General features: G+C 40.6%; 1 protein-coding gene across 9 annotated transcripts; it reads left to right on the plus strand.

Annotated features, from left to right (window-relative positions):
- The first annotated feature begins 2,208 nt into the window (after positions 1-2,208).
- On the plus strand, positions 2,209-57,437 carry ENPP2 (ectonucleotide pyrophosphatase/phosphodiesterase 2). 9 transcript variants are annotated; one of them, XM_065832198.2, is made up of 26 exons: positions 2,244-2,366; positions 2,810-2,912; positions 8,722-8,877; positions 11,015-11,140; positions 13,132-13,192; positions 13,781-13,878; positions 14,363-14,442; positions 15,586-15,705; positions 24,905-24,960; positions 26,960-27,025; positions 27,756-27,828; positions 32,602-32,757; positions 36,399-36,510; positions 37,980-38,105; positions 40,410-40,441; positions 41,248-41,375; positions 43,458-43,545; positions 43,688-43,775; positions 44,463-44,635; positions 44,922-44,973; positions 46,168-46,304; positions 46,790-46,925; positions 48,120-48,197; positions 50,866-50,998; positions 51,617-51,773; positions 56,825-57,437. In XM_065832198.2, exons 1-26 carry the CDS (start codon positions 2,316-2,318, stop codon positions 56,993-56,995), a joined length of 2,757 nt encoding a protein of 918 aa, XP_065688270.1. In that variant the 5' UTR covers positions 2,244-2,315; the 3' UTR covers positions 56,996-57,437. The 9 variants fall into 9 exon arrangements, with proteins under 9 accessions (XP_071659938.1, XP_065688270.1, XP_065688265.1 ...); XM_071803837.1 differs by lacking the exons at positions 2,244-2,366; positions 32,602-32,757 and adding an exon at positions 2,209-2,232; XM_065832193.2 differs by lacking the exon at positions 32,602-32,757.
- The last annotated feature ends 14,427 nt before the right edge of the window (positions 57,438-71,864 follow it).

Consider the following 71,864-nt stretch of genomic DNA (forward strand, 5'->3'; position numbering starts at 1 on the left):
AGGAATACATTATTTCAGCTTTAGTCTTTCCTATTCTGATGAGCAAAATAGCAATTAATTGCTAAAAAAGTTAATTGCCAGTGATCCAGCAGTGCAATTTTTCATGAACAAAATCATTAGACCTTGTTTATGATAATTAGTTCATCTTGCATTTCTAGGGTGGCTTCAGGCAGAGTTCTTGTGACAAAATGATGGTTGTGTATCTGAGTTTGTGGTCAGTTTAGAGCTACTGGGAAATGTGTCTTACATAACACATATGAAAAAGATTAGCAGTTGCAGAGTTGCCATCATCTGTAGTTTGAAAGGGTATTACAAAGGAGGTTAATTAATATAATATAACATGGACCAGGAAACACAAAATGAGCTCTTCCATCAATGTGAAATAATGCAGTTTACAAACTCCAGAGAGATTACTTGTATGGAAAAATGAAATACATCTTTTTAGATCTGTTGAAGTAATCCACGTTGCTGTATTTTTCAGTTTTGTTTGTTACTTTATTTTTCTGAGTGGCTATTTTTAAATTAGGTAGGAACTTTCAAAAGAACCGAGCACCTGTGTGTTAGGAAGATATGCAGGAACAGCGAAGGCTCAGCATCTCTGGAAATGACGCTTGGACATATTGGCCTGGACACTCAGAACTGGCCACCAGATTTGAAAGTTCAGTCGTGTTTTGCTTTTGGTCACTCATTATCCCAAGGGTTCCAGGCTGGAGGAGAGCTTGGGGCTGCTGATTCCCATGTTTTGCCCATCAATTCCTGAACTTTACTAGCCAAGACAGATATGCAACACTCCTTTTGTTTGTGACACCTTTGTTTTCCCTTCTGCTGCTGTCACACACCGCTATACTTACCTAGTGCTTGGGGGTGAAGCTGTTCAACCACATGATATTGCAGAGACTAAAGATGAAGAATTTTATACGAACAGCTAGTAAAAATTGTGGTGATCACTATTCTCTGTACCTCTGGGCACACATTTTTTTCTAGAAAAATATTGCCTGTTGCAACCTATTTCATTTTCAACCCAGCTAGTGAAGAAGTGAACATTAGAAGATGGGTCTTGACTTCACAGTGCCCTGGTCATTATAAGGGAGAGGAATTAGATGTCCTGGTGCAGCTAAGATACAGGTCTTCTCAGGCTAATTACATTTCCTCGGGGCTTGCAGCGCAAAGATGCAGCTGCACAATGGAGCCACTTTTGGTTAAGAAACTGCATAAAAAAGGATCAGCTCCTAGCAAAGGCTGGCAGGCAGAGAAGATGTGGGTAGAAAAGCTGTTTAGCCTCTGCCCTGTAAAGCTACACGGTGGGGAAGAAGAGATATTGAAGCAGGTAAAAGGTACCTCTAAACGAAGCTCAAAATTGTACACATCTAATTTTGCAAGATAGCTTAAAGAAAACTGTACTCTGTTTCTTAATGCCAGTATAGAATATGGGACAGGTCCCAAGGGAAGCTCAGTCCACCCGACGTCTTACGAACTTTGACTCTGTTCCTTTAAATGTAATTGTTTGTAAACACTTCAATGAAAGAAGCTTTCATCAGAGAAAAAAAGTGGCAAACTATACTGGTAAAAAATTCGCCTTGGCAAATAATATTCAAGGCGTTGATTTGAACCCTAATTCCGGTCACCATTATCATTTGCTTTGTAAATATAAGCGTTTATTCAAGCAGCCAAGCTTTCTGTTGTTGATGAAAATGGGAAAATGTGGAGCAGAGGGACCGTGTCACTTCCCTTCCTTTCTGGAAGTCTGCGGTTTCCAGCCACTCAGATAAAACTGCTCGCCTTTTCATCGATCCGAGCCTTGCACCGCCACAGCACTGCGGGAGAGCTACGTTGAAAAATAACCCCCCGCTCCAAAATGTCCCCAGTTTTGCGGGGGGGACTCTGCTCCATGACCCAGTTTAGAAACTTCAGGAGCGAACTGGGCGAATGAGCCGGGTGCCCAGGCTCCCCAAACCCCTCGTCCCCGGCAGGGTCAGCAGCTGCGGCCGCCTTGTCGCCCCGTGCGCCGATCGCACCGCCCGCAGCGCCGGGTGACACGGGAGGATGGCATCGCGATTTGCATTTTGCAGCCCCGAGTGAGCTTCCCCCTCCTTCTCTGAGCCAGATGGACACGCATTTGGTTTCTCTTTTAACCATGTTACTTTTGCGAGGAGAATAAAGGAGCAGGAGCAGCTCTTGGCCGCGGCAGCAGGAGCCAGCCCGGCTCTGCCAGAGGAAACCACATAAAAGCGGGTGTGTGTGTTTGGGGGGAGGGCGCAGCGAGGGGATGATGCCTGGAGCTTCTTGCAGTCGGAGCTGTGATTTGTGAGTGAAACATGATGAAATCACCCCCTGGACAAATCACACGAGCCTGTCAACCTCACCAGGTGGGATTACTTGTAGCTAATCGCCCGAACTCCCAGAGCAAACAGAGCCCTGCGCTCACTATAAAGAAAAGGGGACGGTGCCGCTCCGGTTTCTCGCCAGTTCTCTAGTTATGGCTCACAAGGGCTGCGGCCACTCGCACCAGGTAGGGGAGGAGAGGAGCGTGTTTGCTTTTAGAGGAGGAGTAGCCCGTCGTCCTACCAAAAAAAAAAAAAAAAAAAAGAGCGTTTCAGCTTCAGAAAGAGATGTTTTATTCATAAACCCCTTCTGGTTTGTGTTACTCTCCAACGGTGACGCTGTCAGCTGCTGCTCCAGTGATGGGAACTGCAGGGCTGGGGAGCTCGAATGTACAGAGGAACATCTCTGTCTCTTTAATCGTAATGCTCTTAGCTCCAACGTCCTGCTTTTTGCCCAGTTTGCTCACTTTGCTGTTTTACTTTTGCAGGTTATATCTTTATTTGCTTTTGCCTTTGGAGTAAATGTCTGCATGGGATTTACAACACATCGATTTAGGAGATCTGAAGAATGGGATGAGGGTCCGGTATCAGGTACAGTAACAGACATGAATTGTACATCGCAATCCCCTTGTGCTATATACTGTGGTTAGAAACCACTCTTGCTCTGAAACAGTAGTTTGCTTGTTCCTTTTCCCTCTAGGATATAGGGAAGAATAAATAACTCGCCGAGCCTGAGTCAGTTGACCTTTGGGACTCACCTATAGGTCTCCTATTTACTTAAACTTTTGCTCTGTGTGCATGTGACTACGGAAAATCTAGCTTATTTTAGGACTGAGCACTGTCAGTCTCACAGAGACCGGTCTCATCACCTCCTCCGTAGCATTTACTGTTTTGTGCTCTGCACAGTTTCCTTCTAGAGCTAAGAGGAACTCCCCGATGGGTTTAAGGGTACTGGTTTTATTTTGGTAGCTATTGAAGTGGTTTCTGGAAACTTGATTAATGCTTTCAAGAGGCACTGGTGAGAAAAGCTTTCGGGATTTCTGTGGCTCCTGAGGTCATGCTGGTTAGTGAACAGTAGACGGCAGACAGCTGACGGCGGAGAGGGCCGGGGGGAGCGGAGCAGAGCAGGTGTTAGCACAGATGTGCTGTCACCCAGTCGTCTGGTTTCCTTTCGCCTCCTACTTATTTCTTTGGAGGAAAGCAAGAACATGCCACAGGAGGGACTGTTGTTTGTGTTCTGTGGCTGTATAGGGTTTTGTGAGCTCAGGCATAGTTCAAGCGGAAAAATATATGAAATGGAAAACTGGTCTTTTTTTTTTTTCTTAAGAAAAAAAAGTAGGCTTGACTTGTGTCTCTGTTCTTTCATTTGGCAGGAGAAAGGAAGCCTGTAGTCATTGGCTTAGGGCTGGTTAATATAACTGCAGTGAAATGGTTTCATTTGCAATACCCATTTGTAATGATAGGTTGTGAATTTTAATTCTAAAATTGTTTACCAGGGCCTGAGTTTGTTGTGTTCCTGGAAACAAATCTGTGTCCCTTTCTGCCTATCTTTCACAGGAATTGGTGGTCACTGGGCAGAGGCATTTTAGGTAGCCAAAATGATAGCGGCTGTTGCTTTTGATCTATATACAACAGTAAAAAAAAAAAAAAAAATTGATTGAAAACCAAATACATTTCTATTTTTATCTTGTAGTGTGTTGACTGCAGAGCAGTTGCATAGTGTGTAATAGTGACATGAAGGATTTGCGTTTAATGTATTCCAACACCTGCCTGCCAGGTGCTTTGTTTTCACTGGTGACCATCTCGTCTTTAGGGCAGGGCTGCTGGGGCGGTTTTTACTGGAGTCCCAAACGTCTGATATCGGGGACCCATTGCAGGCCGCCAGTGTCAGCTCTGCTGAGCCAACCAGCAACGTTCAACACTGCCAGGGCTGGGGTCAGTAGTTGTTTCCAATAGCAGGAAGCTTGGCTTAGCTCAGCATTCCAGGAAAATAGGGAGAAATACAGGATCTCTTGCAAGAGGGCAAAAAATGGGGTAGCTTTGGTAGTCTACTGAGAATTTGCTTACAGGTGGGACTGGACCAGCACCTGGCATTGAAGTAGTCCAGTCCACAGTGTAACAACAGAAAAGTAAAGGAGGGTTTGTCCTTTCTGTGTTTATGCAGCTTCGTTACTTTTATTGTCATTTAAAACAAAAAAGGGTGTGATAGCAAAGAATAAAGTAGTATAATCACATCTGTCTAAAGGAGAGAGTAAAAGTACTAAAAGTACCGTGATCAAAGAACTTATTTAAGCTTTCCTAATTGCATGGCTTCATGAGAAATCCAGTGCAATCAAATATTCAGAATAAAGGATTAGTATAAGTTGTTTTTCAACTTCACTCTGCCTCTTGGCTTATTTATTTCCAAGTTTCTTCATGTTTAGAGTTAATTATTTTGGATTGACAAAACACTCTCTTTACCAACCACATTGTACAGACCAATTTGTTATTTCTGCAGAGGTATGCCGTGATTGTAAGAAAATTCAGTTTTCATCTAGCATAGAACTCTTCTATGAGTCAAACCCAACGTGTCTTTTTTCCTAATCCCTTATAAATGCATGTCAAATAACTACCATAGTGCCTAAAACCCCTATCTTGTTCTTTTTACAGTGTACAGATACATAAGCCTCTATAGATTTGAGATGTTTAATATTTGTACCCAACAAATTATTTTGTTGAAATAATTTTTTTACTTAAAATTTCTGAAAGACTTTAGAGAACCAAGGCTCCTGTTTCTTCATAACTTTGCCTATGTAACTTATTTGCTTTATGAGCTTTGTACACACCTTTGAAATCGCTTCCATGGAAAACGGCCTTAGTAGTCTCTTGAAGCGTGTTCCTTGGACATGATAGGATGATAGCTTAAATTTTGGAAGGAGAAACACTGAAGCTTTTCTGTCCCTTCTCAGTGGATTTTCAAGCATGTCATTAAAACTGGACTCATATCCTTCTTGTATTGGAACAGTCAGGATATATTTTTTACTTTATGTGATGTTTCATGGAAATTTTATTCATGGCAATAGCATTCTTCAAAAATGAAACGCAAGTTCATAATATGTATGTTATCTAGCAAAACTGGTGTTCCAGGTGTTTTCTATAGGTATTTGGTTGATCCATATAATTTCTATGTAGGATCTACAGGATCCAAAATGGCAAATTCTTGCCAGGCAGTCTCCTTCCTGTAATGACTGTGTAAGAATGTCCATATTGTGTAACCCTATGACTGAAGTACTACTGGAAGTAAATGGATTGGATTTAATTTTATTTTTAACATTGTAATCCTATAGAATCAGAGCAAGTAGTTTGATATGGCACTTTCTGAGGTAAATATAACACATTTAAAATGGAAATGTAAAAACCCCCATGCGCTGAGTTGGGAAGGCACTATTATCCTTCGTAACTTTTCTCTCTAAGCTATGATGTAAGAGACAATCCTCAAATGGTTGTTTTAGGCTTAGTTGGCAAAAAGTGCATGGAATGTGAAAAGCTTTATATATTAAACAAAGAGAGGAGGATCTTCATGTTGAGGTCCTTCTGCCTGCTGCATGGTCTGATTGCATGAGCTGTGAAATGATGCAGAAATTTTGAAAAGGTTTTTGAAATTGCATATATTTGTTCTGTACAGGGTTTCTGTTCATTTGAAAATGCTCACCAGGGACTAAGCTCCTTATGATATAGTTTCAAACTATTCTGCATGCACCAGTACCCATGTCATGGCATTGTGCACGACCTGAAAATCATGGTCTGGCTGTAAAGGCAAGGTCAAGCATGATAAACAAAGAATGATCTTAATGTATTCGGAGATCAGAGGAATTCAACCAAGTCCTTTTACATGTTGCTATATGGATAGTGTCCTACATTGACTGAGGAGGTGTGACTTGAATTTGCTAAGTAATTTGGGGTAATTCATCACATCAGTAGTAAAGCGGTTGTCAAGAGATGTAAACAAGTAACAGACAAGGTAGCTAGGCTACACCTTTCTTATGAAATGGAAATCCTCCTTGCAGTTACAGAAGATGGAGCTAAAGGGAACCTTGAACAGCTATGTAGACCTTCTCTATATCCCAAGACACAGTCAGCTATCACTGAAGTGCTCCTGACAGATCTTGGTCTAACCTGTCCTTCCAAATCTCCAAGATGAGATTTCACAGCCTGTGGGCAATTTGTTCCAGCGGTTTCCTGATAAATGAGCTGCTCTTTACAGCAGTTATGCATTCCTGGAGCTGCAGTTGACTTTGTCCTTTTATGTAATCTGCAGTCAGATTTACACCTTCTCTTTCCTAAATGCATATTGACATATGATTTTTTTTAACCTTCTGAAATGACGTCCCTCTCATCCCTTGGAAATGAAGAGGGCAATGCCAGTGTGAGGGACAGCTATTGTATGCACTAGTATGCGATACCTTTGAGGCCATAGTACTTTTGATTTGCAGCTTACTGGATCTGTGATTACATATTACCTAGCTTCCAAAAGAAAAATTGTAGAAGAGGTTGAATAACATGGAAATATATTTTAGTAACAGATTTTCAGAAGCATTTGACAAGCAGCAGCTGTCATTAAGAATAAGGAACAAGACTTTATCTATCTGAATATCTGAGTGTCAGCATGCTTTGAAACATTTTTCATGTGATTAATTGCTAACACAGCTTTTTGACCTATCTATGTGAGCAAAGAAAAGACTGATCTGTGTGTTGCCAGCATAGATACATGACCTTTAGCTCCTTAGAACTCCGGATGGCCAAAATATTGATGGCTCATTAAGAGCATGTTGCAGGGTATGTACCTAGAGGGTCTAACTTCACAGTGTGTATGATGTTACTTGCTCTGAGAATTCCTGACCTGACTGAAGGAAACACAAAAGCAGAGAGAGAGACACAGTTGTCTACTACTACATTTTCTAGAATTCATGCGCATGTGCATTGCCACTGCCATGATCCATGACTGCAGCCGTGGTAGGTTTGTTTTTCTTGCTCATTATCTTGCTGTGGGGTTGATTTGCTGCCAGATTTGCTCCCTGTAGTAGTTTATACTGGTGTCCAACCAGTGCCAGTGCCACTCCAAGGGCAGTAATGGAGCAGCAGTGCTGGGGATGGGAGCTGGTGGAACATCAGCCAGTGCAAGGTCACTTCCAAACTCTCCCTTCATCTTCTTTTCCACCCATTCTCACAGTGTTGGGATAATGCCATCTTGTTTGCTGGAGATTTCCCCTCGGTTTATGTGGAGACTAAGCTTTCAGCTATGTAAAAGATTAGGGGAAAAATATGTAAGAGAAGAACAGAGCAACTGTTTCCCAAAAATGCCATTGCATCAATCCTCTTAAAATCATACTGCTAATCATGGTGAGGTTTGCCAAAACCAAACCATGGTTTAAAAGAAGACAAACCCCAAGACAATTTCAAAGACATAATTTCAATAGGTCTCTCCAGGAACAGAAGGCATTGTGAAATTTTCCTTGGAATACCTCTGGTTTTTAAAGAATAACACACAGTTATTTTATTTCATAAAATACAATTAACCCTAGAGAGTAGCACACAATTTTCCTACTTCATATAAGCTGCTATGTAGGATTGTCTTATAGGAAAATAGATAGAATATATAAAATGCTAAGTCTTGAGGAAAAAGCAGAGAAGTACATATCAGCTTTGACAGTAAGGGCCCTTACCAATAAATAGATTATTGAAGTCTAATACTTTATTCATGGTTTTCAGACTGGCAATCCTCAGTTTAGTTTCACACATATTGATTTCTTACATAATTCTGTATTTTCTGAAGATTTTATAATTTAATACTCTGCAGAAGCCCACCAAAAAGCCTTGCTTCGCTTCTCCATTAGTTTGCAGTTTTCTTTCACACTTGACATTGATTTGGCGCCTTCCAGGATAGCAAACCAAGTTCTGCTGACTGCATGTAGATTAATTGCAGTCCTTTCCTATGCAAACTGCCCAGCCAGCCATGAAAATGTCACTTGGTTTTTCTGAAAACAAAAGCCTACTTCTGAGGAATAGCTGCAGCCTCTGGAGTGGGGCCTTGGAGATTTCAGTACTTTTCTACTAATGATTGCTTGATTGTTACAAAGGTAAAGCCAGGGCTATTTCTTTTCAGGACATTATCACAGCTTCTTCCTCCTTTCCACCTCCCTGCCTTTTTTTTTTTTTCCTTCCCCGAAAGAGCAACCTTTTTCAAGTTTGTTCTTTTTTCCTGTTTGGTTTTGTTACTTCAAGCAACCCTTCTCTCCCTGCTCCCTTCCCTTTCCCATAGCAGGCACCTGAGGTTTCACTCATCCCGAGTGGCTCAGGGCTGAGCCGCCCATCCCACCGCTGCCAGCCTAACAGATGTTGCCCTGTTTCTTGTTGCGCACAGTCCTGTCAGATTCCCCCTGGATCAGTACCTCTGGCTCCTGCAAAAACAGATGCTTTGAACTTCAAGAGGCAGAGCCTCCTGGCTGCCGCTGTGACAACCTGTGCAAGAGCTACAACAGCTGCTGCCTCGACTTTGATGAGCTGTGCTTAAAGACAGGTACGATGGGTCTCCTGTCCCACACCGCCAGGCACTGCTGATACCTGGTTCATGCCAGCGGTCAGAATCTGCCTGATAAACCAGTGTTCCCTCTTCTCCTCACCTCACCTTGCCTTGCTGGGCAGGCTCAGCTCAGCCCAGAATGCAGCCCATGTTTCCTTGGGAGGAGCAATAGGGATGGGCAGCCCTCGCTCCTCACTGCTGGGCGTCGGCTATGGTTTCCAGGGCAGAAAAAGCAGATTATTATTCATATCACATGGAAAGTAGATGTTTGATACTCAATTAAAAGCAATAATCAGTGTTCAGGCACCAGTCTGACCACCAGGTTAGAGTGAGAAGAGCAGTGGTAAAGACTGGAGATGGGTCAGTCGGTGTCAACCACCCTTTTTTTCTCCCAAGTGATAACTTCATTTTGGAGCAATTCTTGCTCACTTGTGGGCTGTGCATTGCAGTTTCTCATGAAGGTGCCTTGGAAGTGAGGAGTGGTTCAATTGATGTGGGTCCTCTTGGAGCAAGCTGGAGGTGACAGGCTGGGCTTGTTACCCTTGCCCCAGACTCTGATTTCCAGATGCCAAAATGCTTATAACACACAGGTGAAAACGTTTGACTTCAGTTCATTGAACCCTGGGGAATGGAAATACAGAACTGGGTTCATTTTCTTTTTTTTTTTTTTCATGAGTCATAGGCAAGGAAAACTTCAAAGCCGGCCATGAGTTATGTTTCGCTTCTTAGCATAGTGCATTTAAATTATTAGTTGTACCCATCTCCTTGAATGTTTGCACAGTGGTCAGAGTTGACACAGGTGCCTTCTACTTTTGCCATTAAACATTTTCTTGATTTATCAAAGAATCACACTTACTAAGCAGCCAATAGAGAAGTCTAGTGGTTAAAAATATCATTACCCATGGATGTGCCATGCTTGAGAGTCCTGACTTCTCCAGTTCTATTTGAAGTGATATCATTTTAATAACTTGGTACCAAAAAATGTTGAGCTAATCCAGTATGAAAAACTACTTTGATTCTCCACCAAAAGCTTCTTCATTTTAGGCTGATGCTGGTTTGTTCCTGATGTAAATGACTGTAGAATGAGATGTTCTTCTTGGAGACTTTCAGCACAATAGAAGATGTTTGCTACCAAAGGGCAGATTTTCAGTTCCTCAGCCTCCTACACGCAATGCACCATGTCTACATATGTGTATGGACACCTGCATAGCCCTTGGGACTGTTGTGTGAATTGTCATATGTTCCCATTGGCATTTATTAAGGCAACTATCACATGTACAATATGTAAAAATTACATATTTATAGAAAAAAGCCCCAAATGAGAAAGGAGAAAAGCGGTTAAAAGGTATTGATCTGATCTGATGTGTTTTTACTGGGTGCATGTTCTCTTAGGTGGTTTTTAAAGTTCCTAGTTGGCTGTGCCAAGATGTGGAAAACCATATGCTTACATCATTAGGCCCTATTCTAAACTACAGCAGTGTAGTGCCCCTGAGAGAGCACCCTCATTTAGTTAGGCCCTTAGATCCTAATTTCATTCACAAGATGAGAAGAGCTGGAGTGTTCTAAGGCAGCCGTGCCATGCTCTTCTGTGAAGAACAGCTCCTGTTCTTGTAACTTTGCAGTTGGTGCTGAATCTCACCCTGTGGGTGAGGAACTGGTGGGAGTAAAGCATCAATTTGCATCCACATAGTCTCTTTTCACCTCTCTCTTATTTCCTACAGATTGAATTTGAGGACTTAAGTAGCTGGGAGATGAAGAATGGATTACCTAAGAAACACCAGAATTCTTAGTTTGTGCTTCAGGCTCCACTATTTCTCTGTCAAGATCCTTTCTTGTCTCCTCCTTTCCACTTCTTCTGGCATTGAGGTTGTACAAAGCCTGGAGTACAACACCTGAGGGTAGCAGAAGCACTTGTGTGTGTGGGTGGGTGGAGGAGCCCTCCTGCACTTGCGGGACACAAGAGTCCTTTTGTTTCTGGTTGACATGCCTACTTCAGAGGTCTTGAAATCACTAAAACGGGACCATAAACTCCACATCCAACTTTAACGACTAGAGTGTTCTCATTATGGCTTGAGTGATTACTTTTTGTTTTGATTATAATCTCTCATTCTTGCTTACCTTGTGCATATTTTAGCTCGAGGCTGGGAATGTACCAAAGATCGCTGTGGAGAAACCAGGAATGATGACAATGCTTGTCACTGCTCTGAAGACTGCTTAAGTAGAGGAGATTGTTGCACTAATTACCAAGTCGTTTGCAAAGGTACGGCTTTGGTCTTTCTACCTCTTATCTTTCCAAACCTGATAGAAGGCAGCCCTGTGGGTAAAGAGTTTTCTTCTACAGGAGGAACCCTCTCCTTGGTTTGCTCTAATTTTTCAGAGGAGGGGGGAAGAATGAGGAATAGCATGTGTAATTTTTGGGGCACTAGCAGAAGTGAATACCTCTAATTTTTTGATGGCAGAAGGATATTGTCTTTGCCTGTAGAGATACTGATAGAAAGAGAAGAGGCGTAGGTGGATAAAGAAGAGTTTAAAGTGAAATACAAAAGTGTTCAGATGCATTTGTCTGCATCCCAGGAAAAGCAGGGAAATCTGATGGTCTCAGAATGGAGCATTCCAAGATATGTTATCTCTGCCTCAAAGACCTGTCCCCACCCCCACCACAGAAGCTGCTGTTCAAACTACTTGGCCTAACATCTGTAGGCTTTGTTTCTCATGGGAGGAGTAGTGAGAATACAAGGGCTGTATGTAATTTGCAGACTGGTGGCATGGGCTTCCGACGACCATGTCACCTTCTAGGCACACCATGGCTGCTATACAGCTGGCACTGGTTGGTGGGTGGATGAGCTGTGAAGGATGAATTTTCATCTTCTGTCTTGATCTTTTGGAGTATGTCCTGCCTTCTGTAATGTCTCCCATTCAGAGAAAGTCTTCTGATGCTTGATAATGAACTCTACTCTCACTTTTGTATCTTGGCTAGTTCTTTTTTTTTCATTTATTAACTTTACTGGTTGGAACGGTTAGAGTTTGAAATTTTTTCTTCCACACCGTTTTGGCCAACTGCAAATGGTCAGAAAATTATGATAGTCCAGATCTATACACTGAAAATGGGCATTTCTTCTTCATCTGAGTTGTCCTGTTAGGAATCTAAATAAAATATGTATCTTCCAGCAGGTCCCCATAGATTATGTTCTTTCCCTTCCCAAAGAAACCCAAGGCTGAGACCACTTAAATACTGGTATAGCTTTGTTACTGCCTTTTTTTGTGAGCTTCCTCTTGCAAGGGTCAAGATAGAGGAATTTACACATCTACGTAATCTTCGTTTAATTGGCTAATAACCAATTATCTCAATGACCCTGGCACTCTGACAGGAGTAAGCCTTATGTGAGAACAGTGTTTCCTCTTTATTCGTGCATTTGCCTAACTGAGGATTGTGCGTGTGTTTAGTTTTGTGTTGTGTTTTGTTTTGTTTTCTTGGAAATTGTCCCTCCACCTCCTGTCATGGTCAGCTGGAATTACTGCAGTACATGTTTCCTGCAGATCTTTTCTATGGTGCTTTTTGTTTTGTTCTTTTAATTGAACTGCAGTTCCTTTAATAGTGCCAGGTTCAGGAAGTGAGCCTCATTAGCTAATAATTTGTTTTTCAATTGACCTGTGAAACTGCAAGTCATAAGCCACTCTATAGTCAGCATTCAGCAGTGAAAACCTTAGGAAAATAGTTGATTACATAAAGTAATTTTAACTAATCTGGCTCTGAAAGAGTATTAATGCTTTTTTTAGCTATGTTTGAATTTCACCTGATCCATGAGCTGATCAGCTCTCTAAACAAGCTGGAAACTATTTAGGGTTGTTTTTCTTTCCTGGAATGAATTTTGTTTTGTGTCTTTAGCCAGCTGAATCGGCTCATGGAGACAGCAGAGCTGGAGGGGAAGAGGGTGGGAATTCACAGCCAGAAGCAGCACTACCACTGTGCCTAAAGCATTACTACTGTGTCCTGTGGTCAAAAGGATACTTTAAATTCTAGTTTTAAGAACTAGTCCTAGGAGTGCAGGTTTGGATGTTCTTGTTGAATAGAATATAACCAGATAATTTGTTCAGCGTTGTGAAAAGACCTGTTCATTACTCATGGGAAGTAAGGCAAGACAGTCTGTTAAATGGAACTAGACTTTCTTTTTTTGACACTTTCTGTGAAGCCTATAAATATGTCCACAGATTTTTTTTGTTGTTGAAACTCCCATGTGACTTTTCTGGTAGGAGAAACCCACTGGGTGGATGATGACTGTGAAGAGATAAAGGCTCCTGAGTGTCCAGCAGGGTAAGTGTTCTACACACAACTGCAAAGTGGAACAAGGCCAATGGTCTGTGTCAGTAGGATAGTCTGGAGGAGATAGGAGCCCCTACTCCTCCTGGTGACAGTGACAGCTGCTTACCCCCACAGCAGATGACTAACGTTAAAAGCTCAGGTGTGTCCATCCAGGACACATCTCTGCCTGCTTAGTGTCAACTCTCAGTAGCACTAGGAAAAAAACATGTAATGAAATAACCTGAAATACTGTCATCTTTAGTATGTGAGAATGAGCTCTGATTCTCACAGCACACTCAAAATGCCACATGCTTTGTTTGTGGAGAGAGAAGGCCAGCTGCCATGAGACGTGGTTTTTAACTACAGATTGTATGCTAGGCTGGGTACTCATGCATACTTATTTTACTTAGTCATCTACTTCTGTAAGGACTTGACTTTTTGGGCTCTATGCTTTTAGCTACTCAGGGAAGAAGTCTTCTATAGACATACAGCATATGCAGTAACTGTACTTTAGATTCTTTGGAGTCTCAGTGAGCAAGTGGAAATAAAAAAAAATTAAATTGAAATTTTGCTTTTCACACCTGCTGCCTTTGCTTTTAGCTTTGTTCGGCCTCCTTTGATTATCTTCTCTGTTGATGGCTTCCGCGCATCATATATGAAGAAAGGGAACAAGGTCATGCCCAATATTGAAAAACTGAGTGAGTATATCTCTCTTCTTACAATAAACAAAAGACAATCTCTTGCAGCCCTCTTGTTTTCAATGTTGATTGAGTAACAGAAGTCAGCGTATATGTGTTGACCCTCACGTTTGTGTAGCTGTCTGAGGACCTGTGGCCAAAGCCGATTGTGAAACTGTGGCTTTAGTATATTTGTCCCTTAAAATTCCCCTGTGTTTTCTCATGTTGTTTTCCTTAGCAAGATACTTCCAATGACTCTGAAAGGAGGCTAGCTCAGAAAGAACACACTCTGTGGAAATGTAGCTGGTTCTGTAGTACTCTGGCTGCATTATTTCAGTTATTTTCTGTGAAGTACAAAGAGTGCACAAGTGGATTTACTACTGTCTTACAGGAAGGCCTACCAATGTTAAGCAGCAGAATGTTCATTTAAATCAGTTAAAATTTAACCAATTTCTTCTGAGAGCTTCACTTTCTAATGTTTGCTTTCCCTATTGATTTTTTTCAGGATCTTGCGGAACACATTCTCCTTACATGAGACCTGTCTATCCTACAAAAACCTTCCCCAACTTGTATACTCTTGCGACAGTAAGTCCCTGAGAGGGACTTTTTGATGATAAAATGTTGCATTGCAGTAGAAATGTGAGGGTTGTGGGAAGCAAGGGGTTTTTTTTGTTTGTTTGTTTTTGTTGTTGTTGTTGTTGTTTGTTTTTTTTTGTTGTTGTTGTTCTTGTGTTGTGTTTTTTGTTTTTTTTTTTTCTTTTTGGCCTGCAGTTATGTCAAGAATTTTCTTCAGTATTTTGAAGTCCTGAGATAAAGTGTATCTCACCACTATACACTGTGTTGTAGCTTTCCTGTGCTCTTCTTATGCCTGCTTTTGCAGCTATTTGTACTACTGTGTAATTACAGGTGCCAGCTTTTCTAGGGGGAAAATAATACACCTGAAATCCTGCTCAGAACACAACCAACAGTTGTTCCTTCAATGGAGTAACTGTCTCCACTCTGGGATGCAAACGCTCCTGGGTGACAGTGGCAGTGCTCTCAATGCTGGGCCAAGGGACTTCCTACCTGCAGCTGCATTTTTTTTTCCTCCTCCTTTTTTTTTGATTCCTGCTGTCTCTGAACACATGTTAAATGGGAGGAAAAAGGAAGAGACAGATAAACAAAGGGTGGGAGAAACCTGGGCGAAAGGGATAATACTAGAAATCTCTTACATTGACTTTGCTGCTGGACAAATTGTGATATAAAGCCATAGCTTTGGGTGACTTGCCTCAGTTTTTTTTCCTTGGAAATAACTTATCTCACAAAGGCTCTGGTGAAGATAAAACGCTATAAAATGGAAGCGCTGAGTGTTACTCTTGCAACCAGAGAATGAATTACTGTTTCCAGAAAGGGAATTCATGAAGAGGAACTGAAAGTTCAAATCAATCTTCTTTTCATAAACTTTTGCTTACTTTAGATGACCTCAAACTAACTTTTAAGCAGTGAGAAAGTACTTCAAAGTATCGAGTAAGAGGAGTTTTTGTGCTTTTTAGCATAATTCAATCATCTCCTACTGCTTTCATTACTACAGCCAGTTTTAAATGTGCTTATCTTAAAAATACAGCCTTTTCTGGTGTGCAGTTGCAAAGATACCTGTTTTAAAACCATTTGGTGGTATTTACAGATAGCTGTGAAGAGCTGGATTTGTGTGCATTAGAGTTTTACTAATTAATCTACTTTTGCACAAAGGGACTCTATCCTGAATCACATGGAATCGTTGGCAATTCGATGTATGACCCAGTGTTTGATGCCAGCTTCAGTCTTCGAGGGCGAGAGAAATTCAATCACAGATGGTGGGGAGGTCAACCAGTAAGTTTCAGATTCCCTTCTCTTTATTCCCTCCTCCCACTCCTCCCCTCCCTCTGTTCTGTGGAACATAGCCAATAATAATTTAAAAAATACATCTGTGAACAATTTGTACCTAATCTTCCCCCCTGGCTAGCCCTGTCTATCAATTTAATGTAACATTTTGAGTTGGCTTTTGCTTTTCAGAATAATAAAGCCATTGATTATGGAAAGGTGCTTGCATTGATAAGTATAAATTAGATGTGGCTAGGAAAAAAAACCTCACTTTAGGCAACAGTTTAACATAAATTACTGTATTTTCGTCATCGTAGCATAATGTTTCCTTTTCATTATGGGTTTCCCAGGTTTTCATCCTAGTAATGTTCTTGTGGCAGTTTGAGTATTAATGTTCCGTCAGAGTAGCATGGAACATAATTATTATTTGCTAAGCCCACAAGCAATCGCTGTTACCTGACTTGCTGCAGAGGCTGGAGAACTTTGTGAATTCATTTCTGCTTTGAGCACAGCAGCTGTGGCTGAACTAGGTCTTTTCTCTAAGGCTGGTGTGGGACTTGTGTTCTCTAGCTCAGAGTCTTTATTCTAGGCAAAGAAATGGCCTCCTTCAAAGTATTCTGCATTACTCCAGCTAAGAAAGTCCTTTTGCTTCTGCTGCACTTTCCCCCATTAGTGCACCTTGTGGTGGTTTGCTTTGCCAACAGAAGCAGGTTTAAACTAAACTAGTAAGTTTTATGTGCAAGCAGCCAAGATGCATGCACGTTTCATTGCGCCGATTGCTTAGGGAACTATAGTTTAAAAGCTCCCTGGCTGGTTATCCCCACGAAAGAGTGAGGTGGGGAAATCGGAAGGGATTTGGGAACACCGTAATTTATCATTGCTGTTTGCTAAAGTGATCAGTGTCATCCCCCAAGTCTCTTAAGACAGAAATATCCCAAGAGACTAAAAGAAGTAACTCAGATGGTTTCAGGCTTAGCAAGTGTGCATGTGTTATTTGTCTGCATGTGGTTTTAGTCTGCAACAAAAGTGAGACAAGACAACTTAGAGCTTCAGGCAGATGTGTGACAAGCAGATGTGTCCAACTGCAGCTGAACCAGAATGAGGTATTGGTGCTCTTGTAAAATTTGTCATCATAACAGTGAATGTAGTCACTCCCTTGCCCAGCTATGATCCGGGTTAGCTTTTAGCCTGGGTTGTGTGGAAAGGACAGGGTGACGAATGTGCCCAGCTGTTGTCCTCCTAGATATGAGCGAAGAAGCAGGATCAGACCTAGGAGGAGTGAAAGGGTAGCATCTTCATCTCAGCTACAACCAGAGCCACCCAGCTAAGAGCCCTGCCTGCTGCCGTCAGGCATCCAGCGCACGGACAATGTTGTGTCTCAACTGCTGTGTGACAACTTGTTAAGCAGCTGTACTTTGATTATGCATTGCAAATGTAATTGTGCATCTTACCTTAACCGTTATTGGGTAGGAGTTAGTGGGGAACTAATAATTTGGGACTGTACAAATGTCTCTATTTTTAAACTACGATATTTTTAAAGTACAATATGAGTCTATAAATACTTCATCACCTGCTGTGTTGAGTAGGGAATACTGGTAATTCCCACACCATCCATTAGAAACACTCATGCTGCTCCAGAGAATAAGAAGTTTTTTCTGGATTCTAAATAAGAGTCAAGAAAAACGTCAGCTGAGAAGAGTTCAAGATAGTTACACAACAGTAGATGACTATATACTGGATGAAATCCTCAGAGGACAGGGGGGAGTGTTGCATACAAAAGTAAGGATGATTAAAATAAAGCAGCTGATCTGAAGAAGTGTTAAAAAGGAAAAACACACAAATAATGTAATAAACTGGAAATGCCTTTGAAGAACTCAAAACAAATGTATAGAGGAAAGGCTGTAACTCAATCTCCACACATTTGATATGTGGGAAACCTCGAAGCTGGGCCAACCTGAAAAGTGGCCATAGTAGCTGGGTAAGGAGGCTGTAGATCTCTTGCAGAAATATGATATAAACGATACTTTCTCTGCATGTGGAGGAATTGCACATTTGATAAGATAATTGCAGATCTCGATAAAAGAAAAAAATTACCTCAATCCATATATGGATTAGATACAGTACCTTTCAACTCCTTTTTATAATTTTCTCTATAATCACATTGACATACACTGCCAAATATAGCTGGGTATTGAAAGACAAGACAGAATTAAGGCAACAAGGAGGGAAATCTGGTCTGCTTATCACAGAAATCTTATCTGTCATACCAGATATTAATCTGGTTTCTTTTTTAGATCTTGGGTCTCAAACTGGAGTACTCAAACAACTTTGGAGTGGTACTTCATTTGCACAGAATTGAGCATTATTATGTTTCTGCCCAGGAAGGCAGAAAAAGGGTCTTGGACCCTCAGTCTCATATTATGGCTAAAACTGCCTAGAAGAGTGTTATTTAATGTTGGTAATTTCTGAAATTCTTCCTTTCTGCTGGAAACTGTTGTATATGGCTTTGATAAAATGTGGGGGTTTTGGTGTTTTTTTTCTTTTTTAATTACTTGTTCTAAGACTCAGCATCTTGCTGGGAAACAGCCAGATTAGCATGGACTTCAGTGGGATTTGGCAGACGAGTAGCTGAATGTTTCTGCACCAGGAATTATGAGAAACTAATTTTAAGAGCATTAGGAAAAGGAGAAGGGGGGTGGAGAAGGTAGCTTGGAAGTGTTTTGAGGAGCTCTAGCTGGTTGTGGGACTTTGTGAAACCCAGTCATCTGATCTAGTGTACAACTTTGATTTATTATATAAGCTTTAAACCACCTTGTTTTCAAAACAAGAGTGTTTGATAGGAAACAGGCACAAAACCACTCCTCCTGTTACTACAGTATCACACAGAAATGGTGAGTGTCAGGGCCCATATTCCCAAGGGGAAAACTGAGTTTACTGCTCATTTTTCATGACACTAAGACTCTTTTTTCATCCCAAGTAACCTTAAGCACTATATTAGGCCCCAACTGCCTTTGGCTTCTCTTAAGCTGTAGTTTTCCATGTCTTGATTTGATGTAGTGAGCTGAAGCTTACACTACACAAAATACATTGCTTTTTTTTTTTTAGTGATCTTTGTGATCTTTAGAAATAATCCATTGGCCTCCTTAAGGTCAGAAGATGACAGGTATAAAACTGTCGGTTTGTGGTTAATGGGAACAGAGAGGTTCCTTCAGAATGTAACCCAGCTTGGATCTGAGTTTGGCTCCGAAGACACCCCTCTCTTCAGAAATTAAAGTATTAAATGTTATTTAAGGCACGTTGCATGAAGCTTTATTATCACTGTCAACCTTTTAAAGTGAATACAACCTTCAATAAAGTTGTTGAGTTGTTGAGGTAATCCTTAAAAAAGACCATGACACGACATTCCTAGGTAAGTGACAGCATGTTGAGAAGCTGTCTTCACAGTCTGCAAGGTATGCCCGTAGACACTGATTGCTACACATCTTAACTGGATATTCCTTATTTTATATAGATTTCATGTTCTATATCTATCTTTTAGAAAAAAAAAATCTTGCTTTCCTGTTTATTGGAATTTTATTGGTTTTTGACTAATGATTACAGAAAGAACTTCTTATTTTCATGTTCTGGCTTAGTCAGCCTGAACGTTGATTGGGATAGTTATGTCTGAGGAGCCCATGCTCTGCAGAAAGCTGTCATCTGCCTTTTTGTCCTGAACGCGTTTTGCAATCACTTTGTCAATTGGTTGGGTCAGCAGGAGGAGACATGTCTATAATTGTCTAAGTATTTATTTTTGTCTAGCTTGAGCCATGAACAGGCAACAGGGCTTGTTGAGTCTGTCTAATTATTTAATAGGCTTCCTGTACCAAAATCTTCTGTCTAGGCAAGAAGGCAATGCTTAGTTTTCAAAACTGAGCTTGCTTTTGTTCTGAGTAAGGAGTGTGGAAGTGGCTACTCTACGTTTTACCTTGTTGACAGCACAAATTGCAAATGGTGCAGGAGTGTAACATTTGGCACCACCCTTGTAGCAATTCTGCATGTTTGCACCAATGTTGTACGTGTTTCTTTACCTGGGAAATGCTGTAGTTTCCCCCTTCCCACCTTTACCTGGACGTGGAAGGGATTTCCCATTTGTGCATTCCCAGCTCTCTGACACAGCGGGTGTACGTGCTTCCTCCGCTCCTGGCATGAATCTCCGTCCCTGGTTGGCGAGCACAAGCATGTTTGCACAACTCAGCCCAAGGGCTGGACTTCAGAGCCATCCCTCCCATCAGCCCTGACCCGAGATGAGCTGCTGCCGGTCCTTCCATAGTGCAACAAATATGGGGCAGCTTTGGGAAGTTGTGGGCTCTTATTTATTCATGGAAGATTAGAAGTAGAGAGGTGCCCTGCTTTCTGTGCGGGTTATCGAAGATGATTCAACAGGTATCTTGAATAACTTCATGTGTAGTGTCTGTGTGCAAATGCATCTGGTGGTAAGAAGGGAGAATTCGGGATTTCCATGTTCCGTATGGCATTGCCACCTGCCTATTTCTATCAATAAATAAAGGAGAAGAATTGTAGTCAGTCAATGCAGATGATATAAAAATGACAGTAATTCAACTTACAGGATATGTTTCATATACATCTAGAAAAGCATGTGTATTATTACTTGGGATGTTTGCCAGTGTACTAGGGTTGAATCTGTGGGCCCATAATTTAACAGGTCTTTCTGCATTGGAAAAGTTAGATATTTGCTAATTCCTTTGTTGTGGTATGAAGACAGAGTAGTTAATATTTATTCTCCTTTTCTCTGCTTAAGCAAATGAATTCGAAAACATGGCCTTTATATAACTTGCAATGCAATGAGGCTTGTCCCATACGCAAACCAGGGGTGTACATCTGACAGAGTTTAACAGTTGACTATAAAATTCTAACACATTAACAGTTAAAACCAACATATTTACATATGACAAATAAATTACATAAGCTCACAAATGGTACTGACCTTTCAGCACCTAACACAGCAAACTTGATAAGTGACCTGAACAGATGTGACCAGTCATAGAGTGTATACAGCACATTGCATTTACTTGCTCAGTACTGGAACATCTAGGATTAATTAACTTTAAGGCTATGACTCAAGCCAACGGAGAGGAAATAGAATAACTCTTGTTCCCTTCTTGATTTTGGTTGTTTTGAGAAGACAAGGTTGAGAGGGCATCAGCTAACTTTTTTTTTCCCTATTCTACATTGGCTGACAGCACAGATCCATGTTAGCCTGCAAGAAGTATGACTTGTAGTTTGAGTTGGAAAACAACGAATTTAAAGACAGTGAGAGATGTTCACTGGTGATTAGACTGCAGTAACAGTTTGCCATGCTTTTCTGCTACAGTTGCTGTCCTATAGCTGATGGTAGTAAGGAAGCTTAGGTTCTCCTGTCAGCTTCTCCAGTCTATTATCTAATTTTATCTAGCCTGTAAAGGGTCTGGCTAACCAAGGACACTTCTAGTAGAGATTGCTACCACTAGATTCATCAGCAGTCACAATTCTAAAACACACTGGAAATTTGATTTAAAGCTTGTTTAATGCAGATAGAAATTCTTCTACCTAGATGACTGCTGCTTCTCTGCATGCTTAAAGATGACTTTGCAAGTGTATCGTTATGAGTAGCAGCTTAAGGTATGATGTTAAATAGTGTTGAATGTTCTTTTTTTCATTTGAAATAAACCAAAGGTGTGACTTTTTTTTTTTTCTAAAAAAAAAAAACTAAAAGGAGAAGGGAAGGTCCAGTAGTATTTTGTTGTAACCTTGAGCTGAACCAAGAGCTACCTGGAAAACTCAGGATGGAGTCATTCAGACTCACTTCTCAGATGTTGTTCGGAGTTCGACTTCAGCGGATCACTGTCTTTGCTGTTGAGCTTATTTCGAGTGCAGCAGACACAGGTCCTTATCCAAACACTGATGCCAATGCACATGACTGGGGAGCAGGGAGGGTGCAGTTTTTCCCTTTCTGAAGCCAGCCTGGGTGCCTCTGAATTTCTCCCCTTTACTGCTCACTTGGGAGTGCACAATTAGGAAGGATCTCCACTTGCATTACTCCTGGTTCAGAAAGCGGTTCACACTGTTTTCATATGGCACTCATGAAGCACACTTTATGCTTGTCAGGAATGAAAAAATAGCTGCCACCTTCTTGCAGGCATGCTGGGTACCTTGGCAATGAACATAGGGCCTAATTATTCATCTGTCAAGATGACTGCAGTTTTACTTGATTGGCCTTTTGGCACATGCTTAAAAACACTGCCTAAATAGAGTCACGGGTGATTTCAGCAGTGCTAAGTCAGGAGCAGCACAGAACTGGGCTGATTCGGCCAAAAAGGCAGGCAGGACCACTTGGACTTGTGCAAACCAAAGCACTAGAAAATCGAGCTAGAGTAACAGATGCTAAAATCCAAATACTGAATTCCCTGGACTTAGTTTATTGGTACCTTCCCAAAGATAGCTGCAAAATCATTTAAACCTTGCAGGAACACAAACATTTTCAAAGCAAAAATAAATCGGCTGCAGCTCTGCAGGGACAATGGTTTTCCAAGTACAGCAAGACTGAAAAGCGTAACAGACGTGGAGCTGACACTCCTCATGCTAAATTTGTATTTGACCTCTTTTCTCCGCCTGATGGGGTTCTAGGAATAAATCTGCAATGCCAAGAATAACATAATTGCTTTAATTGTGGGCCCCTTATCACCTGGGAAGCCCATGATACACTAATGAACATGGAGTAGCTCCTGCTCTAGTTAGGTAGAGAGTCCAGGCTAAAGTTATGTATCCTGTGCTGATTTATATGATACAAACAAGCTTGTGGATGCATACTTGCATTGCACTCACACCTCTGACTGCAGTGTATGGGCTAAAACAAAAAGAAGGGAGATTCAGGCTAGGCATGAGGAAGACATTTTTCACAATGAGGGTGGTGAAACAGTGAACAAGTTTGCCCAAGAGGTGGTAGATACCTCGTCCCTGGAGACATCCCAGGCCAGGCTGGACAGGGCTCTGAGCCACCTGATCTGGTTGCAGGTGTCCCTGCTCATGGCAGGGGCTTGGACTGGATGAGCTTTGAATTTCCCTTCTGACCCAAACTGTTCCATGATCAGTGGGTTGTAGGCACACTTCCTCATCTCTCCTGTTCACCTGCATCCTTCTGACCTGTCAGGGCCAGTATTATGCAACCGTTTCAAAACAATATCCCTGTTATTCAATGATTCAAAACCAAATTCCAATATAAATTCAAAGCAATTTTTATATTTTGGGGGGGAGGAGGATATTTTGCAGCCACATCATGTTATGGTCATTGTCACCATGCAAACCCCAGTGCTGTTGGAAATCTGGGGCTGCAGAGGCTGTGGGATATGGCTGGGGGACTCCCCATTTGGTGGCAACTTGAGCATAGATTTATGTGAATCAACCCTGAAATCAGACTTTTGAGGAGAAACACCTGAAAGCAGAGAAGGATGGGCTGCAAGCCTGCGGCCATTCTGCTCCTTCTCTTCCTGCATTTATTTAGTAAACCACCATTTCTGTAGAGTTACTACAGATATATTATTCTCTGGAAAAGATGATACATTACCAAAAAGTCAGAATGCAATGAAAACAAAAGATCTTTTATAGCCATGATTTCAATTTAACTGTATTGAGTCCAGTAAGATTTGGAAGAATAAAAGATGAGAGATAACGAGTATGTCCAGAGTTCTGGAAAGGAAAAGATGACCAGTTTTCCCATAAATAAGATAACAACATCCAAATTTAATTGCTGTTAAATATAGTCTCGGACTGTGCCAAATTTATTTCAATTTAGACTGATGCATTGATAATTCAGGCACAGTATTTGAATAATACATTCCCAGATGACAGTTTATAAGTGCCTGTTGAACAAGGTAGAGGGGTCTTAGAAGTATTTTCAGAAAGTTGATTGAAAGTAAACCAAAGATTTTGTAATTATTAAACAATGGAACTATGTTTTGGCCTAATTTTCTCATGAAACAGATAAATTGCAGTATGCATAAATAATGGGAAGAAATAATCTAGTCGTATACATAATGCTGGCCTTTAAGACATTACCTTTTTCAAAAGAAGTTTTGATATAATTTGGATAGTTCCTTGCAAGAGAAATTTAGTTCTGTAGAGCTACAAAGTGATATTGTTTGCTTTCCTTGCTTGTGGACCCTTCTGACATTTGGTCATTTTCATTCCCCTGTCTTGTATAGATATTCATAGAATAGAAGAGATAAAGAGGAGAGAGAAGGGAGAGAAAGAGAGGGAAAGGTAACATAGAAAATGAGGAGTACAGTATGGCTTTCACTAGAGAAGGATCAAGCAAACCAAGTATACTCTTGCTTGAAAAGGAATAAATAGAGGGGAATATCATGAATGTGGTATAGAAGTGGGAAGAGAAAGGATTAATAACCTGTTTAGTATCAGAACAGTACCATAACCCAGTGAAACTGTCAGGTTTAAACCAAACCAAAATAAAAATACGCTTGTGCAGTGTGTGACTACATTGTAGAACTTTCTGCTATAAACTGATTTATAGCCAGAAAAGTATATTGGATTTAAAGGATTGAAAAAAATGATTTGAGAAATTCGTGGGGATTGATTCCATCATTTCCATCAGTCACCACTTCAGGTGAGCTGAAAAAGTTCTTAAACATCTATGGAAGAAGGGGTCTCACCCTACTTCCTTGAGATCCCTGCTCACTCATCTGCGTTCTTGTTTTAGAACTCTTTCCTAATGCATTTTTTTGTTGATGGCTGCCGATGGTAGAATATGGGGAAAAAAAGACATTTATTCACATGCTGGTTAGTGTCAAGCCATGTTCTTACCCTACTGAGTATCCTCCAAAACTTGAATGCTAAAAGGCTCAGGTGAGTAATGGCTGGTTTTTTAAAATTAAACGGAATACTGGAGAAATTCCTCACCATAAACCTTAATGCTTTACATTAAACGCGACACTGGGATTTAGGGGTGAAAGTCTACAGGGCAGGACCTCACCCACTGCTACAGAATTTACATAGGTTTGTCACTCCATGGGTTTGAATTAGGGATACAGGCTGAAAACTGCAGTTTTTATTTCTAGGCTCTGGGTAGAAGAATGTGTCTTGATAACAGTTTCTTTTGATTTTTGAGGGTCATTAAAGATCTGAACACATTCTAATCTTCTTATATTTTTCTCATTAGATTTGGATTACTGCAGCCAAGCAAGGGGTGAAAGCTGGCACGTTCTTCTGGTCTGTGTAAGTGCCCTTTCTTTTCTGGAGATTTGTAACTAATATTTCAGAATTAATTTGATGCAAGTGTTTATTAAGCCATTTTCCTTACTTGAAGCAGTCAGTAACTTGGAGACCATACCTGTAACCCTCCTTTATTTCACTTGTGCAATGTTTCTGATAACTAAAGCTGATGCTACAGGTTGCTTCTTTAAGTTTGTACACTGATTTTTAGCATTGTCTGAAGATTGTCTGTGATTATGTGAAAAATTATTTAATTTCATGGTGTGTAGTTTTGCCTCCTTAGTATTGCTAGCAATGTTTCCCAATCCTCTGAGTGTTTGTGGAAGACTCTTTTATTGTGCTCTTATGTCATCTGACATCAACAGCATAATTGACTCAAAAACCTGACTCAATTCATTTTACAATCCAGTCTGACCTTTGAATTGATATCCAGTTTCTCTTTCCTAAAAGACAGCCTTGAGGATACTTGCTGTTCATTCTTTTATTTAATGGTTCCAAATTATTTTCCCTTGTCTCAACTAAGATGTATCTTCCTAACCAAAAATGAATTAATTTTTATAATTTCTGAGTTCTGAAGAATTCATGAGGATCAATCTCTCCATTCCATTTTAGTGACAGAACAGCAGGATCAAATAAAGTGGGCAAACTGTCAAGGTTGAAGTACTAAGGGGGTTTGCCTATTTTTTGTGATTCCTTTAGGAATAATACTCTTTGCTACTCCAAACATCATCATTCATATGACAAATCCAATGCTATATATGTCACGTGAATGGAAATATAAGGGAGTAAGACAGAAACTTTATATATGGAAGAAATAAATATACCTTAAAACTGTATTATTTAATTTGGGACACAGAATATTTTTGGGAGAATTTTCAGTCAAACTCCTTTAGGAAAACAGAACTGTTGAAAACATCTTAGTCACAAATGACTTAATTAAAATAATGTTGTTTTTTTTTTTTTTTATATTGCACAACTAATAGAAATTTCAAAACTGGGCAATACCCAAGATTATTTTTCTGCTTTATGATATTGCCTTGTTTGTAACTTTTAGCAAGTTCCCTGTGTAGTTGGAGACTGAACACCACTGTTGTACAAGGTATTAAAAGCTAACTTGTTTCAAAATGGCTGTTGGCATCTCTGTTTATCAGATGTTTCCAAATAATGCTGAATTCAATTCAGCATGGTGAATCCAAGATGGTTGTGTTTGATTCCTGTCTTGGGATTCTGCTATTGATCTAGTGGAATCTGGACTGACTTTGCTTTTGTATTAAAATAACTGCGTGGTCTCTGGCCTGCCAAGCTTTCCTGAGATGAGATATCTGGAACTTTAACCACTGTTTGTAAGGTTAGTCACTCTCATAGCAAGAACTTGGCCTCAGCTGAGTAAGAAGTTTCAGGATACAAGCGGCAAAATTATTCTGTACTGCAGAGGGAGAAACTGTCAAAGCTGTGCGAGTCACTGTGTGATGGCCTGGTGCTTCAGATTGCTCCGTTTTGATTTACACCAGCCCAGCCCTCAGTTCAGTTACTATTAATTCAACGGGAACTTTTCCATTGTCTTCAAGATGACCAGAGCAGGATGGTTGTTTAAACCTGTACTGATGTGAGCAATTTAATGGTTTATACTCGTGCCAGCCAACCAATGGCAATGCCGTTGTGCATGAGGAATGTTCATCTGGGTTAAAGCGATGAGAATGGATCTTTATTCACTCATATTCTGAGCAGTTAGATTTACTGTCTTGAGCTCTGACTCCAGTTAAAAAATTTTAATAACCTTTTTCTTGTTGTTTTTGAACATGTGGACATCCAGGCGATCTTAAATGCCTCTGTTTGCAAAATAAGAATCAGTATCAACCGAGAAATAAGATAGAGCATACAGAAAGCAACTGATGTTATTATGATTGATTTGAATCACGTCAGAATCAGTTCGAAGCAAGGCTTTATTAATGCTTTTTGTATTCTATGATAACAAGGTATATTTTTGTATTTTGTGGTCCAGTGTCATCCCCCATGAGCGCAGAATATTAACAATACTGCAGTGGCTAACCCTTCCAGACAATGAAAGGTAATTCACTTATTGTCTTCTGCTGTTAGGTAGCTGCTAGCTTGACTTATCTTTAAAAGAACCTGGAAGAGTAAAGGGAAATTTAATTATAAAGATATTTTTTGTCTATTACATGCTGTCGCTGATTTAAGATTTTGTTTTGGGTTTTGCGTTTAGTTTTGTGGCATTTGTTTTTTTTATTTTTATTTTTTTAATCTCCACTTTTAAACATCAGCATTTTGATTCTTCTCAATAAATGTATGGTATGAATTTATTTCTTATCAAGAAGCATTTAGTTTACATGGATTAACTTGGATTGTTCTTATCCTACTGAGTCTGTAAAGGTTTAGCAGCCTTACAGGCAATGGCAGTTGCAGAACTGGACCCTGAGGACTGGGAAAATGTTAAGATTTTAATTAGGAGTATTTTGTAGTACACAAGTTCCCACATGCTGCTGGCTGCAAAGCGCAGGCGAGCTGCTGTTGTGATCTGTCCTACAAGACTTAGAAAGAACGCGTGTCCTCAGATGGTGCCCCATGTGCCTCCCTGCATGTGTTCTTGGATTTAATAAAACTGTAGAACAACTAATTGCTTAATCATACTGCGGAAACATGACTGAAAAACAGTTCTTTTTCCATAAAGTAAAGTCTCATTGGAAGCTTGACTTGATTTGACTTGACCTAATAGGTATGTGGCTTTTTTGTTGTTGCTGAAGGAAAGCTATCCTGAACAAAACCTTGCTTTCTTTCAGGCCTTATGTTTATGCTTTCTACTCTGAGCAACCAGATGCTGCTGGCCACAGATACGGTCCTTTCAACTCAGAGGTTAGTACAGACTCTCTCCTGCAGAAAAAGCACGTGTCTCAGATGCATTTTTGGAATAATTGCCACTGCTCAGGAGTATAATTTTTAGCAACCTTTTTCCCCTGGTTTCTGCAGTATGCTCCCCCTCTGCCAGAGAAAGCAAAGTTATTGTCTAAAGGATTTATCATGTGGGATTCACTTCTGAGAGAAGGAACTGCCCGTGCCTTTCAGGAGGTTGCTTCTCTGTTATATGATGATGCAAATGGAAAGATTTATTTGGCAAAGACAGGAGTATATCTGGGTGCAACAGCGTAATTTAACTTTCCTCGAACAATTTATCCTTCTTAAAAGTAATAAAAATATAACGCAGAAAATATTGAGGAAAAACACAGAGAAGAAAAATCTTTGTTTAAAGCTGACAGCCTGCAGTAGCCAAAGTAATAATTCCAGTCTGTCATGAACTGTAAAAAGCTGCTATTTCCAGTTTCATATAGGCCCTACGGGGGTTCAGAAAGCTTTGCCAGTACTATTCCCTCAGGACAGGGCTGTTGAGTTTGGTTAAAGTTTTGAAGCACCATGAGGTATTTTAATAAAAAATTATGTGCAAAACACTACAGCAGTTTAACCCCTTCTTTGAGTTTTGGGTAGCTGCCTGGGACCAATGCTTCCCTGCCAACAATGTCCAGGTGACAAGAACTTAAAGACTCTGCACTTGTCTGGGATTTGTGGAGAGGAAAGGTAAATTCCACACCCGAATATCCTACTGCTTCGGGTGGCTTGGGGCTGGCATCTCTGGTGATCTCTGACATCTGGCAAAGGTCTCCTAAGTTCAGTGCAAATGTATGCCTGCAGATTGCCATCACAAGACTTCGTGAGTTTTTATACATGCTTTAAAAGGGTATGCAATGTTTGCAAATCTTTGAGAACTGAAAAGTGTGTCAGAGACCTACTCTTTGGAAGGTGATGCAAATCTCCCTGAGCAGCCAGGTACCCAGCAGTAGTTTATTACTTGTTTAGTATACATCTGATAGCTGTTCTCTGCTGGAGAAGTGAGGAAAGAGAAGCAGCATTAATCTTTTTTAGTATGCTTGAGTTATTTGGGCTGTTTAAATATGTTCGCAGCAGTTATGAACTTGCTGTGGGTGTCATCCCTGTTGGAGCAGTGTGAGCTGTGGTCCCAGAGCAGCAAGTGTGAGGAATTGCTCCAAACCAGTGCTGAGACACCACAGTGGATAGGAAGTAGTCCTCCTTTTTCTGCATAAGCAGTAGTTTAAACCTGACAGCACTCTTGCTTAATTGACAGTGGTTGGTATATATCTCCGTGTTTTCACTTGGCTTAGAACAGGAGAGGTGTCTGACTCAGTAAAGCAAGGTATTGGTATGAGAGCTTTCTGATTCATGGATATATTACTCAATGATGCTTCACAGCTCCTCTTATTGAAGTGTTACAGATGTGTAGCTTATGACTGACAACTCTGGTTTTATTTATCTGTAGACAACAATTTCCTTCTGAACAGAGTTGTGGGGCTCTTTCCCTGGACTTAACGGAGACTAAGAAGATGCTGGCATGACATTTGTCCTTTAAATTGTAGCCTTTAACAAATCAGTTTAGCATCCATTGTGGTAATATAATTTCAGGTTAATTATAAGTGTCAAAAGAGTGAAGTGTAAATGTATCATAATAGTAAAAGTCAATATAAAAGCAAAAAGCCCCCAAAGGCTCTTACTGTTTGGGGGATCTTCTGGATGGTTATCTCAAGGTTGACCTCTAATTGCAAAGCAAAGCCTAGGCTCTTAAAAAGTGTGAATTAGTAGCTTATGAAAGTTTTACAAATAAATTGATTTATGCCATTTGTGTTAAACACAAAAAAGAGCATGAAATTGATTTTTAGCAAATTGAGAACAGACGAGTTAGCAGATGAGCATGGGTTTGCAGTTCAAACAGTGGCCATAACTTTGTGAATGGAAATTTAAATAAATGAATACAGCTGTGTAAGTATATAGACCCTGAGACTTGCTAGAGGCCTGGTTTCAGGATAGAAAAGCTAGGAAGTATTTTATATTATTTCTCTTGACACTGTTTTCAATATAATTTTAGGAGCTATAAAAGGTACATAAATCAGCTGGGAAGAAAGTCCTTAAAGGGATCCCTTGCAGCTGCTGCCTTGATACCAAGTGCACAACCTCCCTGTGAAATCATTCTTTTCTTGTATATAGCTGGCAGCAGTTAGACAGTTGGAGTGCTTCATTTTCCTTTGTGCAAAGGCAAATCAGCCAAACAACATTTGAAAACAAGCTCTTAATGATTCTGTGTTATATTTAGAATGACCTTTGTGTTTCTTTTTTTGAAGAGCGGATATTTTGTGCTGAGTTTTTCTTGCTGAATTTAGTATCTTGAGGAATAGTTTTATGCGTTGAAAACCTCAAAATCTTTCAAGTGTCTATTAGAGTAAAAGGAATGTTTACTAGAGCTTATGATACCAAATAATGTTCCAAATGTATTTTAAATGTATCATCTTAAAGGTCTAATGGCATCCACTCCTGATAATTTTCAGCTTCCAGACTTCAGCAGATCGCAAGTAGAGCTTCACAGGACATACATAATAGTCTATATGCAGAATGTCTTGAAAACTATAAATAAAGGGACTTAGAAGCACTTAAACTTTATTGGTGAATTGCCAGTGTTGTTGATATAAATGGAATACAGATCATGTCCAGTGTCCACTACTGTAACTTTGCATGTCTTCCAACATTATGAATTTTGGTGAAAAGTACTTGGTTGTTTAGGTTTAGGACATTTTGGTTTGGTGGTGTTTTGTGGTTGGTTTGGTTGGTTTTTTGTTGTTGTTTTGTTGGAGTCTTTTGTTTGGTTGTTTTGGGTTTGTTTTGTTTTGTTTTGTTTTGTTTTTTGTGGGACATGAATAACTTGTAAGAAGTATTTCAGTGGGTTCTATTACATTTCCAGGAGTAGTTATGGGAGTTATCAAATTTGTGCTTGCTTTTGATTTACTTCTGCATTTTTTTTCCTTCCCTCTGTGCTTCTGCAGTTGAACTCTGGTAGGTTGGTCCGCCCGGGTCAAGAAGCAGAGCTTTGGCTGGCTAGTTACCCTTGTGATGTTACAGTTCCCTTCTGTAAGCGGGGAGAGATTAGTTTCCCTCCTCCATAACTCTGTTCTGACACTTCTCAAGCAAGACAAAGATTTGGCTGGTTAATAAGAACTTGGCTTTTTTTTTTTTGCCTCCTAGCTAACTTTTTAAAAAAATTAAATATTCTAGAAATATACTACCATAAGAGCTCTAAAACACATCAAAATCTGGCATTGCTAAGCCGTTCCTGCTGCTCCTCTAACACACTATCTTGAGACGGCCGTTTCCAGTGTTCAGACCTGGGTCTCCTGTGCTCGCGTGTTTCTGCATTGTGGAGCTCGCTCTGAGCCGATTCCGAGACAGTAAAACGGGAATCCTTCCTTCCCCTGCTGCTCATCAGGACTGCACAAAGCTTGAAGCGTTTTAAAAACACAGAAAACTCTGGTGCTGCTTTATTAAAATGCCTTTCTGGAGAGAGACGAATGAGACTGGACTAGAAACTCCTTTCCAGCTGCTTGCCTTGGAAGCAATGAAACAGCATGGCAGATGGTAACATCCCCTTCCTCCCCTTCCCTGTTCACGTAGCTCTGTAACTGAACGTCTGTGAGAAGCTAAGTACACAGAAGTTAAATATCATCGTAAATCTCCGACTCTTCTCGAGCCCACTCAGCGTGCCCTGTTATACACAGGATATCGTAGTTACTGTCTCCTGGTAGGCATCATCTATCAGAACTTCACACGCAATCCTGAGCGGTGCCAAGAGCCTGCAACTTTGTCAAAGTCAGTAAGAGTGGTATGGTTTAAAATTACATGCAAGCTGATTAATTGGATACTATTTTTTTCCAGTTACGTCTTAATATTTTTTTTTTCCCTTCTACAAGCCTGTCTCAGGTGTTTGTGAATTTATGACCAATAACTTTAGTTAATTAGATGCCACACTGGAAGTGCTAGGAAATTAAATTCTCAAATTGCCCAAAAAGCTGGTAGGTAGCAGTGCAGCTTTAGGCCCCTGCGCTCTGCCCTGCCCAGGTGGTTTGAAGGATACAAGCTCCATGCTGAGACTCACCTTCGTAGCTTTGTCCTACAGACCTGCAGTCCCCAGACAGTGGCTGGTGGGGTTCTGGTGATTCCAGTGGGGTGCATGGCCTGGCATACAATGGTGGCACCTGGTAATGCTACTGCTGTCACTGATTCAGCCAAAAAGTGGGTGCAGGAAACCTTACAGAAAGCCATTTGGACAGGACAGGCTCTAGTACTCACTCGTACCTGAACCATCATCCAAATGAAATGTTGAGTTTCCACCAGCACCCTACCCCAGACACTCATTAAATTGTATGCAATAAATTTTACTTAAATTGAAATAGTTTATTTAAATTTTGATAATATTAATGGATTAAGGTTTGATCAATGATTCCCCCCCCCATAAAGCTATGTCTTTTCAAAACCAGAAGCCCCACCTATCTTCTGAAACACCAATTTCACTTGCTTTTATGCTGTCTGCTCTCATAACTGCTATTCTGCTTTCAGTACAATTTAGTGGATTCCTCCTTAAAAAGAGATAGATCCTAAATTGTCCAAACCCCTAATTTTTTAAAAAGGCCACAGCATTCATGCTTCAGGATTATCTGGCACAGGTAGCTTTACTATCTGATGTGAGCCAAGACAGGCTTTTTTTCTGAGTCCAGACATCTCTCCCCGCCAGTACAGGAGAGTAGTTATGGCTCCCCTCTTACTCCGCCTAAGAGACCTAAGAGAAAGCTTCCTCCTAAGAGGAGACAGGAAAGACCAGTTGCAGCTCCAAAGGAAAGAAGAAGAAAAGTACATAGAGTGGATCAATATGCCGTGGAAGGTCGTCGGAAGAAAGTAAGTTTACATATGTTCCAAAATTTTATGATGGAAGTGCCACTTTTTAGGCACTACTCTAGCTTTACTTTTTTTCAACTTGGGAGTTCATTCTGTGCTTCAGGCTGAGATTTTTCAGACAAAACTTCTATAAATGTACTGAAGGACCCAAAGGAAAGCAGCCACACGACCAAACCTTCTGGGAGCTATGCTTTTCTTGTTTCAGACTCTGTTTGCACTAAGGAAAGTCATCTGTATAAACTCTTTGTATTTTTAAATCCAGCCATCAGCTGGAGGCAGTGTCAGATAAATCCCTAGGAAGACACTACCAGTGTTGCTACCCTTCTGAGCTATTACAAATTCTGCAATATGTTGTAACCTGCTTAAGTCCCCACCTCACGGAAGCCTGGTGATTATTTGAGATTCTGTGTGTAGATGTCGTGGTTGTGGAGAAGTCCTGAAAATGTGACTCAAAATCTAAAAGGCAAAGAACTTTTAAAAAATTGTTTTTTTAAATATCTATCTATCTATCTATCTATCTATCTATCTATCTATCTATCTACATCTTAAAGCCAGTTTGTGACTTTGGAGGGTAGAGGATTCTTGATTACATGATTTCTGGATGCTGTATTGCAATACAAGTGGTATATAATCTGTTTTCACAAGAAAAAAGATCAAATAGAAATTGTTTTGCTAGGCAAAGGTGCAAGTGGAGGAAAAGTATATTCCTTAGTGTACTGGCTTTCTCCATCTGCACTAACAGCCTAGAAGGGGGTGTAGGCCACTTCAGTATTATATCAATTTCAGATATTTGACTAAGTAATTCAAAAAGTCTTCAAATAAACAAGCTAAATATTTATCCTTCAGGCTTTAAACAAAAGCCTTAACACTCCACTGTATCCTACAAGAGGCTCTAATCACTCATGTCAATAGCTTTTTTGTGGGGGGTCTTTTTTGACTTGTTGCATGATTGAATTAAAATCAGCTATTTTGAGACCAGTTCTTTAAGTGTAAAGGCATGGCAGACAGGAACACATAAAAATCATCAGGTATAAGAAAACCAGAATTTTTCAGAGAACTTTTAACACAGATACACCTGAGAGGAGAATTGATAATGGCCATGGGTGATATTGCCATTGCTCATTCATTTGCCATTTCGAGTTATACCCTTCTGGCATGAAGTATAGCAGATAGCTTGACACATTCCTACCAGTGTGAGCATATGCAACTCTTCCTTTTTTCCTTTCTTCTTCTGGATAAAAAGGTCATCTAAAATGTGTCCCTAAAGGACTCTTCCTGATAAGTCAACAGTGAAAATTTATCACTATTATTCCAGAAAAAAGCATCCTACTATTACACAATAGTTCCCATCTTATCTGCGAGTTAATCTTCTGGTGCTGTTTGAGAGCAATCAAATATAGTACAGGCTGGATCCTACCAGTTGAGGAAAAAATAAGGATAGAGTGAAATTCTTTCTTCCTTCCAATCAAGCTTCTTCTACCGGAAAACTCAAGAGCAAATTCAGTTGTGGTCTGTATGTCTCAGATGCCATACCCAATGCTTTCACAATAGTACCAACTCCTTCTTGTAGCACCATCTTAAGAGATCCATAGATCTTGAAAGAGAAAAGGTTTCTCTACAGCCTTCCAAAGTCTTGATATCAATATATTAGGTGAAGAAAAGTATATGGAAGAGTTTTATTTGTTTATCAATAACTCTGCATCTGGGAAAGAACATGAGCTGCAAGAGTAGCACATCCACATGAAGAATCCTTGCCAGAATGTGCCACCTACAACCGGCCTTAGGCTGCAAAGACCATTTTGGGAAAAATGTGAGAATCTTATAGTATAATGAAAGATTGCTGAATTTAAAAACTGAAGGGAACAGAATGCAGTGGGATGAATAAATATTGGTGAGGGCCTTTCTGAGAGTGGCTCTGAACACAGTCAAGGAGTGAAAGCTACAAAGCTGGAGGTTTTGGGTTTTTCTGTGGTTTTCTGTGAGAGTTTCTTGTTTCTTTTAAGAACAGGATTTTTCATTTATATTGACTTTCTTACATTCTTAGAAATGTCTCTGCAGGTTTACAGATTAAATTGGTGAAGAGGGTAGCTAAACAAAATTACCATCGCTTGAAATCTCTGGAAGTATTGTTGCTTTATTTCTTTTTATTATTATTATTTTTTGAAGAAGCTTCAAGACTGCTGGCAAAAGTAAATATTAAAGGGAAACCCATCTGGATTTGCAACTTCCTTGAATAAGCTTTGGATTCTGAGTAAAAACTATATTTCCTTATATGATTGATATTATACAAATAGAGTTTCATAAAAATAGAATTCCTATTCATTGAAGAAATTCTTTGTATTTGAGAGTGGAAGAATGACAAAACAGACAATTTTCATTTTTTTCTAAACTCAAAATATTTCAAAGTTTTAACTAAACTGACTACTTAGTCTTTCCTGAATTAAAATATTTCAAAATTTTACCCTTTGCCTGAACCACTTCTGTATGTTGCAGAAACTGTTCCTCCTGTTCCCCACTCTGATTCCATCTCCCGTGAGCCACTTCTCCATGTATTTATAGTGCCACATGGCAGATGATATTTCTTATCTCATCTTAAAAGCTATCAGATTTGTTCAACATCCATCCCTTAATGGCTTAGGTAGAGGGAGAATTTCTGAACCATCTCATTCTGGGTCAAGCTAACGTGGTGTTTATTTTTTCTTCTCAGAAAATTTTGCCAAAATCTAGTGTTTTTCTCATCCAAAATTTGTTAGCATTCTGTTTGTCGCTAGGAGGATGTTTGGTTGGAGATACTCGGACCCGCCAAATCAAACAGACAAGTGAGGAGAAGTTGGCATATAGTGACAAGAAATGTTTTCTTCTCAAAACCAAATCAGAATCCTCTGCCTAAAATCTGACTTTAAAGTTTCCCTTCTCTGTGCCATCTGGTAAAAAGAAATCTTTTATTTTCTTATAGCTGAAAACACAATCTTGTGAACATGTCTTGGTGTTTTCTGTTTTATTTCTTGATGAACAGGAAACTTAAATGAAGAAGTCACAGTGCTGCACCCATGTCTGATGGGGCCTTCTGACAGTTTTGCCAAAACTGTCATCTGGGATGTTGGAAACTCTTGGCATTGAAGCTGAAGAACATTCCCTTTGAGCCCCGTGTGCTACTCCCGCAACTTGCATGCTGTCATCCTCCTGTCAGGTGTCCTTCGAAGAAAATTTCATTAAGTGACTTTGCATATGAATGCCAAGTCCTAAGCTTCATTTCATGTTCACATAAAATAGCCTTTTTAAAGTATGCATTTAAATGTATGGATAAGAAACAAACCAAACCCCAAAGTCACATGCATTTTTCTAATATCTATACTTAGTTTTACCAAATGTACACATGTCCATGGGAGGTCTAGGATCAGCTATAAAGATCTCGTGCTTTCTTGTGTCAACATCTCAGCAAGGTTTTCTCATGACGCAATCACAGTGTGGATCTAGGAAAGGAAATGGTACGATAATTGCAGGTGTAACAGCTCAGCCAAGGCTTTGCCTCTTGACCTGGATGGCCTGTCAGAATTTTGCCAGAGCACCTCCCTTTGTAGAAGAAGGGGGAATGTTGCAATGACAGAATTAACTTCTTTCCTTTCTGCATTTTTATACAGATGATGGTGAATCCCCTGAGAGAGATTGACAAGACAGTCGGACAGCTAATGGATGGACTGAAACAGTTGAAACTACATCGATGTGTCAATGTCATATTTGTTGGTGATCATGGTAAAATAAACAATATTCTTTATCAGTATATAAATGCTTGAGCAATGTTGCTGTACATATAATAGGTGGCTTAAATGAAAGTTCCATTTAAGATATTTTTGTGCTGTTTTTTTTTCTGGTAGTTTAAATCCCCTCAACCAGCCAGTTGGTGCGGACTGGCCACTCAGTTCACCTGTTAATTGTCATTGGAGGACACTTCTCTTTCATAACAGTGATCTGGGTGTTTACCTTTACTCGCACTTCTTTTGGTGTTTTCACAGACAATTTTATAAACAGCTTAACATTATAGTGATGTATGCAGTTTCTAAATTTCTTCAGTTCATTAATAATGATGAAATAAGTGCTTGAGTGTGACAAAACATACCTGGCAAAACTATTTTATAGTGAAGCTCTCATTGCATGTATCAGAAGGCTATCATGTGTATAGAGTAACTTTTTTGGCAGTTTTTATGGAAGGAAAATATTTAGTAGCACTGTTTTCTTTTTCATGAGGACAGGAGTAGGACTTGAGAGACATTTCCATGGCAGTTAGTGGGTCAAGTTATCCTACTACAAGAAAGACTGGAATACCTGTAAGGGACGGTGTCCAGCTTGGATGGAAAATGTCATCAAAATAGTGGAGGAAGGAGGAAAGTGGTAAAAAGATATTTCAGGGTCAGATGGAGAGTCACCCAAAAGCAGAGATATTATTTGATAAGTCTCATTCTTTTGGACATCAGGAGTAACTTTATAGTAAAAGAAACGGTAAATACTAGCAACGTCAAAAAGAAAAAGGAAGTTTTATTAAAGAAAAGCTGACCATGCTTGAGATAAACCTGTTTTTTTGCAAAACCTTTTAATGATGCTACCAAAGGTCCTGTTTTGTTTAGATCATTGGTCTCGCAAGGACTGCTACATAAGCAATAAAATGGCATATGCCTCCTTTCTGGCTGTGGGGAGAGAAGGGTAAGGGGCAGGAAGGATTTCCAGGGGAGGCAGTTTGGTGCAGAGAACCGCCTGTGACTGGCAATACATTCCTCCTCACCACAAACAGCTGTAGGAGAGAATTGTTTATCTGTGGCTGCCTTAGAACAGACCACCAACAGACAATACCTTTTGTATGTGACTTCTCTTAAAATCCTTTGTTTAAAAAAAAAAAAAAAATCCCAAATTAGTACATTAAACTAGAAACAGACTCAGATTTTTCCATGAGCTTAGTTTACAGTTGTGTCAGTGCACACATGGTATATATGGTGACTGTTTCTATGTCGTCGAGACTGGTATTTGTCTTGTGTAGGCAAGTGCTAAAATCACCCCTAGTTTGGCTCCTGCTGCTGACTGATGATGGAATTAGATGACTGGAAAGAACAAAAATAATATTAGTCATTCAAAATAAAAGAATACATAGGCTGATTGGGGTTGCTTTCTGTGATGTTTTGGAAAACATGTTTATTTTCCAGATGGATTAATTCTGCATTTTCTTTCCGCAGGGATGGAAGACACTACTTGTGAAAGAACTGAATTTTTAAGCAACTATCTGACCAATGTGGAAGATATAATTTTGCTACCTGGATCTTTAGGCCGAATTCGCCCTAGGTCTAGCAATAACCTAAAATGTAAGTTAATTTAATTGTAACCCTTATGTCCTGAGAAATAGACTTCATCCCTTTCTTGGGCTGGTGTTGTCCAAAGGGTGTAAATTCACAGTGTATTGGTGGAACATGGAGAGGGAAGCCCAGTGAAGACCACTCACTTGCCCCCTTCCCAGTCCGTAGTTCACAGACCCCACAGTGGTAGAGCTGTGTTAAGTGGATGGGGTTAAACCCATCCTTTTACAGCAAGGAATGGGATCTCTTGAAGCCAGTTTCACATGGCAGTTCACATGTCATTATGAGTTTATTCATGCACTTGTCCGCTCTGTCATCAAAAATGGGACTCGGGAGATCTCAGCACTGCATGGATTGGATATGGAAAATGCATCTGGTGTATTTTCTGAGCTAATGGAAAAAAATGCATGGTTCATCTTGAATTCAGTAGCTTCTTCATACTTTTGGCACAGATGAGAAGCAGCGTGGGTTGCTAAACAGCAACAGGCTGGGGATGTTGAAGGATATAAGGGAGATTTAGAGCATGGATTCAGCGCCAATGTTGACAGTAGAACTTGCTGCTCCTTTGTACCATGCTGTTAGAAATTCACCCTGATGTGGTGTTTGGTATTAGCTGACTCAGGGCTCAAGTAAGAGTCCTCTGGTGGAGCTGACTCTGTGATTTAAAGTATTTCAGACCGAGCTGCCCCTACTACCCTCTGATGGAGACTGTTGCCTCCAGGACAGTGATACCAGGATGGGCTTGTGCCAGTGCTGTGATTGCTCTGGTTCAGTGTACTTAGGCAAACCCGGCTTTGCCAGCAGTTTAAGCTAGCATGCAAACTGTGAAATTCATAATCTATCCATGGTTTTTGCAACATGTGCTGCAAGGGTGACAACATTCGGTAGAGGGAAAGATCAGATGGTTGGGACAGTCAACTGACCCCCTCATAACACTTTAGATATACTTTGGCTGAGGGCATATTTCACCAAAAAATTGTTCTTCAAAGATTTTCAGAGTAGTAGCAGAAATTATAAGAATGTGGTAAAACTTTCTTAGATACTGATTTACGTATGCATTTATTTTATTACAAGCTATTTTACCTGGGAATGCTCTAGGAATACGGGATGAGTGTGTAATGATCTGTTGAAAATAGTGTTGTACATTGATAAACTTATTAGTCTGGCATAAAGACTCAATTCTTACACTTCACAGTCTACTGAAAACTTGTGTTTCAGTTCTGAGAAGTTTGTTTTGTTTTGTTTTTTTAAATCTTTCAATCCTTGAATTCCCAAATTGCTGAGAAAACCCAGTTTTCTTTGGAGAATGAATGGCAATATCTTCCAAAAAGACCAGCTACTCTGACTGACCTCTGAGTCATGCTATTGCTGTTCCCACAATACCATTGTCCTCTTTTGGCCTTTGTCCACAGCTGCCTACTTTGAATGTTGGCAATTCCTTATAAATCAGCAGTTTGAACATAGAACAAAGAAACGTATTCCTTAGTTTTAAAACTGGAGTTTGCCCCCTTAAATGGCAAGTTACCAGCTTTTTTACTCCTCCTCCATTTTCCTATCGATAACACTGCCTTTAGGCCTGCAGACACACCTTCGCAATGGATAAGCCTGTAGCTTGTGTTTTGAGATTCACTAGAGCTCATTTCAAGCTCAGCCAGATTGTGCCTTAAGCAGCCAAATCAATAATAGTTAAGCAAGAGATTTTCACAAATGTTGTTTGTTTCTCTTTTTTTTTTTTTTTCACCTTTCTAGAAGAAGATGGAGTTAGTGTGGACCATTGCTGGTTTTGGGTTTTCTACATCTTATATGTCCCTTTAATAGTGCAAAGACATATCCAGAATATTTTACTGTGGCTTGTCACTTACTCTGTAGTAGCCTGTGAAATGTTAAAAGAGTCAAAAAATGCTACATATTTATCTTACTCTGCTTCTAAGGAAGTGTAGGCTGGCATTCAAGTGTACTTTCCAAGTTATTCAAGGAAAACCTTTGTGTTTGAGGATGACTGTTATTTTAATGGAAAGCTGTCAAAGGACTTGAAGTTATATGTTTTCAGAAAATAGGATAAATATTAAGCTAAGCTCCAAGTCATAAAAACATGAGCAACGTTACCTAAGCAGCTAAAATATCACTAAGAATGCACACTTAAACTTTAGTTCACATTCAGGATATTTTATCTGATATATATGGTATAATTTTAGTAAAGATCAGCCAAGTTTTAGGAAAATGCTGCTGTAAAACTACATTATTACTGTGTTTCTCTGCAAATTGTTCATCTTTTATATTTTTGTCTTTTTTTTTTTTTTTTTTGCTTAACAGATGACCCTAAAGTGATTGTTGCCAACCTTACAGTAAGTATTTAGGACTAGGAGATATCTCTGGCTATACTTTACTGCTTACTTCGCATCTTAATTTAGGCCATTATTCAGCATTCTCTTCTCACTCTTTAGGCAGGAAAACCAACCATTAACATGAATAAAGAGTGTTAAATGGTGCCCTTCATGAGTACAGATTAATGTTTGTCATAAATCCCACTGTTTGCTGCTGTAGTAGCTTTTATAACTTTTTTGGGCAGTGCAAAGCCAGAATCTCCCTCACCGTCGTGACTCCCTGAATTGAGTCTATTTATTCGTTTCTTCAGAAATGGAAAGTAATCTTTTAGGGTAAATATTATACTAGCATTTTGAAGACACTGAAAAACTTCATTTGATAGGTTTCAACTATAACCTTGCTTTTAAAGGAAAATGTTTAAAATAAAGACTGATTAAAAAAATATATAAAGATTTGTAACCAGATGGCTTTAAATATATCTGCAGACGAGATGTGTTTTGAGTATTCAGCTTTCCTCTGAAACTTAAACTTTGGTCCAGTATAGAATAAAATGCATCTGTGAGCTAAGTAAGTGTGATGTTTTGCATGATGCTTTCAAAAGACTGTCATGAGAATGAAGCTTTCCAAACATATCTTTGAATGACTCCCCAGGCCCTGGTTTTACGCAAATACTGCACAGAAAGGGCTGGCCCATGTACTCTAGATGTACACTTTGTCTTCAAGACATCATCAGTAATGACCATAACAGCTTGATTTCTGTAATTCACGGTTTATGCATGTCTCAGCTAACTGACAGCAGTGTCGTTTGTAATCATTTATTTTTCAGTGTAGAAAGCCAGACCAGCACTTCAAGCCCTACTTGAAACAGCACCTGCCTAAACGCTTGCACTATGCTTACAACCGAAGAATTGAGGACGTCCATTTACTGGTGGATCGCAAATGGCATGTGGCAAGGTAATCTCTTGCTTTTGCTCCCATCCTGATTTTTCAGCCTTTTTTTTTGTTTGTTTTTTTCTGAGGAAACAAGACACCTGGGATTGCCCCATCTGTCAGCATCCTGCTCCTGTACCCTGTGAGCAAGAGGAGATTTGAACTCCTGGTCTAGTTCAATCACTTTTAGTGCAGGGGCATGTGATTCCAAACACAAAATTGTTTGGGAAAAACTGCAGCTGGACAGAGGGTAGACACCCAGACTGGTTTCTTCAAGCAGTTGTGTGGGTTTTGAGTGATTAGCTCAAGTACAGGAGCTGATAAGCTTTTTTTAAAGACGTGCAAGCATATTCCAACCAGGAAGCAGGGAGGGAAAGGCACATGTGACCAGGGGGTGTTAGGGAACAAGAGGCTGCGTGGATGACAAGGGTGAATGGAAAGAAAATAGAGATATTCGCAGAGTGGGTGGACGCCTGAGAACATGTAAAAGGGTATGGCAGGGTGGACATCAAAGTGCCAGCAGAATATTGTGTTGCAAAGGAAATCCACAGAAAAACAGGATGCTTTAGCTCAGAGAAAACCCTGTTTTGGGTTGTTCTTCCACATATACCTCTGAATTTTCAGTAATAAAATATGGGTAATTTTTAATTAGCTAAAAATTGAGCAAGGAAAAACAAATTAGTACATAAATGTATAGAGTGAACAGGAGATGTGTAACCTTTTTTTATGAATTGTGCATCCCTTTCTGGTTTAATACATATTCTTCTTGCTTGGGTCTTCCAACACATGTTGTGTATTACAGTATGAGGACGGCTGGGTCTTCACGCATAAAGCTGACTCTGGTTCTTGGAAGATGACGCAGCTTTTGGCTCATGGTAGTCTGTTATGAGCTTTAAATTATAGTATGCTTTTTTTTGCCCATATAGCTGCCAGGCAAACACACGGTGTGTTGTAAGTGCTTTTTAACATCTGTGCTTATCTTTCTGTGAATTATGCAAGGATCGCTCTGCTGAAGCAGTGAAAGAGAAACCCCAGTTGCTTTCTTGCATAACTCCACAAGCTGGCTGGCTGGTTGCCTCGTACAGTTTCTGTGGCTTGGGTTTTCAAAGAATCATACTCTGAGTTTTAAGGCCTATAAAAGTTTTAGTTTTAAGCATTTTACTGGAACTGATGGGATGGTCCAAGATTATTTACACTTAGTAATTTCTTATTAATTACATCAGACTTTCTTTGGCTTATTTGTTCATTTTCTGAAATCTCGTTCACCAATAATACATTTGGTAACGTAATTCACTGTATATTCACAGCCAGGAAAATGGTAGTTACAGACCCGATTGCTGTAACTCTAGTAATTTGTAAGGCTAGAATAAAACTTTGGCTGAACATCATTTTATTGCAGATGAAGAAATTGACTTACAGGATAATCTGATCCATTACATGTATTGCCTGTACATGGCCCTCATAAAACTGTAAAATGTACTCTGGAACAAGCTGGTACTATGACACGATACTTATTTTTCCACATATTTTCTAAAAGAAAATACTCAGTAACAAGCTGATAATTAGCATTCCTAATATGATACAGTATGTATTTTCTCAGCTATTTGTCTTCATTGCAATTTTTATCTTTTCCCTCCAGCTTTGTTTCTGCTCCCTGTTTTTTTGTTTGTTTGTTTATTGGGTGGAAGGCAAACAGGTGAAAGCACTTTGCAGCATCGTATGATATTTGCAGCATTGTAATATCACAAAAGTGCTTTCTTAGAACCCTCTTTTGGCCTTCTGAGGATTGGAATAGTGCGGTCCAAAATATCTCCAGTCTGTAGGAGAAGATGTGATATGAGAAAGTCCAAGAAAATAAGTAAATAGATGTTAAGGTTGTTATCAATGAGTAGGAGTTGGCTCTTAAGATTGCACCCTCTTATAGTGAGAAGAGAGGGAGAAACCCTGGGCTTGTTGGATGAGCCTCCTGTCCTCACTACTGCTAATCAAGAAAGATGAGCAATGCACTGTTTTGTGACCTTATCCTTCCTACCTCCAAAGTACATTGCCCGATCAGCCACCATACGTACAGCTTTGAGGAAATTTTCCAATATCTTTTCAATTTAGGAAAGCTGTGGATGTCTACAAGAAACCAACAGGAAAATGCTTCTTCCATGGAGACCATGGCTATGACAACAAGATAAACAGCATGCAGGTATAAGCAATGCAGTAACCTTTGTGGGAGGGTCATTGAAGGCAGAAGAAATTGGAAGTCTCTAAAATGTCAATATTCACTGAAAAAAACCCCTACTTATTAATGCTTTTTTTTGTATTCTTGTCTCTCTTCTTTTTTTAAGACTGTCTTTATAGGTTATGGCCCTACATTCAAATACAAGACCAAAGTACCTCCTTTTGAAAATATTGAACTTTACAACATCATGTGTGGTAAGCTGTCTGCCTGAGGAGTTGTAAGAGAAACACTCTGTTTTAGCTAGCGGGGTTTTGTTTGGGTACCCATGAGCTCATACCCTGACTTCCAGCATGCTTTCTCCAGTCCCCCTTCCCAAGCCCTTGTCTTTTGGCCAGGAGGGCTGAAGGCACTTCTCAGGCGCCTCAGCTTGTTCTACTCCAGCAGCTGACCAGTAAAGGCCATTACCACAGTTTTGCTGTGAGCGCCTTGGCAGAGACCAACTATGCACCACAACAGTGTCGTATCCACACCTCATTAGTTTAAGAAGGAAGTTTCTGTTCAGAGGCTGCTTCTGTACCTGTGTGTCTCATGGAGCATCTGGAAAGCAGGTGATTAATAACACTCTGTTCCAGGTGGCTGGTGTAAGGTCAAGACATTGACTGCAAGTTTGCACTGGAAGCTGCAGGAATAGTTATAAAAAGCCTGTTTTTCTTGTGCCTTGATGCAAATTAGCCTTTTTGTCACAAAGGCCACCATACTATTCAGGCAGCATGTGCAATTTTATGATCTGGACAAAACATTAGTATTTTTACTATATTAAAAGTATTCATTAACACATTGTCGGTGTAAACGTTATTGCAAGTAAATGTCTTAGGTTAGTAGAGATACTGCTGAATACATGTTTACCATCTAATGATCGTTTGTCTTTGGTGGTTCCATAGATTTGCTTGGATTGAAACCTGCTCCTAATAATGGCACCCATGGAAGTTTAAATCACCTGCTGAGAGCCAATATTTATAAACCAACTGTGCCAGATGAAGTTGCTAAACCACTCTATCCCGTTGCTCTACCTTCTACATCTGATTTTGATATAGGATGTACATGTGATGATAAGGTAGGTGTTTAGGGTTTGCTGATGCTTCCACGATTAGCAGTAGTTGCCTAGTAAAGTTGTAGGATTTTTGCCTATTTTGAGAGGACTTGATCTGTTAGAATTCCCCAGATCCTTCCTGTGAAGTGTTTGTGCCCTTTTGGAACAATTATGTTTTTTCATAAAACAGGAAACAAAAAAAAAAAGTGGTTGTTTTATAGTGCTAGTTTTGTTTTGCTACATACCTAGTAAAACAAGATGTCAGAATGTTCCAGTGATTCTAATCTTGTTCCTTCTTTCTGTTCTTGAGAAGAACAAGTTGGATGAACTTAACAAGCGCTTTCATGTCAAAGGAACAGAAGGTAAGAGCCTGGTGCCTCAGTTAATAAAAGCTATTTTTGTTTTGTTTTGCAAGTTACTGCTGCTGTATTTTGTGACAGGCTGTAGTACCCATTCTTGGACCTTCCTGCCTTTAGTTGGTAATTCCCTTCTCCCTCATGCTACATCATGCATATTTAGTTGAAGTTATTCATGTGCAGGAGAAAAAGATGACTTCAGCTTCACTCGAATAAAGCAAGTTTATCATCTTTGTGCTTAAACAAGGCTTTTCCTACCTTTCTTTATTGTGTCCTACAAAAATATCCTCTATTTGGACTCAAACACCAGTAAAACATGCTCTTTTCTTTCAGGTTACATTCCTATCTGTGAGCAGTGTTAGGCCACTTTCCTTGTTCCTATGTTTTGATTTCCAGAAGCGAGCCAAACCTGTCTGCCAAATGGTTATCAAAATCAATGAACCGGGCAGCACAATGCAAGATTAGACAGGAAATATCTTTTTCTTTTATTCTTTCAATGATGTTTTTGCCTTTTTATAAACAAGCTTGTTAGAGGTATCTAAGGACATTTAACCATAACATATCACAAAGACAGAAGAAAAGCAAGTATTGCAGAGTTGGGGGTGTCTTCTTGTAGCCAAATTTAGGAAAAGGGTTTGTTCGTATGTTTGTTTTCTTTGATATTACTGACAGAAAATGGCACTTCAGTCTTCAGAACATTGTCTGTATTGGAAAAGTGGAAAAAAATACTTTTTTAGTGAGTGAGCACTTTTGCCTCCCCTTTGAGAGGGACTTTACAAAAAAGCATAGGAAGGAGAGAAAGTGTGGAGAAGAGTGGCAGGAGTGATGGGATGGGTGCTGATTTAAAGCGACAATAAAAGTGCTTATTGCCACATGTATGACTGAAATGTGGACACAGAGATCCTTGTGGAGTCCCCTTTGGCTGGAGAAACACCCTGTCTCCATGCTATGAACCCAATGAGCTTTCAAGTGCAGAAGGGACTTTTAGCCTCCAAGTGGGTTGTGAGCTTGGAAGGTGGATCCCAAGCAAAACTACTGAAAATTACTGAAACTATTGCTGCTCTCTCTGCTACAAGATTCCCTTAGCAGTTACTCGGGGTCAGTATCTCATTAAGGATCACTGTAGTACCAGCATTTATTACTTTATCATCTTTAAAGTTTTCAGTAGTCAATGTAAATGTAATTCCTTCTGATCTGTAGACAAACATCTTCTATATGGGCGCCCCGCAGTACTGTACCGCACAAAATACAACATCTTGCATCACCATGACTTTGAAAGTGGCTACAGTGAAACATTCCTGATGCCTCTCTGGACATCCTACACTGTTTCCAAGCAGGTCAGTGCGGTCTTTGCTCTTGAAAAAGTGCTCAAGAAATCCTGGGCAAATCTGTTTATTACCTGTATTCTTGAAGTCCTAAAGTTCCCCTTCCTCAAGCAGATTTTTCCCACCAGAAATCATGTCAAGTGCCATTGTAAAAAACGCCAAAATCCCTTTTTTTCCTTAAGGAGGGAAGAGTTTTAAGGAAGAAGGATTGTATATTTCTTTTCCTGTTTTCATTTGCTTTTTAAGTTCTGCTTGATGGGAGTTTGTTTTATTATGATGGAGTAATCAATTACTTCATTTGACTTTTTTTTGCTTGATGATGTCAGCTACCTGAACAGGGGATCTGCAGCAGATACAGGAACAGGATTTGATTGTACAGCTAGGTGGTTTATTTTACTCCATACAAGGCCTTCCATGTAATCCATTGACTGTATGAATCATTTTCTTTTAGCCATAAATGCTGGAATTACTTCTCATTTCTGTCCATGTTAATGCAGGCAGAAGTCTCAGGTGTCCCAGAGCATCTGGCCAGCTGTGTGAGGCCCGACCTCCGCATCTCTCCAGGGAACAGTCAGAGCTGCGCAGCCTACAGAGGCGACAAACAGCTCTCCTACGGCTTCCTTTTCCCTCCTCGTAAGTTCAGATAGCTTTTTAATACCCAGAGGTTTTGTAATTTTATTTTTTTTGTTAGAGAAAATGTTAGGTACGAAACCCTCCCCCCACCAGATATAGACAGACTAAGGCTTTTTTTGCAATAGTTGGGAAAGAATATAGGTAGGAACGATTTAATTTCCCCTCACTGTGGGGTGATTTCTTCCTCCATGATGTCTTCTCCTCAGAGGGGCTGTTCCTGCATGGTGTCACATGTGGGGCTCAAGGGGGTGGATACATTATTCTTGCTGAGGACCAAGGGCTCAATGCCACAAGTTTCCATCACATCTTTGGTCCCTCCGCTCCACAAGAGATGCTCCAAACCAGTGCCCTGCTTCATGCACTGAAACAATGAAGTGTCCCAGTTTAGTTAATAAGAGAAAAGGTGAAAAATGAATTGCAGGGAGTTGAAGTACAAGCTAGAAGACAATCTTCTGAAACTGGCCCTTTAAAGTCAGTGGATAGATACCGGCTTATGTGAACTGGGAATCTAGTCAGAGTTTTAAATTTTTAATTCAACCAGCAATAGGATCAACATATATTTAATTTAAAAATAGAAATGAGGCTCTTGCATACTGTAAAAATTCCTGCCATCCTACAGAAATAATATTAATAGAAAACCTGTGTGAATGAGTGTCCTGGATTGTCTCGGTGCAGTTACACTGGTTCAGTCTTGGAGCAATGATCTTCTGGGATTAGTAAATGTTTAAGGGACACAACTGTCTCACAGTTGTGAACTTCATTGCTCTGCCTTCCTCACTCAGTGACTGAAATATTTTATAGTGGATTGGTGATATGGAATTTCTGGTGCAGAGGCTTGCTAGAAGATAATCCCGCACTCCTCTCCCTGCAGATTGTTTGGGTCTTTTGTAAAAGCCTGCAGAGCAGCTCTCTGACTTTTGAGACTGCGAAAATTGATGAGCTATAAAAATATTTTGAACTGGTTGATAGTTGAAGCAAAGATAAAATCCTCACTTTCCATGTTCAGCCGTCACATTAAAGACTAATTTTATGTGTATAATGTGCGCTTCTCAATATAGCATTCAGATTGCTGTTTAGATGACAGTATTTCCTTCGGACAGCATTCCCTCTGAAGCCATTTTTCAAAACATTTTTATATGATTTAAATTTCTGATATTTCACCTTATTAACATTTTTCTTTTTTATTGCTTTCAGAATTAAGTTCCTCTGCAGAAGCAAAATATGATGCTTTTCTAATAACAAATATCATTCCAATGTATCCTGCTTTCAAAAGTAAGTGCCCTTTCAATGGCTTTACTTGTCTTTCCCAACATATGTGTGTTGTGGTTTGGTTTGGTTCGGTTTTTTTTTAATATGTATGTTGGACTATGGAATGAATTAATGGGAGAAGTTTGGAACATAAAGTTCAGTTACCTGTAGCCAGCAGATAATACACGTGAACAACAGTTCTAGGTACGGGCAAGCAAAATACCATAAGAAAGGCTTAAGTTTGTAGAAAGGTTTATGTTCCCTGGTGCCTGGCTAAGGTAAGAGTACAGACATGCTGTAGTTCAGCAGTTTTGCTTCATGCCACAGTAATGCAGTTTGTACAAGACCATTCAGGTTTTCTTGTCTGTAGCCCAAGCTGGTGCAAAATATACTTGGGCAACATGGTTTTACTTCTCAATAAACCACCTGGGAGCGTGTACAAGCCTGGGAGTGTGCCCTTAGCATGTTGTTGCAGCTCAGGAATGAGTGATTACTTTTGATTTTTCTATCCGTGCCCTTAGAGAGAGACCAAACATATTTATTACCTGTAAAGAAAAAGGAAGAGGAAACCAATTTATGGAAAATGAGGAATGACTTAAACCTAGCTGAAGATTTCAATGCTGCAGGGATATAGCATTAACATTTCTTTTGTCTGCACATCTCTTTTCTCTCTAGTTTTGCCAAGAGGTAGGAAAACCATCAGACTATTCTGGTGGCAATTTTGCCTTGGCAAGGATTGAGAAGACTTGGAAGAATCTCAAGAGCCTGTTCTTGTGAGATTTCCAATTCAGATTTTAGGCCAGAGAGGTTTGGATAAACATCAAAGCCTATGGGAGGCTTTTTCTTTTTAACCAGAAAAGAGTGTTTTTAACTGAAAAACCTCTTGAGTAGGAACAAGTGGTGATGTTTGCTGGAAATTTGAGCAAAGACACTTAACTGATTACAGACTGCAAAATTATTGGGGATTTCCCACTCTCAAATCACTTCATAAAAATGCTCTTCATGCTAATGTTAGTCTAAGCAAATTAGCTGAGATGCTAATCATAGGAGAACAACCCAGCAGCAGCAGCTCATTTTGCCTAGTGGCCTTCCTCTTCTTCACAAGCAGACGAAGGATTCCCTGAGAACAAATGCTGGAACTAATATCATTCCTAGGGAATTAGAAACCACTGTGTATGTGCAGATTGCAATGCTGAGGGCTGATTATAAGCTCATTATACAAAGTTTTTGCCACAACAGGGAAAATCCAAGGTGGCAGTTTTATGCTATGCTGGCTTTGGTGACAGTGCTGGCTGCACAGGTCCCCTCCTCTGCTTTGTTTTACTAATCCCCATCCCCCAGGCAATCGTTCGGCATCCATCTTTCCTGTAGTGAGTCTGGCTTGCGCAGCTTCTGCTTTGCTGGAGCGGCAGGATGATGCCCCTGGGCTGCCCCCCTTGCACTGGCAGTGGAGAACTGGAGTGGGGAACTGATTCATCTGGAAAACTCGGGGGGAAACAAGCAAAACACAAACAAACAAAAAAATCCAAACCCACTTTCCTTTTCGGGCAGTTTTTATTGTTAAGGCTGATGCACGGGAGGAGCAAGCAGCTGGAAGAGTGATACTTATGGCCAAGTGGTTACCGCAGCTGAGGTTCTTGTTTGGCCGTTGCTTGTGGGGCAGGGAGTTCATGTGGCACTGAGCAGCCCTAGGACAAGGAGTTCTGAGGAACTTGCTGAGGCTGGTGTTGCCCTCAGTGTCAGAAAACCACGGACTTGACTGCCTGAGCTAGCCAGACAAAAGTTAACCTTTTACAAGTCTGAGATGTTTTGATTACACACACTTCTATTAGTGTTAAAATAAAAGCAAAACAAAACAAAACTAAAAACCAAAACCCAAACAACCACTCCCCCCCAACAAAAAAAAAAAAACAAACACCAAAAAACAAACAAACAAACAAAACTCCATAAAAAATCCTGAAACAAACAAAGCACACTCCCCGCCCACCCCGCAGAACCAGAAAGAGAACACTGTAGCTGAAGATTGCAGTGTATTCCCCATCTCTGCAAGCATCTTGTTAAGGTTGACTAGGGCATGTGGAAGAAAGTATGTCATGCTCTTCCCAAAAGCTGCTGTGACGAGATGCCATTCTATAATCTGGTTATCCTTAACAGCACCTAATTTAAAAGTCAGACATTTAATGAGAATTTAACTGGAAGAATATGACCTTTGTATTTCCCTTTCTTTTAAAATGTTTGGGTTTTGCTTTCAATCATGGTGCTGTTTCCTTTATAGAATTTAAAAAAAAAGAAAACACAAAACCAAACCCACAACACCACCACAGCAGCATTCCCTGCAACTAGATAAGAAAGACAAAGGAAGTGTTTACAGGGACATCAAAAGCGTGTGAATAGCTGTTTCTACTGCTTGGTGAGGGAACAGCAGGCTCTCTGTGCAATGTCTATGGCAATGCCAGCCTGGGAGTGGTACCATGCATTTCCTTTATCACTGCTTGGGGGGGAAAAAATCAACTATCTGAATAGGCTTTATTGACTAAACTAAATGAAGCTGCAGTAAATCTGTAATGCTTAGTCTTCAGTTTCCCCTGCCGTCCTGTGAATGATGTCCAGTGGATTTTTATTTTCATAAAAAAATAAAATGTATAATCTTGACATGTTTTGACTTAGACTATTTTCTTTTTCTTCCCTACAGAGGTGTGGAACTATTTCCAGAGGGTTTTGGTGAAGAGATATGCCACTGAACGAAATGGAGTCAATGTTATAAGTGGGCCAATCTTTGACTATGACTATGATGGTTTACATGACACACCCGACAAAATAAAACAGTAAGAGTTCGTCTTTAAATTGGTTTGTTGTTGCTCCTCTTGATGGTGGTTTTATCTTAATTAATTGCCCGCATAATATTCGATTTCTGGGAGGAGATATAATTTTCTCTTTCTAAAATTGTTGTTTATCAAGACTGAATGTCCCTGTAGGTAGGACAGTGGTAAAAAATAAGAAAATAGCAATTCAGCAGGTTACTGTTCACCTTGACTTTGGAAGTAGATATTAATTCATCCTTGAGATGAAGCTGAATCATATTCCAAATAAATTATTTTCTCTAAAATTCTCCAGAACTTAGAAGCTGACAACTGAATATCAGAGCAAACCACAGCAGTGTTGTTGAGTTAGGTACTCAAGTCTTTCATTAATATCAGTAATGCATTCTCTCTGTGTCTCTGAACTGAAGAAGCCTTTCAGCACTGATGTGTGGTATTGCTAGAGCACAATATCAAAACATGAGCTAATTGAAGGCTCATTTTCAGAGTGTGTTTAGGAATCAAACACATCTTAACAACATACGTGTGTCCTCACATGTAGGGGAGGAAAAAACATGCTGTTTGTGAAAGCTTCTTCTGGACAGGCTTATTCTCTGTGGATAAACGCTTGCTTTATTCCCCCAGGTTTGTGGAAGGCAGCGCCATCCCCGTTCCTACTCATTACTATGCCATCATAACCAGCTGCCTAGATTTCACTCAGCCAGCCGACAAGTGTGATGGACCACTCTCCGTTCTCTCGTACATCCTTCCCCACCGGCCTGACAATGACGAGAGCTGCAATGTAAGTTCTGCTGCACTACTGTGGTAAATATATCCTTGAGGCATGTGAAACCCCATTGCTAGTGCTCTCTGATGTCTTCAATGAAAGCACAGAGTATTGACTCTAGAAAGTACCATGTTCAACTCATTTGACAAAAGCACTCCTCCGTGATATCAGAGAAAATATGGAAGTAATGGAAGTATTCCTGCACTTAAAATTGTCCGGGAGAACTGACATACAGCAGGTTGGCAGTAAACAACCTGTAGACTTCTGTGTTTTGGCAGATCCTGTCAGTGTAACCTCAGAGCAGATTGGGGGGAGGTTGTCTGTGTAGATACATTGTGCTGGCAGCCAGCCTGATGTTTTTATTGAGGACTGTTTCCATATGCAGGTACAATATTGTCTGTTATGGTAATCTTAGTGCATCAGACAGAACATCCAACCCACACAGTATTAAAACTATATGCTAAAACCTGCTGAGGGTAGAGTGCCAGCTCTTGCTGTTTCCAGCATGTCTTGATCCAAGGGAAAAGTTTGGATTCTTATTAACAGAGATGACCAGACGTCCTCCTAGTTCCTTTCCTATCTTCTTTCAGGATGCAAGATCCTATAGCATAAGAATCTTGGTGAAGTACAAAAGCTTTGGTCTGGTCAGCACTGCAGAAAGTAACGCGCACGCTCGTCAGCTGATGGTGCGCAGGAGAGCGGCTGGGTCCCCCCTGGCAGGGACAGCAGTCCCCAGGCAGCTCTGCTGAGACTTGTCCTTCCGCCTGAACTTGTTCTCCCATTACACAGCTGTGCAGATTCCTGCACACAGATGCTTCACTATAGGCTGCCAGGAGACTGTTTCCTGAATGAACACATTAATATTATGAATTTTGTATTGGCACAAAAAGTTAAGGCTCCTGTTCCAGCTACAGGCAGAAATAGTCATTCCAGCTCTGCACACAATTCACCTGGAACGCCGTCTCTTTCTCATTCATCAAACAGCGCCTGCTTTCAGGTCCCACTTTTTAAAACCACGTTTTTGGAGCAGTATCCGTCTCTCTTAAGCAGGTCTGGCTTCACCCTGTTTAGGCGCTTAACTGCTTTGGGCAGGGATGTCTTCCACCAGAGGTCTTGGAAAGTCCTACCTATATTTCATCGTGGTTTTCCTCTGGACTGCCTTCCTCTGAATCAAGGTCCAGCTGGTGATCTGGAAGTTACTAATCTGGCAGTTATTAGTGCCTCTGTCCTTGTATCGCTGCCCATATGTAATTTTATGACAAAGTCAATTTTATTCCTCCCTATATTGTGTGTTATGGTCCTCTTGAACAGCTGAAATCTTTCTTACGAGCTACTTAGAATAATGACCTCTTTTACTCTTTGGTTTCTTATACTCCAACATAGGCTTCTTTCCTCTGTAGGTCATGCTAGTTATGATGTGTTTATTTACAGTTCTGGGATGAACTTCAGTGCTATGACAAGGTCATCAGCAGATACTGGTCTGTGGTTTTTACATAGCAAAGAACCTCTCCAAAAATATTTAAATGTACCTCTTGAATGAAAATAGAGTTGGGTAAAATTTTGCCATTCAAATGCAGCGTCAGTCTTACTTTAGCACATGGTGTTCCGTCATATTGGTTCAAAGAACTGGTTGTGTAAAACCTCACGTACTTCATGGATAAAATGCATGGGATAATACAAGAATTTTTCCTTAACCTCTCCACAGATTTCTTTTAAGATCTGCAGAAACATAAACTTTTCCCCTCACTCTGCTCTTGTTGCACACACTTCCTCTCTCTTCCCATGGCTGTTGGAGAACACCACTGCTCTTCTCATTTGAATATGTTCCATTTCCAAACTGTGTTTATTCATGGTGAGGTTATACCCATTTATTCTTGTGTCAACATTTTTCTATGGCTTAAATAGTCCTTCACTGGGCTTCTTTGGGATTTACCCTAGTGATGATTTATGATGATTCTCAAGGCATATACTTCTCTCTATTCATGGGAGACTCAGGATTTTTTGCATTTCTTGTAAAAGAGGGTGAGCATTTTAGTAGCCTTTGTAAGCCTCTGTTCTGGTCTGGAACATGAGTGAGACAAAGTACTTCAGCTGAGATCTCAAAATAAAAATGGTTTTCTTTCCACTGAACACAACTCCACTGATACTATGTAGGATTTGCTTTTTCCACAGCTGGGTTATAATGGTGGCTCACAATCATGTATAACCAGTACACCCAGGTCCTTATCTTCTGTCTGCTGTTTCACCTAGAGGAGCTCCCAGCTCAGCAGAAATTTTTGCCATCAATGTGAATAACTCAGTTTCATACCATACCAGGGACTCCCCCATCTGCATCCTCCAGTATGCTATTCTGGTTTTCCTCTGTGTTCACAGGAGCTCCCAAGCATGTACAAAGACATTACACAAGATCCTTTCCAAGACCAAAGATGTGGGAACCCTTGTTAGAAACTTCCTCCAGACCATTATTTTCCCTTTCAGTAAAACCTTTAAATTTCTCTCTTATTAAGCAAGTTCCTCACCCACCTGTTTATACTCTGATCATGTTCAGCTTTCCAGCTAATAATTTGATATCCAGAGAGATTCTTGTACATAATACATGGAGAGTGTCCAGAAGAGGGGTATGAAGTTGGTGAAGGGTTTGGAGAGGAAGGAGCAGCTAAAGTCACTTGATTTGTTCAACCTGGAGAAGAGGAGACTGAGGGGATACCTCATTGTGGCTAAAGCTTCCTCACAAGGGGAGGAGGAGGGGCAGGCACCAAACTCTTCTCTTTAGTGACAAATGACAGAACCCGAGAGAATGTCAGGAAGATGTGCCAGGGGAGGTTTAGGCTGGACATTAGGAAAAGGTTCTTTACCCAGAGGGTGCTGGAGCACTGGAACAGGCTCCCCAGGGAGGTGTCACAGCCCCAAGCCTGACAGTGTTCAAGAAGAGACTGGACAGCACCCTCAGACACATGGTGTGAACTGTGGGGTTGTCATATGCAGGGACAGGAGTTGGACTCGATGATCCTTGCGGGTCTCTTCCAACTGAGGACATTCTATAATATGTGGTATCTTTTCCAGTGGTTTTTAGGTTAGCCTCCTAATTGATTGCCTGTTTCTATTTATCTGCATGTTTTCTGTTGTTTTTTCCTTCTACGACTCACTGTACTATTGAGGTGAGACTAACCATCACAGATAGATAGAAGATCATTTTAAATATATACACTTCATTTGTCGTGCCGCAGTAATATAACAACATGGTAGCTGATCACTGTGTTTAAAATCCTTGCTGCTGGACCTGAGATTTCAAGGACCGATTATGGAACGGAAAAACTAAAACCTAGATCAGTTGATTGATTTTCTGGGGTCATGCAGATGCTGTCTTGCTGGACTTGGTTTAAAAACAACCTCACAGTCCTGTGATATATTCATATTGCAGACCTTTCGCACGCTCTTAGGAGTCCCCCTTATAATAAAAAACTGAGCTTTGCAGCAACAAGACTTCCCTCTGAGCTCTATAAAATACAGATTTCCTGCTCGGAATGACGACTTGAAGACAAAACAAATGTCACAGTTGTTGCATTTGCAGTAACAACCCTGCTGAGGCCTATTTGCAGGGTAGCAGCCTGATCACCAGGCTTAAGGCTGAGCTGGAGGCTTCCAACAGCCGCAGCTTTCCTGGAGCATTGCACGATCCCTTCTCTTCCCTCTTAATTGGCATCTTTCTTTTTGTGTTCCATGATCCCTTCTCTTCCCTCTTAATTGGCATCTTTCTTTTTGTGTTCCATGATCCCTTCTCTTCCCTCTTAATTGGCATCTTTCTTTTTGTGTTCCAGACCTAGTTTTGGACCTCAGGTTGCTAGCGACCTGTAGAGGAAACATGGTTTGGAGCTGAAAAGCTTCAATACAGACAATTGCTGACTGGGTCATGGACCTTTGCGGTAGAGCAGCCAGCTGTGACCTAGCTGGTACTTGATGTCCTCTCTGTGCAAACGATCACGCTCACCCACCTGGCCCTTTCGGAGTGACCCAGAGCCTGGTCTGTGGCATATCTACTGTGCTGGGTAGGCTCTGGCGTTGCTGAAGCTTAGTCTTGAAGGGTGAGGGATCTCTTTGCAGACGGACCTGGCCGAGACAGTCAGAAAGGGGCTCATTTTCAGGAGCAAGATCAGAAATAGAGTTCTACCAGTCAGATTTCCAAGATACATGGGATCCAAATGTCTGTAGGCACAACCTTGCTTTCCTAACTTGCTTCCCTGACAGTGGCGTAGATGTACCAGCCTGAGAGGCCAAAAGTCCTGTTTGCTCTGTCCTTTTCCCACGTCCGCTCCCTGCCGTGCAGTCCCAGGGTTGGCCGCAGTGCTCATGGGACGTGTCACTGGGCTGGTTAATGCACTCAGACAGCCAGGAACTGCAGCGTTTTGCTGGGCTGATTTTCTGATGTGTCAGTGAGTTACAAGGCACACAGCAGCAATCACTCTGGCAGCATCACTTTTTTTTTTCCCCAACTGGGAAGTGCTTAGTGAAAGTCTTTTTACAGGTACCAACATAAACCATAGTTCCAACTGTGTAATGAACCATAATGGTCTCCTGACAGTAAAGTGGAAAGATTAAAATAATGTTGTGTTAGACAAGGTGCTAGTCAGATGAGAAACACATGCAGGGATAGGGTTCAAAGCTACACAGCCTGAAGTTTAGGCTTTCATAATACACAGCTGATTAATATGGAGCTCTTTCTGTGAGATAAAAAAGCATGTAGTGACCAATGTGTCTTCTAAAAGCATATGGCTGTTCTTCTGAAACACCTGCAACATAGGGCCATCTTTTCCTCAATGACTATGGGCATTTTCTCAACCCCATCCTAAACTGGGTCACAAAATAAACCTGCAGGAGTCATCTTGCATGTTAAGTTTAAAATCCATTTTGATGGAACTTGTTTACCTTAGTCATTCTTGAATAGGGCACAGAGATTGTTCAAGCAGACCCAATCTTTAGAAAAGTTGCATTTGCTTTCAGAGCTGACTTTTCACATTACATGTTATAAAACTTGGTTTGTTTGTTTGTTTTTTTTTTTCATATTTCAGAGTTTGGAGGATGAATCAAAGTGGGTTGAAGATCTTCTTAAGATGCACACCGCGCGTGTGCGTGACATCGAACAGCTCACAAGTTTGGACTTCTTCCGAAAGACCAGTCGCAGCTACACAGAAATCCTCTCCCTAAAGACATACCTTCATACATTTGAAAGTGAAATTTAGCTTTCTAACCTTACTCAGTGCATCCTTTTATTCAACCGGTGTATATTTTTATATTGTTTTTATATTTATTAATTTGAAACCAGGACATTAAAAATATTAGTATTTTAATCCTGTATCAAATCTTAAATATTAAACCCTTGTGTCATTTGTTTTGTTTCTCTAATGTTTAATATAGGTATGTTGCTTGGTTTATTTAGTAGCGCTTGTAATACTGCAGCTTGAGTCCTTACTCCAAGCTTTTAAGTGGTGCTGCAGGATTTGGTACATGCATCAAGGAAATATTAATTTCCCGTGCTCCTTTACCACACTTGTAGTCCTGTACTGTGTATCAAGATACTGAACATGTAAAATTACATTCATTTACTGTTAACTATGTGACAGACATATTTAAACCCTATAGACAAATAGCATCTTAAATATAATAAACCACACGTTCAGTTTTTTTAATGTGTTTTGGTTTCCTTTTGCAGGGACGTTCAGAGGGACTTGCAGGCAGCTGAGTGCTGCCAGATCTCTCTTATTCACTGGGCAGAGCCCTTTTCAAGGGCTGAGGTTTGCTGGTAAGAGGACCACCAGTGCCCAGGTGCCATGCCCTGGTACCCAGTAGTGACACCATCAAACAGACACCCAGAGTAGTCATTATGGGTTAGGCTTTGCCATCAGGGGCAGACCTGGGAGGGGAGGTTGGCTGGTATCATAAGCTACCAGCAGTACCCCATGCTCGAGGGCACTTGGCTTTGATCTGTAGCCAAGGGAAGGATGTGAGGTGACAACATCTGCTATCACCAGTCAGGCTGTGTCACATCCCTTCCCCACCACCGCTGCCCTGAGCTGGTTCCTGGGAATCCCTGTTCCATAATCTTTTGCTTTCACTTTGAGTGAAGCTGAGGCAAGGCAGATGTTGATGGAGGTGACATTGCTAAACCCCCAGCAGTGGGCTTTTACCAGGGAGGAGAAAATCTGATTTTCATCATCTTGTTCTAATGACCAGAATTTGCAGAGTTTTCCCCTAATCTGAGGCTGAGTCCAAAGCTTAATCATATAATCATTTTGGTTGGAAGAGACCCTTAAGATCATCAAGTCCAACCATAACCTAATTCTAGCACTAAACCATGTCCCTAAGAACCTCCTCTATGTGTCTTTCAAACACCTTCAGGGATGGTGACTCCATCACTTCATTGGGCAGCCTGTTCCAGTGCCTGACAACTCTTTCTGTGAAGAAATTTTTCCTAAAATCCAATCTAAATCTCCCCAGTGCAATTTGAGGCCATTTCTTCTCATCGTATTGCTTGTTACTTGGGAGAAGAGACCAACCCCCTCCATGCTACAACCTCCTTTCAGGTAGCTGCAGACAGCGATAAGGTCTCCCCTCAGCCTCCTTTTCTCCAGGCTGAACAGCCCCAGTTCCCTTAACTGCTCCTCATAAGATCTGTGCTTCAGGCCCTTCACCAGCTTCATTGGCCTAAATGCCAGCCCTCATTCTTAAAGGAAGTCCCTTGGCCTGATTGCACATATAGAACTTCTGGTACTGTAAATCCCATACAGTGCACAGGATTTACGACCATTTCTTACCTGGTCAAGTGGGTCAGGTCTCTGTTAGCTACTTCTGTGCGATCACAGTTTCATAATCCTGGTAAACCCCTACAAGTGACACTGATGGCACAGCCCAAAGCCAATGGAAAAGGCACTGTTGTACACTGGTGTCTAGATAATGGCCTGATTTGGCTTGGGCAGCTTTTATAGAAGGCATATCGTATGGAGCATTACTGTTAGTGTAGTTAGGTGACATAAAATATAAACTCTTGTCCAAGGCTGAAGCTACTAGTGGCACTATTACAAACCCATTGTTCGAGGTGACAGATTTCCCTCTGTCTACCAAAGTGGTTTGTGTCTATTTTCTCTTAGAGGTTTGCAAATGCTGGAGGGAAGTCGGAAGGGCTGGAAAACGCCTCAGCCATGTACACAGACAAATAGCCAGGACTCCTACGTAAAATTAATCTGGCATAATTTTAGCAACTTGCATCCCTGTAGCATCCATATAAGACAAAGCACTAAACGGGAATTAATCGTGTTAACAATGATAAAATTTTTGTGACCAGTAGACAAAATTGTATTGTTCCAGGTGCCAAATACTGTTTAAATTAGAAGAGCACAAGGTTTGAATGCTTAAATGTCACCCCAAAATGATAAGATGGAAATTCTAACAATTTCACAAAGCTCTGGGAAACATCCTATTCTTACAAGTTGAAAATTGTCTCTTGTGGTTGTCTAGTAGCACAGAAGTATTTTTCTGTAAGCTTTTGGCAGGGCTTCCTGCCATGATAAACTTTACATTCTTACATGTGCTACAAAGGGTATTTCCTTTGGATTTAAAAACATTTTCAGTTAAGACCTAATTTCTCCAACACAGACTTTAGCCATGATATAATGTGGTTGTTCATAAACTAAACCCAAGACCACCACTACTGTGTTGCTTTGACATTCAGCTGTTGCTGTATTTGTTTGCTTTTTTAATGCAATCTAACAAATTATGCAATTCTTTTCTTTTCTCCCAAAATAAGATGACGTTTCTACCAAAGGAACATTTAAGCTCTGAAAGATACTCTTCTTCTTGTGTTCAGAGAAGTTTGCTTTTGAAATACCAAAAGTGATGATTGTTGGGAGAGTTTAACTCCATCTCAGTTTCACTAAAGAATGACAATTAGTGTGTAGGGAAATGCGATTTTTTTACTCAGTTGCTTACTGGAAGAATAAATGCTAGTAATTTACTTCTGTTCTGCTCTCTTCGTTCCTGGATCCTGTGTTCTTGCATGGTATTGATGTTTAATTTTACCATGCTGGAAGAAGCAGCTGTGCTGGAGAATGACTGTGGTGACTTCTGTGCATTGCATGATGCATGTGGGGGTTGGTTGTTTGTTGTGGGGGTTGGTTGTTTGTTTGGGGGGTTGGTTGGTTGTTTTGTTTTGTTTTTTGTTTGCTTGTTTGGGGGTTTTTTTGGTATGTTTTTTTCTGTTTGAAAGATGCCTTGTCAACACAAAAGCTCCAGTGCAGAACTGAAGCCTTATAAATCCTTCTAAGCAATGCAAGCTCTGCAGGAACAACAGACACTTTTAAGTAAACTTGTCATTTTCCCTTGGTATTTTTCAGGGTGAACGTTAGCTGAGGGCAGTGGGTAGGAAGGAACCCCTCCGCTTTCCATTCCTGTTAGACCATTTGGAAATATGAAATACCACTTGCTTCTGTTACATGTTTCCTTTTCTTTATATTACTCTGGCTTCTGCAAGAGATCCATTGAGGAGAACAGGCACCGACTTTTCTGTTGAGCAAACACCAGTTTTGAGAGTTTGGGTAATTACTATTTGCAATTGGTGATGTAAATTTGAGGCATGTTTAATGAGTTAGAGGCAGTTTAGTTGAGCAATTGCCAAGGCAACAAAAGCTGTAGGTGTCCTGCACACCCAACAAAAAGTCCTTTTGCTCTGGGAAAAATCCTCCGTAGGTAGTTATGCAACTGGAATATCCCTGCTACAGGAAACTGTTACTTTTTTTTTTACTCCTTTTTTTCACAGTCACATACCAAAGCAAAATCCTTAATAGATAAACACTGAAAGGACATTAGGTAACCTGACTAACAGCGCGGTTACAATGCCAAAATTATAGTGAGAGTCACCATCACACTGGCAGCAGTGATATACTTAATTACCACTGATTATATTCTGTCTTGATCAGTTAACAGCTTGATTAGATTCATACTTTCTTCTTGCTGCTAATTCCCTGTTCATGTCCAGCTTTTATCCCTTTAAGGTGTTAGGTGCAGAAAACAGTTTCTGCACTCACGTGGACCCTGCCACTGTTTTGGTTGTAAGAGATCAGTTTGTGTAGTGTTCTAACACATTTTCAGCTCCAGATGAACTAGAAACTAAATGTAACCATCAGGTCTGTGCTGTCTTGTGAACGTTTTCCAGTATCCACAGGGCTATGGTGTGAGTAAATTTAAATATTCACGTTTAATTAGGCCAATCTTGCTGTGTCCCTGGAGGCTGCTCCAAAACAATCCTGCCATAGTTCCCAGCTTCTCAGTGCTTTTAATGCAAACGGTCGGTCAACTTGATTGCATCAAGATTTTAACAAGTGAAAACACACACTTTTTGTAGGAGAGGCCAGAAAACAAAAGCAGTGATGAAGAGATAAGCAAAGAAGTTTCCCACTTTAGGAGACAGAAGAGGCTGAACAGGTTGAAGGCCCAGGAGATGCTACCAGAAGAGAATGGGTGCTGGAGAAGATTTATTTAGTAAGTTTATGAAGTCGATGTTCTCCCCGCATCTGGCTTCTTCTGATAGATCAGTCCACCACATACAGCAGACAAAATAGCTCCCGAGTTCCTGCACAGAGCCAGGAAGCAGAAAATTTCCCAGGTGAGCTGAGGGAGTTCCCCTCTGAAAGGTGTTACCAGTTGCAGGAGCAGAACATGAACTCCAAAAGTGTCGAGGCCTGTGCGGTGAGGACAGAGTGCAGGATCCAACCTGAAGGAAGTAAATTCATAGCAGCTGGAGCTGACATTCCAGTCAGTCCTTCCCTTCGGTCCCTTCAGTCTCACGTCCACCTTGAACATCTTTCATTAACTTCCATTTTTTAAATCTGCATTGCAGAGTCTTGCAGCTTAGCTCAGCTGCTCTCTGCAGGAGACAGAGGGGATATTGCTCCTGGTGCTAAACAGCACGATAAAATCCTCCTTTTTTTTAAAAACAAAACAAAACAAAACAACAACAACAAACCTGCACACCCCCTACCTATAGATGGGCAAATGTGCTTGTTCTGCCCTGCGACAGAAGTGGGATAAACGCAGGCTTTCCCAGAGCAAGGGGCAGCGCGTGGGTGCTGCAGATCTGCCACCTCCCCTCTGCTCCTGCACGCTGCTCTTCAAACATGTTTTGTGTTACTCTGCTGTTTTGGCACAGACAGACAAATGAAACTTCTCAGCCTTCGTGGGAGGCAGCTGTTAACACAGGCACAGACGAAACTCTGGTGTAGAGAGGCTGAATAATATATTTAAGTGTAAGTATATGGTAAGCCCAGTAAAGCTGGTCACAGCACTCCTGTGTTGGGTTGAATATGTGACATTTTAAAATTACTTCTTGTAGTGCTACCACTGGTCAGAGAGTACAGGGTAAATTTAGTAAAGCAGAAGCTTCAGAATCACGTGTCTGAAATAAAATTTGAATACAGGACTATAGAAACAAAACTCCCTTCCTTTGGGGACAGTAAATCTATCAACCCCTTCCATCAAAATGCTTGTGGTAGGGCTGGTTCCTTACCAGAGTCCTCCCCTGTCTCCAGAGGGATGTCACACTACGTGTCTCTCCAGCCTCTCTGTAGTCCTAGTCCAGCCTGGATTTGTGACTCTAGTTTCTATTTCCCTCATTGCCATCCCAGACAACCATCGTACTTGACCTGAGATACATGGTACAGTAATGGTAACACAAGTATTCTCTGATCGGAATAGACCTGCTGGCAAATGATCAGCACCACGTTAACTGTACATCTTCCAAGTGGGGCCATATGTGTTTGAAGTGTTTAAAGTTCAGCCCTTGTTCAAGACAGGAGGGGAAAAAAAAAAGGCATTTTAAACATTGTGGAAAAATACCTAATCTCCTCTCTTTGCACTTGTTGTGTAAATACAAGATAAGAGCAGTATCCCCAAGGTTACCGCAAACAGCCCGTCACTACAGAGTACAAGCTAACATTTACTAAAATGTATGTTGACATAAAAAGCAGCATTGCCACAGACAACCATGGTAAACAAAACCACAGGTTTCTTTGCCTCTACAAGTCAAAAAAGTTTGGGATGTAACCTATTCAGACCTGCCCTCACAACAAAAAGTCCCTGCCCTGCTTTAGCATCCAGAGTATGTGCACAGGTATTCTGGAGCTTTACCTTGCCCGCTGTTTTATAAATGTGGTAGAGAGAGGCAGATAAAGGTCACCCTGGTTTCATCTTCAGGTTTCACCATGGAGAGATCAGCAGGCAGAGTCAGTAATTGTGGATTAGCACAGCTGTGATTGATTGACATTAAAACTGGAATTTACCAGAAAAAAAGATGGGATTATTTGTCATCATAAACTCTCAGCAGAAAAAGATGACAACCTTTTCAGGGGATATTTTCCTGAGAACTTTTCTGTTTCCTGGCTATATGCAGAAAGTAGGGAGTTATTTCATTTGTTGTATGTGAAGGCCTGATCTGTCAGAAGAGGTTGGATGCAGGGGAAACAGTGGTTTCATAAACCTGTCAAATAAATCTTCTGCAGCCCTGATTCCCTTCTGGCAGCATCTCCTGGACCTTCAACCTGTTCAGCCTCTTCTGTTTCCTGAAGTGGGAAACTTCCTCTCTTATCTCCTTATCACAGCTATTTTTTTTATTTTTCTGCTCACCTCCCTGTTTTATTCCAGCTTTGATGTGCCCATCATCTGCAAAATAGCTCTGGTGTTAGCCCAGCCAGTGCAGTTTCTGAGCACACGTGTATCTCTGCAGCAGGCACTGCCACCAGCTCTTCCACCTCTTGGTTCTGTCAGGTCTTACAGGTTCCACCTGCAGAACAGAGAATGCAGAAAATCCTGATATATGCCTACTTTCTTCTCTAGTACAGTTAAAACCCCAGGGCAAACTTTTGCAGGTAACAACCCTGTTCATGGTATTTAAGACGTGACCTTTACCTATCTGTGTGGCTTTGTATGGAGGCATTTAATGTCACAGAAAAAGAAGTTTACAGAAAAATATTTCATTTTGTTTCTCTATTTTGTTGAAAATTGAAATCATTATATAAAGCATGCTCAGTTGGCCTAGCAGCCATCCAGTCTAAACAAGGGATGCAATTCCATGGCTTTCACCTTCCATGCCTCATGATCTATTTCTAGCCTTTCTCAAAAGGTTTCCATACACATTAATGAAACCTGGGAGCCCTCCTGTGGTCGAAATAATGAGCTATTCTTCTGGCTGTTACCCCAAATCTGATATTGTCAATCCAGTTTTAAACTTTATCCTTGCAGCATTCATTGAGAACAGCTTCAATCAACTAAAAAAGTTGAGATGATCTCCTGGGTCTTTAGTGGATGATCTTGCTACATCTTCGCTGCCTTTGTCCATTATCTAATGCTGTCCACATTTCTTTTCCAAGGTTGGGGGATTGCCTGACAGTCTGCCTGTTACTTCATCTTTCTTGCCTCCTCCTGCCTGTCCACTGTCCTGCACAGACTTCTGTTCTAGCCGGAATCTCTCCACCAGCCTGTCTAAGGACCTTCTAGTTGTGCATTAAATAATATGATTAAGGTATATTCCATGTTCGTCATCTCATTGTCTTCCAAGTTGGAGAAGTATGAGATTCAGAGAGCATTGGTGTACCTACCTAATTTTCATGTTGCGCTGAAACTGGAGAAAGGGTTTTATGGTTCCTCATGGAGTTAATGTTGTGGTCTTTGTCCAGCCCTCCAGAAAAATTCTGTTTCCCCATGGGCAAAAGCTTGCTTCTTAACAGCGTCTTGTTGAGAAGCAAAGCTGTCAGTTATCTGCAGGAGGTTTATGAGGGAGTAAGAAAGGATGAGGTGAAAATGGGGATGGGCAAGAAGATAATAACCCCTTTGTTTTTGCCTTTAATTATGCTGATGCTTTATGTTCTTCCTTGCTGTACAACTAAAGAGAGGAACAGACAGTTGTGAACACCCGTGACACCACGTCTGTTCATGCTCTGCATCACAGATTCCAGCACAGTCCATTGGAAATGTTGGATTCACTACATGGAGTGACTGGCAGAGAAGGACTGAGATCCTCAGCTCTTCCCAGTCCCTTCTCTCCCCTGGAATATGTAAAAGCAGATGGGTGGATATTCATGAGGGTAAATACTCCAAGGCTTGTCATTTGTAACATAATGCAGCACACACCACAAGGGCTCGAAAAAATTTTGAAGCTTCCAACCTGTATGACTCTTACAATAGTTGAAGATATGAAGAAACATGGAAAATCCCACCCAGAATTTCAGCATCAGGTATGAACTTGAGTAGGTCTTCCAAAACAAGCTGAGGATGGGGCAGTTTGCAGCTTTGCTTATATCATAGGCAGGGCCTGACAGAGAAAAATGTATCCAAAACTGCACAGTCTTAGAGCCTGCACTTCTGAATTTCACTCAATAACCTGCACAAATATTTTCAGAAATAAGACTTTTTCGGACCACTGCATCCCAATTTGACACTGAAGGCAACTGGTCTAGGAAACTGCTATTGTACCAAGAACTGCAACAAGCATTAGTTCCAGTAGAGTTAAGCGGTTGGCCTCACTGCTTTAACTGGAAGCTGGATCAGGAACAGTAATGATAAAAAATGACAAGCCTAAATGTGGTCATGGTCAGATTATATCTTCTTATCCCTTTTGTGTCAACATCATTCTTATCTTAACAAGCTCGCCTTCCTCTCTGGTATTTAAATAATCCACCCACTCCTTCCCTAAATGTATTTTTTGGGTGTTTTTTTGTTTTTTTTTTTTTTTTTTTTTTTTAAGCTGTAAGCCCTTTTCTTCTGAATAAGAAAAGAAACTGTTGCAACTGATTCCTGGAAAAGAGGCTTGTTTAATTTTTGTATTTATTTTATGGATTTAGATTTATGGGAGTATATGCCTACATTTTATGCCCTGGGTACCTTTGCTTAATTCTAGTTTTACAATATGAATGGCATACAGATGATTGCATTTCTCATACTCATAGTTACATGTACACCAGCAAATAAAGCTTGCACAAAGATAATAATTCTCCAGCAGCCACTTAGTCCATCCCCACATAATCTAGTGTTGATTTTTGCCTAAGGATATATTCTTGTGGGATTTTCTGGAACAGTTTAACAAGTCACCACCTCCAGCAGAAGGTTAAGTTTCTTGGCATTGCAGAAGCGGATTGTGCGATGTTCCTGGGCTCTATGGACTCTTTCAGCTGCACTGAGCTGCCTGAATAAATTGGTTCTTCCTCTCCTTGCAAGGGCTGTTGTTTCTTCAGTGCCTGCAGAATTGCTCCCCACTACCCCACTCCAGTTGGAGTAACAGATTATTTCAGTGAACAGTTTAAAATCTAGAGATCTACTCATGTGGCTCGTTTTCCTTGGAAATGGGTTGGGTGGCAGCACAGGATATGTCTAGTTAGAAAACCAAAAAGAGCGGTAATCGGTGATGGAGGGACCGAGTTGATGTAGTGGAGACTATAGATATACAACTACCTGAAACGAGGTTATAGCAAGGTGGGTGTCAGTCTCTTCTCCCAAGTAATGAGACAGAACAAGAGGAAATGGCCTCGAGTTGTGCCAGGGGAGGTTCAGATTGGATATTAGGAAAAAATTCTTCATTGAAAGGGCTGTCAGGCATTGGAACAGGTTGCCCAGGGAAGTGGTGGAGTCACCATCCCTGGAGGTGTGTAAAAGATGTATAGGTGAGGTTCTTAGGAACATAGTTTAGAGGTGGACTTGGCAGCGTTGGGTTAGTGGTTGGACCTGATGATCTTAAAGACCTTTTCTGACCAAAACAATTCTATTTTGGTGCAGGCTTGTCCTGTAGTGCTACAAGACAGTTGAACCTCTTGAATAACGCATTACTACCCAAAAGAACGACCTTACCTACCTTAAGGTTCTGCGTGCTCTCAGCTCAGCCCATCTCCTGGCTCTTCATCCTGGGGCTGCTCTTGAAAGCAATAACTGAGGGCTCAGCTGAGGGACTGTCAGTACAAAGCAAACCTCTACTGCCCTACATGAAAAGTAAAAATGAGTATGTCTGTAGAGAACACCTGTGTGTCAAAGGGTATGTCTTTAGCTGCAGTGGGGCACAGTTACGCAACGTTTTCTTGCTATACTTTTTTCTAACTATGTCCCTGCTCATTGAAGGGGGTTGGACTAGATGACCTTTAAAGGTCCCTTCCAACCCAAACCGTCCTATGATTCTAACTATCTCTTGCTTAAGAGAACTTCAGACCAAAGCATGAGGACTTTGCATGGGCTAAGGACATTATTCTAGTGTTTTAAGGAAGTTGCCTAGCTACTTGTTTGCTCAGTTAGACACTTTATTTTTAATGGTGCTGGCAGTTTCCATTGACTGCAATACAATTCCTTACTTGTTCATAAGCTCTGAAAATAAGGCCCTGACTTTGCTGAGCTCTCTGTTCAGCAAAGCATTTCAAGAGCTGCATAAGTTCAGGTACATGTCAGTATTTGATGCAACTGCTGGGAATGCTCTGTGTATGAAAAATACACCTCTCTATGGAGTGACAACTATTTTTGCCCTGGTAATGTGATCGTGCCATTTGTGTGATATCCTCCCTTCGACATCCTTCATCTCTGTGGATCTATTTCAACCCATATAACCACTTGGGAAAAGACCTGAAAAATCTGGGTCCAACAGGTGTCATAAATATGGGCCATGGTCCACTCAGTGCCCTACTTGGGAAAGGACCTTTGCAAATTAATGTGCATAAACTGGTGGATCACAGACTTGCTACTCAGGAGGAAGCAGAAGATGCAAACACTAGGGATATGTTTTGGCATCTGTATGTTTTTGTACATCGTGTATATGTCACCTTTCTGAAAGGAAACAACTAGCCATGAAGCCGTGAGGAGAGATGCACCTAACATTTTCTGTGCTGTTCCACACCTTGCTTCTGGCTGAAGATCCTCTCACTGGACCTTTCAAGCTCCTTTTAGAAAATATCGTATTTTTATGTTTACTTTTTTTTACCTTTTCAGTGGGTGTATTTGCAAGGCTGAAAGAACCAGAGAAGCCATTTTTGCAGCACTTGACTACAAGTGCCCGTGTTTGCAGGGTCTCTTCTTCAAAATGTGCTTAGCATTTGAATGTAAGAGCTCCTGATTCATCTGTATTCTCTTTGATACCCTCTATTTGCAATGCAAAGAGCAGTATTTCCCTCTGAAAGGTGCTTAATCTCTTCTGCCTTTCATCCTGATTTTATGCTGAACTATCTTTAGATTATAGCTCTCCACTGTGAATTATTTTTTGTCCTTCCTGCTCAGGTAGAGCATTGCCAAGCCATTTACTAACCATATTTATTGAGGGAACAAGGAGATTAGTTTTATATTGCATCCTGCATGTGGTTAAAAACTTGGGATTTTCCTGGTTATCCAAGCTGTACAAATTAGTGAATTTATAAGTGTAAAACAGTTCCAAGAAGTTCCTTTCCAACCAAAAGGAATTTCAGTGCTCCAGACCTTTCTAGGAAAGATGAATATTTCATCCTGTACAACAAAGTTTTTTGCTAGGATAGATGAACACTGCCTGTTACAACAAAATAGATTGAACCACTCTAAATAACAATTTTTTCTTTCTGGTCTGGTCAGTTATTCAAAACTCTGGAGTCTCAAAGTCTGGTTAAGAGGAAGAACCGGTAACGTTCCTCTGATACCGTTTATTACCAGGGCAGCTTTCTATAATTCAGCCTGGTATTCAAGAAGATGGGTGCAGAGAGGGACAGACTATCCATGGCACACACAGAGCCCGCCTGGGACTCCTGGATGCTCTGAACATGCTGGAGCCACGAGCACAGCACACCCTGCTACGTCCCAGGGCCCCAGATCAGATGTAGAGGACGGGCATGGCACATCTACCGAGCTGTGCCCAAAGCCTCTGAAAGCCACGACCAAGAGGCAACAGTGACCAGGTCTTTAAGGTGGAAGCTGCCTGGACAAACTTCCCAGCTGGAAAAAGAAGAGAGACTGCGGGAAACAAGGCCCCAAGGTAGCTCTAATTAAACTGAAACTAAAGTGTTGTGTTTTTCTAGATAAAGCAGGATGCTAGCAAAGCAGAAAACTTCTCAGTGTCTCTACTTTTTTTGTATAGACACTTAGCCCTTCGTAGAAGAACTCCTGGGCAAAATACTGGGTATTGTACCTGGTTACGATGGATATGTTGTACCATGTGACTGCCTTGGCTTTAAATATATGTCTGTAATTGGAATGTGGATTCAGTCATATCAAATCTGTGTGTGTAATCCAGCATGATACTTAAGTGTGTGCTTAGCTCACATCTGTATACTTAAATCCCTTTGATTTTTGAGGGCACTTAAACATGTGTTTAGAACTATAAAGCATTTTTCTACCTTGGGTTTTACTTCAGAGGAGAAATACACTGGGATGTTGAAAAAAAATTTTACAAACTGCAAATCTTCGTATCTTTTGGCTTGCCTGCTGTGTCTGCCTTCCCCTCTGCAAAGCAGAGCACTCACCTCATGTACTTTTGCTTGAACATTGTGAGGATTACTCAGTCCTACAGTGCGCTTTTTAAGTGTAAAATGCTGTATCCCACTGTAGGTCCCAGATATGGCTAAAATCTGCTCAAGGATAATTCCTGTTACTGTTGTCATAGGAGACTTTGTATTAAAATAGGTTTGGTCTCTTACACTATGAATTAGAGGACTGAACTCTTGTACATAGTGATACCAGCTGTGACTGTGATACGTGTTCCTTGTGGAAAGAAATCAGTTTCCAGTTTTCCAAGTCTGTCTAACCATGTCCTTGGCAAATCACTCAATCATTACTCCAGTTCCTAACTTGCACTAAAAATAACATAGATTGATTTTCCAGAAATGGTAATGTATGGTTGAAAACAACTTCGATCTTTATACGTATTATGTCTGACATGTACAATTTCTATGTATAAATTTACTTGTCCATTGCATTTCTGTATAACTTCTGCATGCTGGAATAGTGATTGTTTGCTCCATTAGCTTGAATTTATTCCAAAATGCATGGGTTTAGGTTTTTTTTTTTTGTTTGTTTATTTTGCTGCTCTTTAAGCATTCTGAGCTGTGGTAAATTCTTATATTCATTGATTATGCAAGATCGCATATCAAAGAAAATGAGAAAATAATTACGTATCTCCAAGAGTGCCTGCAAAACAGCAGTGATTTAAAAGGCTGATGAGTGTGCAGTGAATCTAGTATTTCATGGCCTCTTAGGTAGTGAGCTTTCAGTAAAAACAAACAAAGCAAGCAATCTTTGTCTGTTGAGTGAATATTTGGTATTATAAATTATTGAACAATATAAAAAATGACTTATATTTTTGTTAGATAAAATGCCTTGGCCTGAGGTTGTCAAGGAAGTTGAGAAAAGTGTTTCTGCAAAGGTTGGGGTGAGGGGGAAAAACAAAAGAGGTTTTGGCATTTTGACTGCTACTTTGGTATGGGCTGTTGACTGCTCTGTAGTGTTTGTGCTGATGCTGGTTTAGTACACAAGTTTCAAAGCTTACTAAAGCATCTCTTTAGCTGTTCTAAAAATGCACACTTAAATTGCAAATGCCTTTCAAAATCTGGGTTTTTTTCCTTGCATTTTTTTAAAGTAGTACTTTCAACTGATTTCTTCCCAATATAGATGAAATTTTAAATGTTGAACCATAAAAGATTTGTAAGCACTTAACACTCAAAGTAGTTCTTAGATGATCTTTAAATGTTGAATTAAAATCTCTGTTTACGATGAGGTAAAACATAAAATACATATATAACAGGTATTAAAGTCGCAAAACGTTAAGTAGCGTCCAGGCCAAAGATATAAATAGACCAGAATCAAGCTAGCATCTTTTCATGTGCCAGTTAACCTGTTCTACATATATAGCTCAGTCTAGTTTTGACCTGTTATGTTACATCTGTTCAAACACATCAGTAAAGCTAATGTGGTAAGAAAACAAGATGACCTCAAAACATAAATAATCGAGGAGTGGCTCGTGGTTTTGTTTTTGTTTTCTTTTTTACTTAATGAAGAGGCTCAAATCAACTCCATTCTGCCACCCCCCGCCCCGGCCCCTGGTTAAAAGATTAATTCAGAACACAAAATCCTTAGTTCTTTCTAAACTTTTTAGTAAAGCAAGTCTCCCAGCTAGAACTTTCTTCATCAATGCATGGCATACATTAGGGCATTAAATTTTCATCGAGCAACATTCCGTGAAATAACTGCTAGAGTGAGTGGAGTGAGAGATGATTGAATGCTCTAAATAGGACTTTATCTCGGAGCATATCTGAACAGTTTCCAAAGAGATGCCCAACCACTTTGCTCCCCCATCTCATTGTCTTTGCCTGGGAAATTCTGTTGCAGCTGTCTTGGCAAGGCAAGAGGGTGACATGAGGGAAATCACAGAAGATATCAGCCATCAAATAATCTAAGAATGGAAGAAAATCCTGGGAGATGAGGGAAGCCCCTGCAGCACACCCTGCCAGCAGCATCACTCCTTGAAGCAAGACAGTGGTTGCAAGGAAGAACTCAGTGAGCTTTTTCTCCAGTTTCTTTTTCTACCTCAAAATATACAGAAATAGGCCTATATTTCCTGTCTCACTTTTTCCAGGGTTTGCATGTGCCTCTGAGCACTTTGCCCCACTGCCCTCCAAGGGTGCCCATAGGAGCTGCTCATGTGGGGTGGCAGTGGGGCAAGCAGCCACATTCCCCAACCAGCTGGGAACCAAGACAAAGACAAGGTGGATCAAGCTATATGTGTTTGCAGTTTATTTCTAAGGCTACTTGCATCACAGTTTGGGAATCCCATCTTGTATACCAAAGAAAAAAGGGACGTCGCATCTGAGCTGTATGAAATCCACAGTTCCTGGCCAGGATTACCCGAGGGCATTTCCATGGGGGAGAGCCAGGGCAGGGGCTCCAGCCAGACACAGCCTCGGTCATAGCCCCAGCCTGGCATCGTGGGGTCACTGCCCAGTAACTCCTCACTGGGCTGTCCCTTCATTGTGGCAGGAATGGGCAGCCAAGCCCTGTTTTGCAGAAACTTGTCTGTGGCTGCATTTCTTCTTTTTCTGGCCAGCAACTGTTCTAATTCTCCTTTGCTTGTTCATCTCTTTT

This window comes from Patagioenas fasciata, chromosome 2 (genome assembly GCF_037038585.1).
Source record: "Patagioenas fasciata isolate bPatFas1 chromosome 2, bPatFas1.hap1, whole genome shotgun sequence".
In the NCBI taxonomy this organism is placed as follows: Eukaryota; Metazoa; Chordata; class Aves; order Columbiformes; family Columbidae; genus Patagioenas; species Patagioenas fasciata.

What these genes read in the sequence shown, in the direction of transcription:
- ENPP2 (XM_065832198.2), top strand. Translation starts at nt 2,316, where the DNA reads ATGATGAAATCACCCCCTGGACAAATCACACGAGCCTGTCAACCTCAC. An exon ending in GATGGTGGGGAGGTCAACCA is followed by an intron (nt 15,706 to 24,904) that starts GTAAGTTTCAGA and finishes TTTTCTCATTAG; the next exon opens with ATTTGGATTACTGCAGCCAA. An exon ending in ACAATGACGAGAGCTGCAAT is followed by an intron (nt 51,774 to 56,824) that starts GTAAGTTCTGCT and finishes TTCATATTTCAG; the next exon opens with AGTTTGGAGGATGAATCAAA.